At 35.9% G+C, this 72,089-nt stretch overlaps 3 protein-coding genes across 3 annotated transcripts; all 3 read left to right on the top strand.

Annotated features, from left to right (window-relative positions):
- The first annotated feature begins 29,188 nt into the window (after positions 1-29,188).
- Positions 29,189-29,873, top strand: LOC140180442 (receptor-like protein EIX2). The gene is made up of 2 exons (XM_072221603.1): positions 29,189-29,603; positions 29,797-29,873. Exons 1-2 carry the CDS (start codon positions 29,189-29,191, stop codon positions 29,871-29,873), a joined length of 492 nt encoding a protein of 163 aa, XP_072077704.1.
- A 26,499-nt stretch (positions 29,874-56,372) lies between these two features.
- On the top strand, positions 56,373-58,906 carry LOC112799808 (cytochrome P450 81E8). The gene is made up of 3 exons (XM_025841826.3): positions 56,373-57,119; positions 57,332-57,650; positions 58,043-58,906. The coding sequence occupies exons 1-3, from the start codon at positions 56,419-56,421 to the stop codon at positions 58,646-58,648; spliced, it is 1,626 nt and encodes a 541-aa protein (XP_025697611.2). The 5' UTR covers positions 56,373-56,418; the 3' UTR covers positions 58,649-58,906.
- A 3,923-nt stretch (positions 58,907-62,829) lies between these two features.
- LOC112799796 (probable receptor-like protein kinase At2g23200) lies at positions 62,830-65,934 on the top strand. The gene has a single exon (XM_025841816.3). It carries the CDS (start codon positions 63,090-63,092, stop codon positions 65,676-65,678), a length of 2,589 nt encoding a protein of 862 aa, XP_025697601.1. The 5' UTR covers positions 62,830-63,089; the 3' UTR covers positions 65,679-65,934.
- The last annotated feature ends 6,155 nt before the right edge of the window (positions 65,935-72,089 follow it).

Raw genomic sequence — 72,089 nt, 5'->3', positions numbered from 1 at the left:
CTTAATCCATAAATCCTAACTAACTCACTAATTAGGCTTAGTGAAAGACTAGCATTAGTAAAAAAAATTAGCTAACAACTCTCAATCACCAATCAATGTTGGATATCAATGACTCAAGGTCACCTAAGTTCTTAATTTTAAGCTAAAAATACAAAATTTTACTCTATAACTAGGTGAGACATTTCATCAAACACTTCGAAGGTATATAAACAAAGCATAATAAATTTGCATGAATTAATAAAATCTATGACTACCAAATTCAAAAAATAATAATAGCAACTCAATTAATCATCAATAAACATAAAATATCAATTGCATTAAAAGGAAATTAGAAATTCAACAAGTATTTATAAACTGAAAAAAAACAAAAATAGAGAAACTAAGGAGAAAAACTAAGTAAATTAAGATACTAAAACAAGAAAATATGAAGAAAACTAAGCTAAAACAATATCAAAATCTAAAATTAAAGAGAAAACTGACCTAAAACATACCAAATGCATAACAAATACATATCATATTCTTTAAATATCAACATTCTTTAAATGATGCATTGTCAGTAAATTGCAAATCATTAAAAAAAATGCATCCTTCACTACTTCCATAACAATCACTACCAAAAATATGGGAGTTATCAATGGAAAGGTACCCACGAACGATAAACAGTAGTAAATATTTATGACTGTGGTAACCGCTTATAATATTTTGTATCTCTGTGGCCAAATTTTGTGGAGCTTTCTAATGTTTTTGTTTGTCTATCGCCAACTTGAGATGGGCTTTCTCAATTGCCACAGACCCAATGATCACTGTGGCGAAATTGAACGATGTCCACTTCCAAATTTTGTGCTTAATTTGGTATTTTCCTTCAGCCCTTTCAAAATATTTTTATGCAGTTCATACTTTTCTCAAATTTAAACCCTAACCTTAGATAAATATCAGGGTGCATATTTTTTTTCTAGTTTTCCAATAGTTGGTTTCTTCTCCCTCTTTCCCAATGCTTTCACTGAAAATTAATAAGGTATGCTAATTATTTTATTTTAGATGCGGTTCATGATTTGCAATTTTCACACTTTCTATTATTATTAACTAGGTGGAGTTGTTAATTTTCCCTTTTTGATTAAACGATAGTTTCTTAGTGTGTTTATGTTGTTCATTACCAGTATAAAAATTAGATTGTAGTGTAACCAAATAAACCTAATCATATACGTTCAATTTCACTATTTCTTTCTTTTTTTTTACTATGCACATTGTTCTGTCTGTGTTCTTTCTGGCCAAATGCAATTCCAGTGCTAAATTCCACAATATGAATTAGTTTAGAGACTTTCATGATATAAAAAGAATGATTAAATTGAAAATGAATGTTAAAATTATAAAAAGGAATAGAAACAGAGTACAAAAAGAAACTAATTTTAGGAATTACTTTTCGACTAAAAATCATTTTTTATATTAGTTATATTTTTTCATATATATCATGGATCATTATTGTAGCATTGAATTCTCTTCCAATAGTTTGGTGATGATTGTTGTGACTCCTGTGTCTGTACTCTCAAGTATGTATCCCAGACATAATCAAAATTTAATTCTACTATAAATAAATAGTAAAGAATAAAAGGATAAGAAATACAAATAATAAAGAACATGCAAAATTTATTTTATTTCGATGACCCACTGTTCAAAAATAACTACATGTTTATAACTAACTTCCAGATGGAGTATAAGTTGATTTGAAATTAAATAGAGGAGGAGGGAAGTAAGTGAATATAATAATATAGATTAAAATTATTATTTGACTAAATGAAATTAAAGTTGTGATGCATAATAATGTTAATAAGGTGAAGACTTTTTAGATAGAGGAGCTAGAGAGGGGTATATTATCTTTTGGAATTTTCATATTTATGTTTAACAAAATAGCTCTAACTAATTTTAGGAACTACTAACTATGATTGATTAGAATAATAACTAATTTAATTACAAAGTATTAATTAAACTCATTTCGATGTTGAAAAAAGAAAAAAGCCATACATTGTGCTTATTTAAATTACGTTTCATAAGCCTTGAGAAATCAATTTATAAACTAATTTGTTGAGCAACAAAAGTTCATCGTCAGGTTTTAATTTTGTTTTGAAGTTCATCTTTAAATCTTAATTTTGATGGCTACTTTTTTATACAAAAATAAGAGAGATAAAAATGAGTCACTTCTTGTGAAGGTCAAAGGTAGGTTTATTCAAACTCTAACTTGTTTTTTCAAGTAACTAGAAAATAGTATTGGTGTCAAATTTTGTGGTCCAAATGCTCCTATAAAATAAATTACATATGTTATAGTTCTATCTTTTCAATCTTTTTTAAGCAAATTAAGAGGCTCTGTCACCTCAAAGCCCGGAATTGATTTCAGCTGAAATGGTTACCATTTTAGGGCATGGCCTTGGTTAGGTAAATTTTGCTGTTTATGTATTGCTCATTATCTTGTGTAGCATTGTGTTTTGACCTACAATATTAGATTGTTCTTTTTTGTTTTCATTTTCATTTATTGGTTTAGTTTTACCCAAATAACATTATATGACTAAATCTAGTTACTTTATTTTTTCAGTCTATCGTCCTGTATTCAATACTCCTTTAATTTACTCCAATTAGTTCACCATAAGAACTGTGTATTTTAGTTTTTTATTAGGTGGCCCCTCTGTCTAATTAGATCCGTTTTTTTATCCAATTTATGTGTTATTTTAGTAGATGTCTTTTAATTTCACCAATCTCTAGTGCGTTTAAAGACAAAACCCAGTAGTGGTTGATTTTATTTTCTAAAAGTTATACTTGTGCTAGCTAGTTTCTTATTTCATCCTTTTTTTAATTTTTGTGCTTTAGTTTTGTTCCCTTTAGTTTTGGCTTTGGTGCACGAATTTGTAATCCGCACAACTAACCAGCAAGTGCACTGGGTCGTCCAAGTAATACCTTACGTGAGTAAGGGTCGATCCCACGGAGATTATTGATTTGAAGCAATCTATGTTTATTTTATTAATCCTAGTCAGGATGTCAATAAGATTAATTGGATTTAATGATAATAAGTCAAAGTATTTGGAATAAGGAATTGTTACTTTATTAATGGAGAATATGTTGGAGTCTTGGAGATGCTTTGTCCTCTGAATTTCAACTCTTCCTTGAAATCCTCCTCCCACACGCAAGGTTCCTTCCATGGTCAAGCTCTATGTAGGGTGTCACCGTTGTCAATGGCTACTTCCCATCCTCTCAGTGAAAACGTTCCTACGCTCTGTCACAGCACGGCTAATCATCTGTCGGTTCTCAATCTGGTTGGAATAGAATCCATTGATTCTTTTGCGTCTGTCACTAACGCCCAGCCTTCAAGAGTTTGAAGCTCGTCACAGTCATTCAATCCCAGAATCCTACTCGGAATACCACAGACAAGGTTTAGACTTTCCGGATTCTCATGAATGCCGCCATCAATTCGGCTTATACCATGAAGATTCTGATTAAGGAATCTAAGAGATACTCATTCAATCTGATGTAGAACGGAGGTGGTTGTCAGGCACACGTTCATGGATTGAGGAAGGTGATGAGTGTCACGGATCATCACCTTCTCCATAATTAAGCGCGAATGAACATCTTAGATAAGAACAAGCGTGTTTGAATGGGAAATAAAGGAATTGTATTAAATCATCGAGACGCTGCAGAGCTCCTCACCCCCAACAATGGAGTTTAGAGACTCATGCCGTCAAAAAGTATGTAATTCAGATCTGAAAATGTTATCCGGTACAAAATAAGTCTCTAAAAGTTGTTTAAATAGTAAACTAGTAACCTAGGTTTACAGAATATGAGTAAACTAAGATAATTGGTGCAGAAATCCGCTTCTGGGGCCCACTTGGTGTGTGCCGGAGCTGAGACTAAAGCTATCCACGAGTTGAGGCCTTTCTTGGAGTTGAACTCCAAGTTATAACGTGTTTTGGGCGTTCAACTCCGGATCTTGACGTGTTTCTGGCGTTTAACTCCAGACAGCAGCATGTACTTGGCGTTCAACGCCAAGTTACGTCGTCTTTCTTCGCGCAAAGTATAGACTATTATATATTGCTGGAAAGCCCTGGATGTCTACTTTCCAACGTCGTTGAGAGCGCGCCAATTGGACTCCTGTAGCTCCAGAAAATTCATTTCGAGTGCAGGGAGGTCAGGATCCAACAACATCAGCAGTCCTTTTTCAGCCTAACTCAGATTTTTGCTCAGCTCCCTCAATTTCAGCCAGAAAATACCTGAAATCACAGAAAAATACACAAACTCATAGTAAAGTCCAGAAATATGATTTTTGCCTAAAAACTGATATTATTCTGCTAAAAACCAATTAAAACATGCTAAAATCCACATGAAATTATCCCCAAAAAGCGTATAAAATATCCGCTCATCACAACACCAAACTTAAACTGTTGCTTGTCCTCAAGCAACTAGATAAATAAAATAGGATGAAAAGAAATTAAGAAACAATAATATCTCAGAGTTTCAAGTGAAGCTCAAATTCTAATTAGATGAGTGGGACTAGTAGCTTTTTGCTTCTGAACAGTTTTGGCATCTCACTTTATCCTTTGAAATTCAGAATGGTTGGCATCCATAGGAACTTAGAATTCAGATAGTATTATTGATTCTCCTAGTTTAGTATGTTGATTCTTGAACACAGCTACTTTATGAGTCTTGGCCGTGGCCCTAAGCACTTTGTTTTCCAGTATTACCACCGGATACATAAATGCCACAGACACATAATTGGGTGAACCTTTTTAGATTGTGACTCAGCTTTGCTAGAGTCCCCAGTTAGAGGTGTCCAGAGTTCTTAAGCACACTCTTTTGCTTTAGATCACGACTTTAACCACTCAGTCTCAAGCTTTTCACTTGGACCTGCATGCCACAAGCACATGGTTAGGGACAGCTTGATTTAGCCGCTTAGGCCTGGATTTATTTCCTTGGGCCCTCCTATCCATTGATGCTCAAAGCCTTGGATCCTTTTTACCCTTGCCTTTTGGTTTTAAGGGCTATTGGCTTTTTCTTCTTGCTTTTTCTTTCTTTCTTTTTTTCTTTTTTTTTTTCGCCAGAATTTTTTTTCACTGCTTTTTCTTGCTTCAAGAATCAATTTCATGATTTTTCAGATTATCAATAACATTTCTCTTGTTCATCATTCTTTCAAGAGCCAACAATTTTAACATTCATAAAATTCAATATCAAAAATATGCACTGTTCAAGCATTCATTCAGAAGACAAAAAGTATTGCCACCACATATAAATAATTAGAATTTTCCTTATTAAGAACTCGAAAAGATTAAATTGCCTCTTTATTAAAAAAATCTACTATTTTATTCATGTTTGATGATGATGAGAAAAATAAGTTATAACTTTTTTGAAAATAAAATCAAAATAGATATGCTAATTACTACTATTCCTATATAACTTCTAAGGTAGAATCCTATAATAATACTATCACAGAGTTAAAGCTAGAATTAGAACTTAACAACCTGTATTTTGGGAAGTGGATGTTCCTCTAGTCTGTGGGGTGCCTTCAAGAATTAATTTCTGACGCTTCAGCTCCCTTAAGTTCACATCCTTGCTCTTCCTGTTCCCTTAGGTGCCATGATCTTGATGAGTTTTAGCTCAGTGATCATGGCAAATCACACCAAACTTAGAGGTTTGCTTGTCCTCAAGCAAAATAAAGGATAAAGGAGGAATAGAGGGAAAGGCAATTTCGAAATCAAAAGATATGATGAGTTGAAAAAGATTTGAAAAAGATTTTAAAAAGATAATTGAGTTTTGAAAACAAACTTAAAAGAGTTGGATTGTATTGGAAAACAATTTGGCTGTATGGATTAAGATATATTTGATATTTTTGAAAAAGGGATTTTAGAAATTAGGGTTCTTAGAAAACTAATTTGATTTTGAAGGATGACATTTTGAAACATGTGTATGCAAGAAATCATGAATTGAAACATAAAAATTTAGAAAAATTGTAAAGAAAAGTGAATTTTACCTCCTCCCCACCATCCTGGCGTTAAACGCCCAAACAATGCATGTTTTGGGCGTTTAACGCCCAAATGCTGCTTCTCCTGGGCGTTCAACGCCCAGCTGATGCATCTTTCTGGCGTTGAACGCCAGGAAGTCCTTTGTCACTGGGCGTTTTTCTGAACGCCCAGGATGCTAACAATCTGGCGTTAAACGCCCAGAAGGTGCTTCCTTCTGGCGTTCAACGCCCAGAAGATGCTCCTTTATGGCGTTTAACGCCCAGATGGCTACCCTTACTGGCGTTGAATGCCCAGTGGGTGCTTCTTTTGGGCGTTCAACGCCCAAAACATTTCTTACTGGCTTTTTCACGCCAGTGAGCTTCCAAATTCCCCTATAACTCTGTGAATTCAATCAATTGCTTTTTTTACCTTGAAGATACTTTGACATATACCTGTAAAAATCAACAAAAACAAATAAAATTAAATTTTTTGATTGGCTGGGTTGCCTCCCAGCAAGCGCTTCTTTATTGTCCTTAGCTGGACAGTGAGCTCTCATGGAGTCTCACAGATAATCAGAGCAAGGTAGGGACCTCCCAACATCAAATTTAGAGTTTGAATGTGGGGGTTCAATGCCAAACTGAGAGTTTGGTTGTGGCCTCCCAACACCAAACTTAGAGTTGGACTGTGGGGGCTTTGGTTGACTCTGCAGTGAGAGAAGCTTTTCATGCTTCCTCTCCATTGTTACAAAAGGAGAACCTTGTGTCTTATAGTTTGCAATGTCTGCAAACCACAGAGCTTCCTGAACAACAAACAATTGCTCATCCGGAAAGGTTTCAGAGATCTCAGTAGGAGGGAGGGATGCTCCTGCTACTGGTTCTATCCGGGACAGGTGATCAGCTACTTGATTCTCTGTTCCTTTTCTGTCTCTTATTTCTATATCAAACTCTTGCAGAAGCAACACCCATCTTATGAGCCTGGGCTTTGAATCCTGCTTTGTGAGTAGATATTTAAGAGCAGCATGGTCAGTGTACACAATCACTTTTGATCCTACTAAGTAGGATCTAAACTTGTCAATGGCATAAACCACTGCAAGTAATTCTTTTTCTGTGGTTGTGTAATTTTTCTGGGCATCATTTAAAACACTGCTAGCATAATAAATGACATGCAGAAGCTTGTTATGCCTCTGTCCTAATACTGCACCAATGGTATGGTCACTGGCATCACACATTAGTTCAAAGGGTAATGTCCAGTCTGGTGCAGAAATAACTGGTGCTGTGACCAGCTTAGCTTTCAGGGTCTCAAACGCCTGCAGACACTTTGTGTCAAACACAAATGGCGTGTTAGCAGCTAGCAGATTGCTCAGAGGTTTTGCAATTTTTGAAAAATCCTTTATAAACCTCCTATAGAATCCTGCATGCCCCAGAAAGCTTCTGATTGCCTTAACATTGGCAGGTGGTGGTAATTTTTCAATTACTTCAACTTTAGCTTGATCCACCTCTATTCCCTTGTTTGAAATTTTATGCCCAAGGACAATCCCTTCAGTCACCATAAAGTGACATTTTTCCCAGTTTAAAACTAGGTTGGTCTCTTGGCATCTTTTCAGAACAAGTGCTAAATGGTTAAGGCAGGAGCTGAATGAGTCTCCAAATACTGAAAAGTCATCCATGAAGACTTCCAGAAATTTCTCTACCATATCAGAGAAGATAGAGAGCATGCACCTTTGAAAGGTTGCAGGTGCATTGCACAAGCCAAATGGCATCCTTCTGTACGCAAATACTCCAGATGGGCATGTGAATGCCGTTTTCTCTTGATCCTGGGGATCTACTGCAATTTGATTATAACCTGAATATCTATCCAGGAAGCAGTAGTATTCATGACCTGCTAGTCTTTCTAGCATCTGGTCTATGAATGGTAAAGGAAAATGATCCTTTCTGGTGGCTGTATTGAGCCTTCTATAATCAATACACATACGCCACCCTGTAACTGTTCTTGTAGGAACCAGTTCATTTTTTTCATTATGAACCACTGTCATGCCTCCCTTCTTAGGGACGACTTGGACAGGGCTTACCCAGGGGCTGTCAGAAATAGGATAAATAGTCCCAGCCTCTAGTAATTTAGTGACCTTCTTCTGCACAACTTCCTTCATGGCTGGATTCAGCTGCCTTTGTGGTTGGACCACTGGCTTGGCGTCACCCTCCAATAGGATCTTGTGCATGCATCTGGCTGGGCTAATGCCCTTAAGATCACTGATGGACCACCCAAGAGCTGTCTTGTGTGTCCTTAGCACTTGAATTAGTGCTTCCTCTTCCTGTGGCTCTAAGGTAGAGCTTATGATTACAGGAAAGGTATCACCTTCTCCTAGAAATGCATATTTCAGGGATGGTGGTAATGGTTTGAGCTCAGGTTTGGGAGGTTTCTCCTCTTCCTGAGGGATTTTCAGAGGTTCTATTATTCTCTCTGATTCCTCCAAATCAGGCTGAACATCTTTAAAGATGTCTTCTAGCTCTGATTCGAGACTCTCAGCCATATTGACCTCTCTTACCAGAGAGTCAATGATATCAATACTCATGCAGTCATCTGGGGTGTCTGGATATTGCATGACTTTGGCAACATTCAACTTGAACTCCTCCTCATTGACTCTCAAGGTTACTTCCCCTTTTTGGACGTCAATGAGGGTTTGGCCAGTTGCTAGGAAAGGTCTTTCTAGAATGAGAGTTGCACTCTTGTGCTCCTCCATTTCCAGCACCACAAAGTTAGTAGGAAAGGCAAATGGCCCAACCTTGACAATCATGTCCTCAATCACTCCTGATGGGTATTTAATGGAGCCATCAGCAAGTTGAAGACATATCCTGGTTGGTTTGATTTCTTCAGTCAAACCAAGCTTTCTGATAGTAGATGCAGGTATTAGGTTGATACTTGCCCCAAGATCACATAAAGCTTGCTTGGTACAAGTACCCTCTAATGTGCATGGTATCATAAAGCTCCCAGGATCTTTAAGCTTCTCAGGTAAGCTTTTCAGAATGACTGCACTGCATTCTTCAGTGAGGTAAACTTTTTCAATTTCCCTCCAATCCTTCTTATGACTTAAGATCTCTTTCATGAACTTAGCATAAGAGGGTATTTGCTCAAGTGCTTCTACAAACGGAATCTTTATTTCAAGAGTCCTGAGATAGTCTGCAAAGCGGGCAAATTGCTTATCCTGTTCCGCTTGGCGGAGTTTTTGAGGATAAGGCATTTTGGCTTTGTATTCCTCAACCTTAGTTGCTACAGGTTTATTACCTACAGAAGTGGGTTGGGAAGCCTTTTTAGAAGGGTTGTCATCAGCACTTGTATGTGACTGATCCCCCACTGGCATTTGAATGCCAGGGGTAGAAGCTGGAGTGGCGTTCTATCTCCCCATTTGTTACTGGCGTCTGAACGCCAGAACTATGTTCCCTTTGGGCGTTCAACGCCGGATTCATGCTTGTTTCTGGCGTTGAACGCCAGGAATGAGCATGGTCTGGGCGTTCAGCGCCAGCATTATTCCTCTCTGGGCTCTGATTGTCCTCAGAGGGATTTTGAGTAGACATCTGTTCAATTCTTGGCTTCCTGCTATTTTGAAGTGAGGTATTTAATGTTTTCCCACTTCTTAATTGAACTGCTTGGCATTCTTCTGCTATTTGTTTTGACAGTTGCCTTTCTGTTTGCTTTAATTGTACTTCCATATTCCTGTTAGCCATTCTTGTTTCCTGTAGTATTTCCTTGAATTCGGCTAGCTGCTTGGTTAGGAAGTCTAATTGCTGATTGAATTCATTGGCCTGGTCTACAGGACTGAGTTCATCAGTTACTGTTTTAGCTTCTTCTTTCATGGAAGATTCACTGCTTAGGTACAAATGTTGATTTCTGGCAACTGTATCAATAAGCTCTTGAGCTTCTTCAATTGTTTTTCTCATATGTATAGATCCACCAGCTGAGTGGTCTAGAGAAATCTGAGCTTTTTCTGTAAGCCCATAGTAGAAGATGTCTAATTGCACCCACTCTGAAAATATTTCAGAGGGGCATTTTCTTAGCATCTCTCTGTATCTCTCCCAGGCACCATAAAGGGATTCATTATCTCCTTGTTTGAAGCCTTGGATGCTTAGCCTTAGCTGTGTCATCCGTTTTGGAGGGAAATAGTGATTCAGGAATTTTTCTAACAGCTGTTTCCATGTTTTTATGCTGTTCTTAGGCTGGTTATTTAACCACCTCTTAGCTTGATCTTTTACAGCAAATGGAAACAGTAATAATCTGTAGACATCCTGATCCACTTCTTTATCATGTATTGTGTCAGCAATCTGTAAAAATTGTGCCAGAAACTCTGTAGGTTCTTCATGTGGAAGACCAAAATACTGGCAGTTTTGCTGCACCATGATAATGAGCTGAGGATTCAACTCAAAGCTACTAACTCCAATGGAGGGTATACAGATACTACTCCCATATGAAGCAGTAGTGGGGTTAGCATATGATCCCAGAGTCCTCCTGGACTGATCATTCCCACTTAATTCCATGATGGAATAAAAGAGATGATATGTATGTTGATATTATTTATTTTATAAAAATTAATTTTTATAAAATAAAATAAAAACGAAATAAATAAAGGAAATTGGAAATATTTTGAAATTGAAATTTGAATTTTTTATATACAATTTTCGAAAAATGTAGCTCAAAATTAGTTAGAAAGTATATATATATTTTTTGAATTTTGAATTTTTTTATGAAAGAGAAAAATATGCAAAAAAAACAAGATTTAAAATTTTTAGATCCAATGTTCCTTATTTTCGAAAATTTTGGAGGGAAAACACCAAGGAACACCAAACTTAAAAATTTTAAGATCAAAGCACAAGAAAGACTCAAGAACACTTTGAAAATTCACAAGAACACCAAGAACAAAAGAAAGAATACCAAACTTAAAATTTTTAGAAAACCAAGACAAATTTTCGAAAATTAAAGAAAACTTAACAAGAAAACATCAAACTTAGAGTTTGGCACAAGATTCAATAAAAGAAAAATTATTTTTAAAAAAGATTCCAAAGAAGATACCCAATTATGAAGAACAACTACTAAAGCTCCAGCCAATTGGGCAGTAACTTCAATGTTGATTTTAAAAATGTATCATATTTATGGATAACAATATAAATTTTTGAAAGTTAATGTTTTGAAAAAGCACAAGAAAAACAAGAAAAGACACAAAACAAGAAAAACTTGAGATCAAACAAGAAAAATAAACAGGAACAACTTGAAGATCAATGAAGAACAAAGAATACAAGTCGAAAAATTTTAAAGAAAAATACAAAATATGAAATTGACACCAAACTTAGAATAAGACACTAGACTCAAAGAGAAATTAAAAATTAATAAAGAAAAAAAATAATATTTTTGAAAAGAGAATAAAAGACTCTGACCCAATTACCAAAATCTTCCTAATCTAAGAAATAAAATAAACCTTTAGTTGTTCAAACTCGAACAATCCCTGGCAACGGCGCCAAAAACTTGGCGCACGAATTTGTAATCTGCACAACTAACCAGCAAGTGCACTGGGTCGTCCAAGTAATACCTTACGTGAGTAAGGGTCGATCCCACGGAGATTATTGGTTTGAAGCAATCTATGTTTATTTTATTAATCCTAGTCAGGATGTCAATAAGATTAATTGGATTTAATGATAATAAGTCAAAGTATTTGGAATAAGGAATTGTTACATTATTAATGGAGAATATGTTGGAGTCTTGGAGATGCTTTGTCCTCTGAATTTCAACTCTTCCTTGAAATCCTCCTCCCACACGCAAGGTTCCTTCCATGGTCAAGCTCTATGTAGGGTGTCACCGTTGTCAATGGCTACTTTCCATCCTCTCAGTGAAAACGTTCCTATGCTCTGTCACAGCACGGCTAATCATCTGTCGGTTCTCAATCTGGTTGGAATAGAATCCATTGATTCTTTTGCGTCTGTCACTAACGCCCAGCCTTCAGGAGTTTGAAGCTCGTCACAGTCATTCAATCCCAGAATCCTACTCGGAATACCACAGACAAGGTTTAGACTTTCCGGATTCTCATGAATGCCGCCATCAATTCGGCTTATACCACGAAGATTCTGATTAAGGAATCTAAGAGATACTCATTCAATCTGATGTAGAACGGAGGTGGTTGTCAGGCACACATTCATGGATTGAGGAAGGTGATGAGTGTCACGGATCATCACCTTCTCCATAATTAAGCGCGAATGAACATCTTAGATAAGAACAAGCGTGTTTGAATGGGAAATAAAGGAATTGTATTAAATCATCGAGACGCTGCAGAGCTCCTCACCCCCAACAATGGAGTTTAGAGACTCATGCCGTCAAAAAGTATGTAATTCAGATCTAAAAATGTTATCCGGTACAAAATAAGTCTCTAAAAGTTGTTTAAATAGTAAACTAGTAACCTAGGTTTACAGAATATGAGTAAACTAAGATAATTGGTGCAGAAATCCGCTTCTGGGGCCCACTTGGTGTGTGCCGGGGCTGAGACTAAAGCTATCCACGAGTTGAGGCCTTTCTTGGAGTTGAACTCCAAGTTATAACGTGTTTTGGGCGTTCAACTCCGGATCCTGACGTGTTTCTGGCGTTTAACTCCAGACAGCAGCATGTACTTGGCGTTCAACGCCAAGTTACGTCGTCTTTCTTCGCGCAAAGTATAGACTATTATATATTGCTGGAAAGCCCTGGATGTCTACTTTCCAACGCCGTTGAGAGCGCACCAATTGGACTCCTGTAGCTCCAGAAAATCCATTTCGAGTGCAGGGAGGTCAGGATCCAACAACATCAGCAGTCCTTTTTCAGCCTAACTCAGATTTTTGCTCAGCTCCCTCAATTTCAGCCAGAAAATACCTGAAATCACAGAAAAACACACAAACTCATAGTAAAGTCCAGAAATATGATTTTTGCCTAAAAACTGATATTATTCTGCTAAAAACCAATTAAAACATGCTAAAATCCACATGAAATTATCCCCAAAAAGCGTATAAAATATCCGCTCATCAGGTTTCTTCTCTGTTTGCTCTTTACCTAGCCTATTTGTGTTTTTCCTGTCTTCTCTTGAATATGTGTAATTATATATATATATATATATATATATATATATATATATATATATATTAAAATTATTAGAGATCATAATGTAGTGTTTTTGTTTGTAGTCTTTATACATTTTATACATGATCAAGAACAATTTATATGTGGGATAAAAATGTAACTGGTTGTAGTCGGCAATATGGCCCTTGAATTGGTTCTTGTTTTTATATACTTTGCTTTAATAATAGTATTTTTATCTTGATTAATCATGCATGGACAGATTAGCAATTATATGTTTACTTTGTTGTTAACCTTTTTTAGTGTAATGAAACCTTGAACTAGACAATCTAACTTCCCGTTTTATTAAAGCCGCACTTGTTTAACTAGTAAGTTCAGGATTTTAAAAACAATTTCGAACCTACCCACCGCGCTTTTATTATCTAATACTATGGTTAGTTTGGTACTGATATGTGTATGCAATTTAGATTATATTAGTATGCAATTTAAATTAATTAGTGATATATATGTGTGCAATTAATTTGATAGATATAAGTTTGTCATCTATGCTATTTAGGTTTTTTTTTCTTCATTTAGTTTGACTTGACGTTCTTCCATGAATTCAGACACCTCTACTAGAGAAATCATCACTCGCAAGATGACAGCGATTCAAGTTTGGGCCTTGAAAAAAAGTGAAAAATTCATGATGGAATTGGATGCAGATGGACAAGGTCGAGATAACGAATCTAACCTGTTTGTGAGATTTCTTGGTCAAGTAGCTCGTCGAATTAGATTTTGTCTCATATTAATCAAAAGATGGGATAACATGCCAGAAGATAACACAAAAAGACAGTGAAAATTTATTGAAGTAAGTTTATTTCACTTTGATGTGAATTTTTATTGATTTGCTATCATTTAATAATTGATTTCATCTATGAATTATTTCAAGGAAAATTTTGAGTTTGATTATGCTGCTTGCGTCAAATGGGCTCTGAGAACCTTATGTGATAGATGAAAGGCCCATATATATAATTTACGAGGACAATACTTCTATCCTAACAAAAGAAAGGCAGAAATTCTACTTGCAAATCCCTCAGACATACCACCTGTTGAATGGATTGCTTTTGTGGATTATTATATGGATCCTAAAACAAAGGTAAATAGTTATTCTATGCTTTTGTGTTTTTTATTGAATATTGGCTATGGATATCTGGTAACATTTATTTACTAATTTCTTGTTCTTAAAAATTATAGAAACAATGTTTGCAGAATGCTAGAAATCGTGAGAAGCTTATAGTTTCACATGTCGGTGGAAGTAAAAGCAGTGTTAGAAAAGAAACTCAGATGGTAAATTTTTTTATTGTGCCTACTACTGTTATACTATTTTCATAAAATTAGCATTTATAATTAAATTTGTGATTACTTTTAATATTCTATTTATTGTATTAGGAGAAAAAATTAGGAAGGCCTGTATGTCGAAGTGAGGTTATTGTATCAACTTTGCTAAAGAAAGATGGGAGTTATGTACGTGGGGAAGGACAACAATTATTTGTGAGTGTCTGAATTTTTTTTAGAGGCCTGCTACACATACAAGTCTTTTTGGATTACAAGTCTTACAAGTTGGCACAAGTTGGCACAAGCCCAACAAAACACACGCATTATACTCCCACATTCAAGAGTAAATAAACACACGTTATTCAACCACTTCCTGTTTCCAAAGCGCGCTACTCACCATGCATTATGAACGACTCTTCTTCTTCTTCCTCCATGAAAACGAGTTTCTTGCCAAATTTGAAGATAATGGAACTTCAGAAATACACCCAAACGATTACAGAAATACACCCAAACGGTTACAAGAATTCACCCAAATGATTATAGAAATACACCCAAAGGATTACAGAAATACACCAAAGGATTACAAAACTACACCCAAAGGATTTAAGAAATACACCCAAAATTCGTTAAAGTACACCTTATGCATAATTCAGAACTCTTTCTCTTTCTCCTCCTCATCATCTGCTGCTTCTTCTTCTTCAAAAATGATTTCAGAGCTTGATATCAAAAAATAATAAAAATCGAGAATAACGAAGAAAGAAAACAGAGAAAAAAGCACGTAAATGAAGAAGGAGAAAGAGAAAGTAAGAAACGAAAGAAAAGAAGAAGAGAAAGAGGAAGAGGAAGAAGAACATGTAGCAAGAAGAAGAAGAAGGTGCAGTGAAAACGTGCAGTAACGATTCGAATCGCGTTAATATAAATGACTTGTAAAGACTTGTATAAAAAAACGCTTGTATGTGGAGAATTATTCTTTTTTTTTATACGGATGTATATTTTTTTAATGCATTAATTATATGAATACGCTACTCCAATGCAATGTGCATTTGTTTGTAGGAAAAAAATAGCAGAGCATGTGCCTCAAGATCAAAAGCGTGCTGCCACTGAAGGTATTCATTCAAAAGTCTTGGCTTATACAGATGATGCGATTGGAAAAGTCTGTGGTTTTGAGAATGGTAAGCGAGTACATGGTTTTAGTAATGCTACATGTCCCAGTGGTTTTGGTAAGTCAAAGTGCATCTTTGGAGTTATAAATTGCGGAGGTTCTAGCAGTACATCGCAATGGCATGTCACAGATTTAGAGAGGCAATTTCAAGAAGATAAAGATCAAGTGGCAACTCTCTAATTTCTACAATAAAAGTACGGTGATGAAGTACCTACCTTTTCTGATCATGTGCCACACACTTAGTCGAATTTATGAACCTCATGCCTTGCTTGTTATTCTAATCTTAATTTATATCTAGTTTACAATGTTATTAGAGATAATTTTATTTTTTGTCATATAGAATTATAGAACTTGGTTTATTTTATTTTTTAACTATTTATATAAAGAATGCATATTCTTTACTATTATTACTTAGTTTGCTATTTTTATTTGGTTTTAATATTTAGGGTTAAGTACTTTTTTCATCCCTAAGGTTTGGGGTGAAAATCAAATTCATCCCTGACCTTTTTTGTTATTAAAATCATCCCTAACGTTATAAAACGTTATAAAATCATCCTTTTGTCCATAAACAACATTTGTTGGACAATTTTACCCTTAAACAAAAATAAAAAATATTAAAAAATAAACCACCCACCCCCACCTTTTACCCCCACCCTCCCACCTAAAACAGAAAAACAAAAAAAAAGAAATCAAAAGACGCAGAACAAAAGAAAAAAGAAATAGAGAGGATGAAGAAAGAAAAGTAAAGAAAGAAGGAAACAAAGCAGAGCAACAGCCGGTGTTGAGTCATCGACGCCAATCATCGCTGTGCGGAGCTCTTGTGGAGCCTCAACTCGAAGCGGAGACTCGACCCGGAGAAGTTATAACGGTTCGGATCTGTCCGCAAGAACTAAACCGGAGTGGAACTGGAAACGGAAGGGAGGGGAGGAAGCTTTCTGTCGTCACCAGTGGAGGTTCTGGCGAGGACGAGTCAGGTAGTCACGAGTCGCCGCAACTGTCTGTCGTCTTCGTTGTTTCTTCGGTCGCGAGTCACGAGTCACGAGTCACGGTAGAGGTTCCGGCGAGGACTAACTAATGCTTTCCTTCATGATCGCCGTTCTACGAGAGAGATCGAGGGTTTCTCGGGATAGAGAGGGTTTGGGGTTCATGTGGCATTTAGATCTGGAACCTCTGGAAAGAAGGAAATGAAAAAGAGAAGACTTGTTCTTCATATCTGAAACTTCTGGGGTTCATTTTCTCTCTTTTTTCTCTGTTCTCTCTTCTCTCTTTTCTGCGTTCTCTTGAGTTTGAAGGATTGAATTTTGAATTTTTTGTCTTAAATTTGAGTGTAGTGTTATTGTTGTTGGATTTTTGAATCTGAATATATTGTTGTTGTTGATTTTGTGTTAGCTTTGTCTGATTTTTTTGGAATTAAAAAAATAGCTAGTGGTATTGTTGTGATGGATTTTTGAATTTGGATGTATTGTTATTGTTGATTCTGTTTGATTTTTTTGAAATAAAAAAATAGTTGGTATTGTTGTTGAAGATTTGCGTGGAGACTGGAGAAGAAGATGAAGAAGAAAGAAAGGTTGTTGTTGTGAATGAGAAAGGAAGAGAAGAGGGATCTGCGTTTGGTTATATGTTTTCTTTTTAATTTTTGTTTAAGAATAAAATTGTCCAAAAAATATTGCTCATAAACAAAAGGATGATTTTATAACGTTTTGTAACGTTGAAGATGATTTCAATAACAAAAAAAGGTCAGGAACGATTTTGATTTTGAGCCAAGACCTTGGGACGAAAAAGTACTTAACCCTAATATTTATTATTGTTGTTTTGATGGTATTTATTATTATAAAATATTTTTAACATGTTAATATATATATAAAGAAATATATAGAATAACAATTTAAAAAAAACTATTCAATTGGTAATTATGGCTGAGAGATTTTTTTAATAAAAAATAATTTTAGCTACAGATTTATGTGTTGTTAAATAGTCGATCAATATTGGTCACAGAAAAAAGCGTAAAAAAATCCAGCCTGCCAAATATTTGTTGTACATATTTTCATTTTGCCACAGAAAAAATCATGATTAAATAACTCAGCAATGTTTAACCACAGAAAAAATGTGGTAAAAAACCCCAGCCTGCCAATATTAGTTATGAAAAAAATTGTGACAAAATTATATTTGGTTACATTGTTGTCATTAGCCACGGTTTGGAATGTGGACAATAATGTAAAAATCGTGGCTATTTAAATATTTTCACGGATTACAAAAATGTGGCTAACAGGCCAAAAACTGTGGCTAAATGAAAATGCATCGCCCTTGTTAATTAGCTACGGATATTCATTCATTATTAATGTATTATCGTCACGGTTTTTTATTTTAACCCGGTTTTTTCGTTACTAAAACCCGTGTTTTTGGTAATGAATATTCACAAACTCATAACTAATCATTCTGTTAATAAATCACAAATCAAATTAAAAAAATTAAAAACGTTAGGAAGAGATAGTTAAAAAACTCTGAAACCACAAAACTGAAGAGAACAAATTGAAACCAAAATTGCTCTCGAATGATTAAGTCACTATCATAATTATTCTCCAAATTTGTTAATGACAAATAAAAGTACCTTTAAAATATTTTGAAATATGATAAAAATATTTTTAAGATATTTTAAAGTAAGAAAAAATAAAAACTGTATTATATTTTTAAAAGTGAAAAATAATTTTTATATTTGACAAATAATTTATGCTTTTAAGTCAAAATATTATAAAAATATTTGAATAACTATTTAAAAAATATATAAAAAACCGAACCAGAATTTAATCTCTAATTTTTTTTTTATTTTTTAAAAATATTCCTGGCAATTAACGAAAGAGAATCGCAAAAAAAAAATCCATATGATATAAAATCGCTAAATGTTAAAGATAAAACTCTCATTTTTTAATTAAACTTGTAAAAAATATGCATTAAAATCGAACATAAAAATATATATGGTATAAATAGAGCTGCAAGATTTTGGTCCGCAACATAAAAATATAAGAAGCACATGAAAAGAGGGAGTTGAATCGTGCTTTGATACTTTTTTGATTTGAAATAAGAACTTAAAAGTTTTTCAAGTCTTTGTACTTATATACAGTGAATATATGTTCGCAGTCACGCATAAACGACTCAAGTTTGTTTGATGTCTATTTTAAAACAAATTCTGAGATACCAGATTTTGAGGAAACACTTTATGAGGTCTTGGTAGACTTCATATATGCGTTTTAAAAAAAGTAGTTTTTCAATTATCTCAAATGTAGCAGAAAGACTTTTGAACAAAAGACAAATAAATAAACAAACAATGATGCAAGAGATAATAGGAGTTCATAAGAATTATATCATGATGTATTTTCATTCGGCAAAAAATGCCTACGTCCAATCCTCGAGATATTTGAGAGTTTCACTAATAGAGAATGAGATTAAAAGAATATTATTTGCATAAAGTCTTCTTAGACTATATCATTGATTTAGATTAAATTGCAATCTAATATTGATATTCTTCGAACTGTTTTTAAGTAAAATTTAGATTCAAAATTCCACCAACCTAAAAATATTAGAGATATGATTTTCTTAAAAATTTTTTAAGATTACGAAATGACTTAGACTAGCTCCTCATCACTAATTTAAGAATCTTAGATATTCTTGCCTCTAACATTTTTAGGTTATGAACCTTTTTCTAATCATCTTAGGCAAGATTCAAATTAAACTGTAATCTAACCTAAAGGCTTTAGATATTTTTGTTTTAGACTTTTTAAGATTAGAGATCACTGATAAATCACTACTCAAATTTATCCTTAAAAAATAATTTGGTCATTTTAAAGTAGGGGTAAGTATGGTTTTGGTCCCTAAAATTTAGCGTTAGAATCGATTTCGTCCCTCTTGTAATTTTGGATTTAAAATCGTTCTTAACGTTTTTTTTCGTATTAAAATCGTCCTTTTAATTTTTTTGGACAAAAATACCCTCACCACTACCAACATAATTACCTCCTCCACCACCACTGCCACCAACACCACCACCACCACCACAACCAGCAGCACCACCACCACCACCAACACCAACACCAACACCAACACCACCTCCCACCCACTGTCACTCCATCACCATCTGCATCACACCAACCAAAACTCAGAAAATCAACATCATCATCGTTATCCTCCACCAACTGCCACTCCACCACCATTATCAACATCATCATCAACATCATCATCACCATCATCATACTGCCACTCCATCACCACCAACGCCGCCGCCATCCCCCTTCCCCTTCCCCTTCCCCCTCCCCTCCCCCTTCCCGTCTTCCCCTTCCCCCCACCCCGCGTCCCCTCCCCCTCCCCGTCTCCCCCTTCCCCAAATCAACAAATCTGAAACAGAAAGCAACAATAATATTCCATAAATCAGCAACAACAACAACAACAACAACAACAACAACAACAACAACAACAACAACAACAATAATAATAATAATAAGGGAAGAAGAATAAGAAGCGGCAGGCAGCGGTGCAGCGGTGGGGTCGGCGAGGCGGCGAGGCAGAGGCGGAGGTGAGGCAGAGGCAGACGCGGCGAGGCAAAGGTGGAGGCGAGGCAGAGGCAGAAGCGGCGAGGCGGCGAGGCAGACGCGGCGAGGTGGTGAGCCTGACTCTCGCGTTTCTCTCTCTGCTAGCCCTCGAGGGCGACGGCTCTAAGGGAGACGACGAGGGCGACGGATCCAACGGCGGTGGGAACAGCCGAGGCGACAGCGACAGCCGCCATCCCCTTCCCCCAACCTCGAACCCCACGTCCTTTCCCCTTCCCCTCCAAGCTTCGCCGCCGGCGCCGTCCCCCCTCTACTACAAGAAAAAGGCGTATTTGTAACAAAAAATATTGTTACAAAACGTCGAAATTTTGAAACAAAAATTTTTTGTAACAAAAAAAATGGTCCATTGCAGCAAGTCCCGTTACAAAAAGTTTTTGTAACGAAAAATAAAACTGTTACAATTCAAAGTAATGTTTTGTAACAAATTTTTTTGATACAAAAAAACGAAATTTGTTTCAAAAATGGTAACACTTTTTTACTTTTAAAATACTTTTCGTAACAATTTAGATTTTTGTGTCATAATATTTTGTTACAAAATACTATTTGCTTTTGTAACATTTTTTATTCTTTTAGTTACAAAATAGAAAATTCATATTAAAATATTTAATTAAATAATTGATATATCAATTATTTGCTAATTTCACTAACTCAACATTTATATAATATATAATCATATAGATAATTAAGACATCTTACATGTCATTAAGATTCTTTTACAATAAAATAAGTTCTACAAATTTAACTAAACACAATTTTTTCCTAACATAAAATTGTATCATATCAAATTTATAATTATTGACTCTTCTAACATATTTCAGTCAATATAAAATCTAGCATGTTGGCATCAATTTTGTGCACCTGCAAATATAAACAATGAAAACCAAAATTAAAAAATAACACATAATACTATCTTCATCCGAGTAAAAATTAAGTTATATGAGGATAAAAGCATTGTGATTTGGAGTTCTGCAACTTATTATTGATTGCTTGGAGTGCAACTACTTACAAGCATCTTTTCTAACACATCGCTGCAGAGCAAGCTAGTAATCCAACATGTGAGATCTGTTTCTTGAGAAAAAAATAAGTTACTGATGAGAATAAACCTGAAATAAGATTGATTACCAAACAAAAGAAAAACAAAAAACAAAACAAAAGGTTATTAACAATATCAAATATTCTTTGATCATTAACTGAATATGTTACCAGAAATTACAAGTGTCACAACAGAATACTAATACACATATATTGGAGAACTTATAAACAGGCCTTCTTTAAGCATAAGTTGCTTTGCAGTTTCTATAGCTTCTTCACTTAATATCTACCAATTTAAACATATCTCAAGAGTTAACAAAACATAAAATTAGTTTGACTTCATGAATCACAACATTTTATCAACTCTTGAATAAAGCTTACTGAATGATTTCATCGAGAAGATTGACTTCTAATACACTGGGGACAAAGCCTGCACCAATTCCCTGAATCTTGTATGGACCTACACATTAATAATGACAAATTGCAAATCACTGGGTACTACAAATGAAGTTGTGGGCCTTAACCCTGAGGACTTCTAATAAATAAATAACCTTCTTTTAAAAAAAAATACAAGAAAGTCATTGTCACACAGAAGAGGTTGTAACTCACCAGATTTTCCTCCTAAGAGCACTGAACTTTCAGCTGGTTCCACACTAATCAACTACAAAAAGTCAAAAGAAAAATGATAACATAAGAAAATAACACTATGATTATAGCAGAAATTATCTTCTGCAAATGTATCTAAAGAACAGCTAACTTTTAAGTTAGAATTCTGCTCTTTCAGATATTTCTCTGCACCAGTGATGGTACCACCACTACCTATCCTGCATAAAGCATGTCGACTTTTCCTTCCGAACCTTTCCATATCTCTGGGCCAGTGGTTTGATAATGTATCTGCCACAACAACAAAATTGATCACCCAAAGTTGGCAAGAATCAGTTGTACTAAAATGTACTAAAAACAAAACATTGATGAATTCATATATCGACTCTAGTAAAGAATCTCATCTATCTATCGTAACCGAATCAACAAATTTTCTAAAACAAAAGCTTTCTCCAGCAATTGCAATAAATTTTTAAAAATTAGTATTCTAAAACATTTAAGAAAAAACTAGTATATCAATCAATCACCTGTATAGCTTTCTCCAGCAATGTAGAACTCTCTATGCTTATACTAAAAGAAATCTTTCAGACCACTTAACAAGAAATGTATATGCATCTCCAGCTGCAAATTCAGAGACCCCAAGATCCCAAATACAAGCACACAACCAACTCAAGATCGTAATGAACAAAGCAAAATCGACATGATAAACAGATGTGACAACTTCATTACCTGTTCTCTGATCACCAAATGTGTACAGATCTGTCGTCTTATTCGAGTACGAAAACCCGACACCAGCAGGAGAATCAAGGAATAATATGTTTGCCACTACAATAACAACACCAGCAAGCAATTGAAAGCATGTAAAGAACAAGAAAAAATAACACAGTTGGTGATGCAAACCCTAATCACATTTCACATTTCACATTTCTTCAAAGGGGACGGAATCGCAAACCCTAATAATCAGAACGAAAACTAGAAGCAAGAACAGAACAAAAACTAAAAGCAAAACAGAACAAAAATCAAGAGCAAGAATTCTTGCCTCGGTTCATCTTCACAGTGGTGGCGAGCTCCCACGGCGGCGGCGAGGAGAACACCCACCAACGTGTCCTTTGACTCCCCCCTCTCTCTTGGCCAATCGCAGATCTTCCCTTCTCTCTCCCCTCTGCGTGCGACGGCGATGGCTACGACGATGGTGACGAGCCCTAGCGAGCGACGGCAGCAATGAAGCTCAACGGCGACAGCTCTAAGCGACGACGATGGAGATGGCTTCGTGCAGCTCCAATGGTGACGACAGCTTTGGGCAGCAACCCCGTTCGCGAGCTCTCCCTCTCACCCACACGACGGCAACGGCGGCGACAGTGGCACCCTTCCCGGCGCCATCCCTTCCCTCTCTTCTCCTTCCTCTTCTTCTCTGATTCCCCCCCTTTTTCCTTCTGTCTTCTCCCTGTTTCCCGTTTCCTTTCTTTCCCCTCTCTGAACATAGGTTTAGGGATTTAGGGTAATAGATTTAGGAATTTAGTAAAATTAAGATTTTATTTGGTAATTCTAGAGTTAAGGTAAAATATATGCAAGTAATATAATAATTATATAAAATATTTGAAGTAGAATGATAATTTAGAGTTTAAATATAATACTGTAAAAATTAATTTTAAAACATATAATTTTATTAATTTATTAATGAGTTTAAATAATTATTTTTAATTTAAATCATAAAATAAATATTTTAATTATTTTATAAAATATAGATTAAACCTAAAATATCTATTGTCTAAATTAAATTATATGACATTTTATTATTTTTTTATTATCAAAACTTTAATTTTTTTGTATAAAATAATTAATTATAATAAAAATTATATATAACTATTAATTGTCTTAAATTTAAAGTATTTATAAAAGTGTAATCTCTCGTTTTTAAATAATTTTTTAGATATTTCTCTTTTATTTTTATCTATAAAATAAATAATATCTAAAATAAAATTCAAAATTTAGAAAATTCAAATTTATTTTGTTAATCTTAAAAATTTGATTATTAATAAAAATTATATATTAATTTTTAAAAGAATATAAAATAATATTTATCATTTTTAAAAAATACAAACAGTATGTAAAAGATTTTATTTTTTGAAACAAAATAAAATAATTTTAAAAAATATATATACACAATTTTTTTTATTCTTAAAGTGTTTAATATTTTGAAAAAAAATTGTTATAAAATATACTTATATTTTGTGACAAACAATTAACTTGTTATAAATAATATTGAATTTTGTGATAAATTAATTTTTTGTTACAAAACAATTAGAGTTTTTGAAACAAAAAGATATTTTGTTACAAAACAATTGGAGTTTTTGAAATAAAAAAATAGTTTGTTACAAAATATTTCAAATTTTTGCAACTTCTCTTTTTTTATTCCAAAATATTATAATATTTTGTAACAAAACACCATCTCGTTACAAAAACTAACGTAATTTGCAACAAAAAAAATCAGGTTGTTACAAAATATTATCATGTTTTGTAACAACTTTTAATGTTGTTACAAAACATTATTCTTTTGTAACAATTACCAATTATTATTACAAAAAATTATTTTTTTGTAACAATTTTAAATTTAATACAAAATTTTTGTTACAAATGTTTCATTTTCTTGTAGTGCTCCCCCCTTCCCCTTCCCTCTCTCCCTCCCCTCCCCTCCCCTCCCCCTTCGTATACCCTTTGCCTCCCCCCACCCCACAAAACGCGTTTTCTTTTTTTTATTATATATTTTTTTATTAAAGTAAGGGTAAATTTGGAACAAATTAAAAAATTTTATTAAAAATGACGATTTTAAAATAAAATGCAACATTAATGACGATTTTAAGTCGAAAATTACATCAGGGACGATTTCGATTCTGACCCTCAACGTTAGGGACCAAAATAGTACTTACCGCTTTTAAAGTAACTATAATGTCAATTAGTCCTTTTAAAATTAAATTTAAAATTTTTAATTTCTAGTACAAGTAAACAAATTAATTTCAAAAAGACTACTTTTATCCTTTTTGAAATGGGTTATGTGAGGTAACCAATGATTTTTTTGAAAAATATAAACAACCACTAACAAAATAAAAACACACTACACTTCTAAATTATCCACCTATATTTTAATATATTAGAATAACCATCCACACACTTAGTGAAATGAATATCCGATATATTCATTGTTCACATTGTTTAGTATTTTTATTGTTTACCTATACTTTTCTTTGTAAAATTACTTCCAAATTTTTTAAACTTTCTTTTGTTTTAGTAATAATTGTATAATAATTCGATATTAATTCCAAAATAAAATAGAACCAAAAAAACCAAGAGAGTCTTAGTCCAAACAAATTTTAAATAAAGAAAAATAAAATAAATATAAAACATTTTGCTTCTAACTTTTTGAAAAAGAAAATTTAGTGCTCCAACGTAATAAAGAAGATTGCATCCTGTTTGGAAGCCATGCTACGTTGCCAAACTTACGTGACAACGAAAAACTTCTTCCTTACTCCAATGCAAATCAGGTCGAAAAAATAACTTGTAAAAACATTCCAATGTCTAAATCAAATAGTATCTTAAAATTTTGTGCAAAAACTATTCTTACCCTTTTGTAAAATTTCTCCTTTTATATATTTTTAGAGTCTTTAGTTATGTAGCAACTAGCAACTTTATTTGCTATTGTCGGTATCTTATTTTTTCATTTTTTAATGTCTTATTGGTATCTTAATTTGGTGCATTATATTTGTGACATAACATTTTGCCTTTATTAGCTCGCGTGAATTCCTTAATTAAATAGAATCTGAGGTCTCATGATCTCCAAGGCGTGATTCAGTGATTCTCACTTTCTCAGGTGGGAATGGGATTCGAGGTTGATGGGCCTTTGACTCTTACATCTTTCTCCTCAGCTTAATTACGTAGATCATCTTTTAACGTGATATACAAGACTCTTCAATTTCCCTAACTATAATAGATTTCGTAGTTGACAAGTCAACCTTCAAAGTTCAAAGTTCAAACTAGAAGAAGAACAATTAAGAACAACAACACACAAAATATTGGAATTGACATCGACAGTTTATTTGCTGAGATATCCAGAATTCTGCGTACAAGTGATGTCTCTAGAATACTGCATTGCCATCAATAGTTGAACCATCAATTATTCCATTATTACATTGGCAACGCCAGCAAGGATAAGACCGAAAGTTCAATTCAAATTATACATACTACAACCTATTACGTTAATTTTGCTTAATAATTAATTTATAAACCTTATCATATAAAATAGGTAAATTCTATCCAATTTTTTTAATTTAAAAGATAAATTATTTTTTGTAATATGTCACATTATTATTGAATGAAATGGATTAATTTATTATATTTAACTTTAACTTTTTATCGAATTTAAATTTTAATAACTTAACTAATTAATAATGATATAGTTCTTTTGGCATTTGAAGAATAACATGGTATAAGACATAAATCAAATAGAAAGTAATACATAGATCATAACTTGGTAAAACTTTATATTATCGCAATAATAAAAAAGAAATTATGCATATTGAATTAAAAAAAGATTAAATAAATAGTAGAAGAAAAAAAAGTATTAAAAAAAAAGAATGTTATACGATAGGCTCTATGTAATGAAAATTTTATATTTTCAGTGGCAGCTATATAAGATTTTATAGCTTTTCTTCATGCAACACAAATTCTTCACACGGAGAGAAAAAGAAAGGATAGCTAAAATGATAACAGAGATTTTTCGGGATGAATAAATTTTTTTATTAAAAAAATGAAGAGGGAGAATTATCAAGAAAGAGAATTATAAATTTTTTTGGTTTACTTAAATTTTTTATTTTGCTTTTTTTTTTGAATCTTTTTAAATGGGACTTCTCTAAATATTTTTATAAATTGTAAAAAAAATTATACCATGGTTAATTGGTTAAGTTATCAAAACTTGAGTTAGATAAAAAGTTAAAATTACCTATCATAAGTCAATTTATTTTATCTAATTATAATATGGCATGTTATAAGGGTAACTTACTCTTTATAATTAAGAGCGTAGCATAGAATTCATCTATAAAATAACAACCATAAACATAAAAAATAAAGGGAATGCTCCCACAAAGTTAGAAAAAACGTCTTTTTATAAAGACGCCTACGTGTCGTCATATAATTGGATGTTTTTAGTGAACCAATTTTTTATAAATTTTTTAATTAACCATATTAAAACCAATTTTAATATATTAAAATCCGATCAGACCAACCGGTCTAACCGATTCAATCAAAAACCGACTTAAGAAATGGTCGGATTCACTTTCCAAACCCACCCCTTCCCCCTTACACCCACCCATTTCCCCTAGCACCCACCCCACCCCCTTAGCACTGCAAGAATCTCATCAGCCGCGCCGCTAACAATGCTGAGAGGCTGCCGGCCAAGATGCTGTTGAATGACACTCAGCATGCCTCATAGGCAGCCCTAGTCTCTTTGCTCTTGGGCTGATACACGCCTTCCTCAGTGGCAGTGAGGACACTCTCTTCCAGGAGGCGCCGGCACTTGCCCTGTCGAGACAGGGGCTCGGTCAAAGGGTCACGCTCATTCTTCTTCTTCTGGTTAGCCTTCTGAAGAGGCCCGGTCGCCAAACTCCTTGGGTCGATATTTTAAAAATAACCCAATCTTCTGGTCGCAGGGTCACTTCTTGATCTCCTTTTCCCACGGCAACTTCTTTCTTCTTCTTTTTTTCCTCTCTCTTTTCTCACCCTCATTCAGCGACATTCGTCTTCTCCCTTTCCAAGTCGGAGCTCAGCCCAGCTCCTCCTCTTTGGCGTTATTGTCACCGCACCTCCAGCGGTGGCAATAACATAGTAACACTGCTTTCTTTTTCCGTTTCTCTGCTTCAAGAACCCTAGTCATCACCTCAGGTTCTCTCTTTGCTCTACTTTCTAGTCTATTTTCTTTAATTAGTTAGTTACTTAGAATTTGCATGTTGTTAGTGGATTTAAGCGGTTAAGATAGGTTAGGATTAGTTTAGTAGATCTTTGTTAAGTTGCAAGTGTTGGATTATGGCCATTATGGATTGAATTCCGCTAAAATCTGCTTGATTATGCTGAATTTCTGCATTGCACACCACATGCTTGGTTGAATGCCTATGTAATGTTTTGCATTTTATTTATGTGTTGTATCTACTATAAAGATTAAATTGCGAAAATGTTAGGCACACTGTTCTTGGATGAGGCACTTTTGGCTATATTTTGATGCTTGTTCAACTTACAATTCATTAGCACATTGATTTTATTTTGTTTTGTCAACACCTATAGGATTTCTATGTTCATGATTCTTGAATTTTGGGTGAATCCTCAATTTGTGTGCATTTAATTTATTGTTTTCTGCAAGTAAAGAATCTTCACCGAGAGAATGTTATCTACTAAAAAAATGAAAATATATTACAACTTTGAGTATGTTTTATATTTTGTTCTGAAAAAGAAGGATGGTATTTCAAAATTTATATAGGTTCCAATGAATAACATGTTCTAATAGATAAAGTATATAATTAAATAAGTTCTTAATAAATTTGGTTTAGAATGATTTTGTTTCAAAAATATTTAATTACATCAAAATTATTGAATTTTATAAAAGTAAGAGATAGATTTATTTAACTTTTTTTGTTTTGTTAAACTATGTTGTTTATTTCATTCATATGTTTATTTTTTACTTGGTGAGTTGAATCATTAGGAATTACTCATGTATTGGTCTTATTTTACTAATGAGCCCATAATTATATCCCTTTTTTATTTATCGCGTATAAAATTGTCCACTATATATTGCTAGTAACACTTGATAAAATTTTGTTTTATTAATGAAGCTTGACTAAGCTTGGAAGATCTACAGACGGCTATAACTTTTGGAAAAAGAGGAAGGTAACTCTTGAGTCAAATCCTCTGTTTAATTGAATTGTATAAATAACATTTGTGTGTTGATGATGCATATAGGATCGGTTTAGGTGCAAATGTGCAATATGGAAATTTGCGATTGGGTAAAAAATAAAGTGTTGAAGTACAAAAATGGAAGAAACAGTATTACCCAACTGAGTTTCGATGTTAGTGATGTGTCTATTATTCCTATTGTATGTGTCTATTATACCAAATTGTTTGAACCATTTGAGTGCCATGATAGATAAAACTAATGCAAGTTCATCCATCCAAAAAGACATGATGTATGGAAGTGATATTATAAGCATGACCCTATGGGTGAAAGGAAAAGATGCTGAGTACAACAACATTCTCGGCTTAGTAAAAAACATTGATCTTTCATCTAATAAATTGTTGGGGGAAATACTAATGGAAATCACAAACCTATCTGCTCTGATTTATTTGAACTTGTCCAAGAATGAGTTAAGTGGTCACAAAGTATTGGCAATATGGAGTCATTGGAATCCATTGATTTCTCTGGCAACCAACTCACAGGGGAGATCCCTCAAAGCATCACAAACTTGAACTTCCTGAACAAGCTAGACTTGTCCTACAATCACTTGGAGGGCAAAATCCCAACGGGCACTCAGTTGCAAAGCTTTGAAGCATCCGATTTCGTCGGCAACAAGCTATGTGGTCCACCATTGCTGCTCAACTGTACCATGGACGGGGAAGTTCCTGATGATGATGCTAATGACAATGAAAAGGAGAGAAAGAATCATGGAGTGAAGTGGCTGTTTGTGAGTTTGGCTTTTCAATTTATAGTGGGATTTTGGGGATTTGTGGGTCCACTGTTCATATTCAAATCATGGATGTATGCCTATTACCATTTCCTTGACGATGTGTGGTACAAACTTCAATCATGTATGTGACTTTATGATGTTTTTCTGGTGCTTGGTTTTTCCTTTGTGTGCATGGAGTTTGTAATGTTTTCTTTTCATTCCTTTTTTTGTAATAGTGGAAATAAAAATAATATGCACTTGTCCTGCTTAGCTTGTTTAAATGTAATCCAGTTAGTATTGTTGTCCCTATAATAATAACACTTAATGCGAGTCAGATTTGGAAAAATCCAAGTACCATCTGGAAAGATGCACTTACGATCAAGGCACTTTGAATCCCTCTTTGTCTGAGTGAATATCTGAGTTATAGAAAATATTTTAGTTTTTTTTAAGAGAAAAAAAAACTCAACCATTTAAGCCAAAATCAGCACAATGGGTAGCATCTAAAGAAGGAAAAATGACATTAACCTCATAAGGATCTGTATATAAATCATATCTTTTAGCTTGAACTATTGAAATGATTGGTATTATGTAACTGTATGAACCAGCAATAACTGTTGCCAATCTGGTGGCTAAGACTTCAAGTGAATACAAGTCATAAAACTTTGGGCAGAAATATAATTCCATATAATCCTATGCAACACTGTATATCAGAGAGTAAAATCACAGTGAATACCGCTTGAATGAACAGAGATTACCCAAAGAAAACAAGTTGTCGATTAACAAGAGTAATTGGAATTAATAAGATACATTCAATACTCAGCAATATATTCCAGATTTCCAATGTTACTTTTCTCCCAAACTTGACTACAATTAAATCCGAGCGTAACCAACCACAGTAACACAACCATCCAGGTTTCTGCACTCAATAAAAGTAAGATAACTTTATTTGTATATCTGACATGTAAAACTGTCCCATGGTTGCCACTTACCCAGCTTGAGTGAAAGTGAAGATTCAGCATTTGAACTCACATAACTTGCCATATTAACAGTGACCTCTCCAAGGATACTAGACCTTCATGGTCCCTGTTAAGCCACATCATAATTCAAACAAACTTCTAACTGATAAAGAAACATCTTAACTACAAAGTAGAGTATACACAATAGGAACAGCAAACAGCAATAGTATCAGCACCATGGCAACAATAAGCTTGAGGAGACATTCATCAATCTCCTTGGAAGAATTATCTCCTGGAAACAATACAAATTCTGAAAAAAAATCTGACCACTGACAACTCCCATTTTGCACCAGTACCTTGCTTGACTTTGCAATAGCTTTACCACTTTCTACCAAAACAACAGAAACAAGCAGCTTCCCATCCCTTGGGTACCTACAAACAAGAGAATCAGTATTTGTTATTATTAACAGAACCATCTATTTCCTTTATTTCCCTACACACTGAATTACTATTGAAAATAATTCTAAAATCAACATACAACTTTTTCAGCATTAAAATTTGGATAAAAAGAGTATAATTTTGGTGATTTAAACATTTCCCCCCTTGATTACAACTACTTTAGAACTTAAAGATAAGTCATCTTTGCTTACTTTTAACATGTCACTCCAGTCATTCAATATTATGATTTGTCCCACTGCTTAGTATTAAGTTATTAATAATGTGAACAAAAATATGTATGAACACTTGTTATTCATATCAAACCAACAACCCGATCTGCTACTTGCATTTGATAAAACATTCAAGTCTCAAGGATTCTATATTATACCTCAACAGAACAACTTCACTTTAGTTCACCTTAATTAATTATCATCCATTTCCAAAATACTAAACTTCTTCACATAATAAATTTCATCTTCTTTGATAAAATTCAACAAATAAAGCACTAGTTTTCGCTGTTTCTAAATTAGAAATAGGATCTAAGATTCTGAGGCTTGCATTGAAAATTCCGCACCAAACGCATAATCAGTTCATCACCGCGGATCAACAATTGCGAACATACGAAGCGTATTAAGCTAACATGAAAAAAAAATAACAAATTTTCACACACTATTGCATTAGCATTTATCAACGTAAATGGAAGAATAAGGGAAAAATAAAAATTAAATTAAATTACCAGAAGAGCCTTAAAATGAGAGAATCATAACTCAAATTTTTGTTTCAGCTGCAGATTTCGAAGAAGCCTTGTTCTTACTCAACCGAAACATCCTCTCGTCTCTCTTCTGAATCACACTCGCGTTCATAATTGGTAACTGGTAAGGTTTCATGTGATTAATCGTAATGAATGGAATACAATACTTACCATTCCACGTTTCTTGGTGACTGCTTGTGCTTCGGTTCAAGGGTGTCGGAAGAGTATATGATCATTTATGTTCAACAACTACATGGATACGCAATATCATCAATTCACTTGCTAACTCTGTATGCACTTAACATATAACACCAAACAAGGAATGAATTCTAAATTTCAGTTCAATTTGGTGTTAAGCAAGAACATTCACCAAGTGCATAACCAAAATTCAATCTCAATCATCATAAAAACTTATAGAAAACTGCACAATATGAGTTACAATGCCTAATGAAAATAAAATTTGAAGCCTATGATGATCAGACATAAGATTTAACTTTCAGGCAATTTATCGAACAGGTTGTATGCCAGATTCATAAACAGCAATTTCAGTTTAATGTAAGCATCAATCAACCCAAAAATTTCAACCAGCCAATACACATTCAGTCCAGAAACACAAATAATCAACTATCCTAAGTCTAACAAGATCAGTAAAAGCAGAATCAAAAGGCACTGAAATAAAAAAAAATAATTAGAAAAAAAAGAAACAGACGCAGAGGATGGAATGGAACCTGCGTTGAGGAGTGAAAAAAGAAGATAGCGTAAGGAGCGGAGGTAGTGTCGTAGCGGCACAGAGTTTCGCCGCCGCTGGTGGTTTTCACCGGAACTGGAAGGTGCAAACAGAGGTGGCGCCACGAACAGGGGTGTTGCGTACAGGAGGAAAGAAATGGAGAAATAGGGAAGAAAGAAAAGGAAGAAGGGAGGAGGGAGGGTTAGCGACGGTGGTCGCCGGCGGTGGGAACGGACGGACGGACGGAAGGTTGGTGTGGAGGTCTGCGGGCTGGGCTGGGTTTCAGAGAAGAAGAGAAGAAAGAAAGAAGGTTGGGCGGGCGTGGCTTCTCAGGGTCACAGGGTTTAACTCGCAGCAAATTATTTCACCATTTCACTGTTAAGCTTGAATTTGGGCTTGGACAGATCAGGGGTTAGGGTTAGAATTATTTTTTTATAGGGATTTAATTGTGTTTTTAAATTATTAGAGATAAATGTCTGTAAAATAAAAAATTAAGGATATATTTGTCTTTTTATAAAAAATTCAAATATAATTCGGTTTATATTGTGTAAATTGATCGGAACAAACCGAATCTAATAATTATAATACGGACAATTAGATTTATTATCTTTTTTTAATAAACCGATTTTATTCTGAATTATTAAAAAATAACTTATTAACCGGTTTAATAGAGATGTCCAATCATACTATGACACGTATGAACGTCTTTAAAAAAAGACGTTTTTTGTGTCTTTATGTAAGTGGCCTCCAAAAAATAATTACCGCATATATAAAAATACATATTTAATAATTATAAAACATTTAATTATACTACAATAAAAAGATTTAATTATTTTGTTGAAGATATATGAAATTAAATATATAAATATACTTATAAAAATACATAACAACTACTTTGACGATTGACTTTTAGTTATGGTTTTAAAAATCGGACTGGACTGGTCGATCGGACCGATTTAATTGCGAATTAAATGTCAATATGGTTTGGTTTAACATAAAAAACCGCTCAACTCGAAACTGCTACTAAATCGTTGAATCGACCGCTCAACTCGAAACTGCTTCTAAACTGGTTCTTATGAAACATCGTCATTTACTTGTTTTATGTTTAGGGATCAAAAAATCGGATCTTCATCCTCCCTGCTCAATCTCCGTTGAGCCATTCCTCCAATCTTCAGTCTTTCTTTTCTCAACTCTTGACCCTAGGTTACAGTCTCTTCCACCATTGCAAGGAGAGACTCAGCGCCGCCTTTTGTTCAATAATCCTACGTCCGCAGCTCTGCACTTCTTCCTCATTCAACAGTCGGTGCATCTTTTTCGAGCTTGTCATGAGTTGGTAGTCATCGTCTGCTTAGCCACTCTTCTGCTGTTAGCCATCGTGCTCAGGCACAATTGTCTTGGTTTGGTCATCGTGGTGGAACGTGGAAGTCTCCAACAGTCCAACCCCTCTCTTCATTCACCATCAGTCCAACCCCTCTCCAACAGTCAGTTGCTAGTCTTTCTTTCGAATCCGAAACCTCTCTCTCTCTGTCACCACCATGGTTCTCTTCACTCTTCATCAATGTCGTGACTCGATAGTTTCAGGCTTAGCAATGTTGCCGTTGTGGTGTGTTTAATGTGAATTCGTAACGTTTTCTTTTTTAGTCGCCGTCCGTTATGTTACTATTTGTCCAAAATATTAACCTTAAAATTTAATTTGATTATAATATCTACTAATATTCTTTTTCTAATAAATATTTGAAAAATTTAGTGGGTCATACAGAAAAATAGACAGGAGACTAACAAAACAAAAATGTTTGGGATTGATTTATATATTATTTTTTTTGGGACTAAAATATTCGTTTTTATAATTTTTTATGATTGATTTGGATAATTATTATGTCGAAAAATAAACTAAAAATTAATTTATCTATCAGAATAAAATCTTAAAAATATTTTTTTGTATTAATTCTTTTTAAAAACTAAAATATCTATTTTTAAAATCTTTAAAAATTAATTTGAGTAATTATTCTTTTTATTTAGTTTCAATTCATGTTTTTGTTTATCTTTCCCTTTTCTTATCAAAGTATCATTCAGAGATGGTCGACTCGTAATCTAACCCGATTTTGGGAACACATGCATGCGTATCTCTCCACCCACGAGATGATCCTAAGCATCAAATGAGATTCTAACCTCCCGCTGTTGGAATAAATTGATTTCAATAATCTCAGATCATCTATATTGAATCACAAAAAATATAACATAATGCGGAAGCGTAGCTGAATTCATAAACATGAATCATACGATCGAAAGAGTTTGGATCTTGTGGTTCTTTCGATCTTCCTCAACCAAAGCCTTCTGTATTCCTAGGCGGCTGAACTGTAACTCTTTTGATGGGGAAAGAGCAACAAAGACGGCTTTTGGTATATTGGGGACCGAAACCCTGAAGGTCTATTTATATTTGAGCATGGCACCCATTAAACCCTTAAGCCCAAATAAAATAGTATCTAAAGCCCAAAAGATAATATATCTAAAATCCAAAAAGATAATTATCTAAGGAACAAAAAATAATATCCGGTTTTATTCTCATTTAATTCCAAATCAAAAGTAATAATGACTTATTCAATTAGCATTTAAAACAATAAATGAGATCATCATTATATAAGTCATTTAATTTGAAATAGCATAATTTGTGATTATAATTAATATATGTATTTCCCACAAATAAGTTAGGAAATCAAAATAATTTTCTAACAATCTCCCACTTGGGCTATACATGTATTCTTTCTTAACATAATCACATCTTATAAACTTTATGCGCGCATCTGAATGCTATTTCTCTCATTACTTTAACAATCTGGTCCGTCTTATACATTATATATGGAACTACCGCAGATTTTATCACATTAAATGCCGTGACTAAACCACGCCAATCACCATCCTAATATACTTAACGACATAGATCAAATTTGGATGAGTAATATGGAAATTACATGCCAAGTGATCTCATGCATGTCTATTTCCAGCTGGTTGACAAATGAATTTTTGTTGGTATAGAATTTATCAGGTGATCAATCGTAGTATAGTCTAAACCAACGCGAAATCCATCATTAAACAAAACTACAATCTATATCCGAGAGTATTAATCTCCAGAGTCGTTCTCCCTTGGAATTGCCAAAGTATGCATCTTATTGATTTAGTAAGCCTTGTTTGAGTTCTTTGAAGGTTTTAGCAAGTAATGAGAAACAAGCAATCAATTATCAAAAGAACTTGACTTAGGGTTGGCATTGGAAATTCTATCCTCATAGCTCATTCAATGTTAACAACTATTAGGCCTTGCTTCATTTAGTTATCCTCTAAGTATAGAGGAAAATCAAATGAAAACAATCAACTTGAGTCACAAGTCCTAGCTTCACCTTATGGGAATCTAGCTTTAGTGCACTCCAAGTCAATTAGCAATCCCTAACTCTCAATCAACTATTGAGATAACTATTCAATTCCTCCCAATTTCCAAACCCTATGCCAAGTACAAAAATTCTACTCCATAGCTAGTATTGACATTTTACCAAACATGTAATGAGCAAAAAGGAAAGTCATGGTGAAATGAAGAGAAAAGTAAAATTAGAAATATTGCAACACAAGGAATTAGCAACAAGTATCAAGGAGCAACAGTGAGAATCAAAACCTCAAAATATCGATGGAATCCAAAAATCATAGAATTGAATCCTAGATCCAAGGAATGTTAGCAATTACAACTACAACTTGAAATTGGAAGAGAAAACCTATTACATGAACAAAGTGAAATGAAAGTTGCAATGGATCTCACCAAGGAATGGGTAAAAATCCAAAATTTTGATGAGGAAGAACCCTAGTAAAAGCTTGAGAGAAGTTGATGAATCCTAGAGAGAAGTTGGAGTTTCTCTCTCTAACAATGTAACTAACTAAAAAATATCTCAAAACTAGAAAAATGAACTAAGTGTCTTCAGCCCTTGCCCCCTTGGTCCTCTTAAGCCTTTTCCCGCCAAAGCACTCCTCAAAAGTTAGGACCTCTAACCAACTCCACGCCTAAGTCACGTGACTTTTAAAAAAAAAATCATTTTCGAACATCGGCGCGTACGCGCAAGGTACGCGTGCGCGCCCTGGATGCGGTTCTGGAGTATGCGCGGAGGCGGAACGTACGCGTACGCGTCCATGAGGATCCTGGCTTAGCCGCTGCTCAAGCCGGCTCGTGGCTTGGCTCTTAGTCTCGGCTTCACGTTGTTCTCATCCGCGCGGGCGCGTCAGGTGCGCGCACGCGCCCATGCGAAAATTTCCAAAGCTTCAATTCTCATGCTTCCTTTCCTTGTACCTGTCTACCTTCTCTTTTCCTGTCCATTCCTACTCTATACCCTGAAACCACTCAGCACACAAGTCACGGCATCGAATGGCTTCAAGAGGAGATTAGAGAGGTATCTATTTTAGTGCAAAATAAGCATGTTTTCATTCATGAGACAAAACTAGGAAAGGAATGCAAGTCCTTGTATTTTCATGCAGAAAATGTGTGAAATCATTGACAAACCCTTTGAAATTAGCACAAGATAAACCCTCAAAATGGGGTTTGTCAACCTCCCCACACTTAGATTCTAGCATGTCCTCATGCTTAGGAAAATGCAAAGAAATACAGAAGACCGAGGGGTCACAAACGCATAGGACTCACGAAATGCAACCTACTTATATGCATGCAACTACAACTAATGTTGTTATCTACTTGGTTGGGAACAAATCAGCTTCCTTATGACATATGCAAGCACATGGGACACGATGGTGGTCAATGCATAGGACTTGCCAATTTCTAAGTATCAAATGCAATATACACAATCTTGCATGAGGAATGCTCGCAAGAGCCGGGAATCAATGGATTGAGCATCGAACCCTCACCGGAAGTATTTGCGCTCTGATCGCTCAGGTGTTTAGGGTTGATTCTCTCAATTCTCCCCTAATCATGCTTTCTAAGATTTGTTCTTCTTCTAACAATCAACATGTATTTCATGCATGCATACATCTATCATGAGGTCTTCTTCTTGGGTTGTAATGGGGCTAGGGTCAAGGTAGGATCATATATGGCTAGTGGACTTAGGATTTGAATCTTTGATTAACTTAAACTTTTCCACCTAACCTATATAATGACCTATTCAATTAAGTACTACTCTAACTACCCATTTCTCACTTTTTCACATACTCATGTATTTTCTATCCATTTCACGATACTTATGCATTGATCTTATTTGAACTTTACTTTGGGGCGTTTTGTCCCCTTTATTGCTTTTCTTTTCTTTCTTTTCTATATTATTTTTTTTTCTCTTTTTTTTTTCTTTTTCACTTTTATTTCTTTTTCTTTTCATTCTTTTCTCTCTTTTTTTTTCTCAAACTTTACACAAGTATCAATGCATAAGGTCTATTCATTTAATCAAGACATGAGTGTGTACCCAATTCCTCAATATTTCCAATAACAATGCAAAACTACCCTTTTATTCACCCAATGTCCCAAGGTTCCCACACTTGAATGATACTCACATACACTAGCCTAACCTAATCAAAGATCCAAATTAAGGACTTTCATTGTTTTCCGCTTTAAGACTTGTAATGTGCTAAATTAAAGAACAAGCGGGTTAATCGTAGGCTCAAATTGGTTATCAATGGGAGATAAAAGGTGGGCTATTTGGGTAAGTGAGCTAATGAAATGATGGCCTCAATCATGTAAATGCATGAATACACAAAATAATGGACATAAAGAATGAAACAAAGCAAAGATTACAATCATAGAAGGAGAATAATGCACACAAGAAGGAAAGTAAGTGGTTATAAGATGTAACCACACCATTAGGCTCAGAACTCACTTGTTTGTGTTCTTAGCTCAAAACTATGTTCCAAAATATAATTCTTCATGCAATTTTGGCATCAAAGCATTTAAAATTTTGCAGTGCCCCATGGTTGTCCCAAAGTATTGGTTTCCTAAGAAAGAATTTCGTTGTTCCAACCAAGTACTTATCATGTGAATGATGCTAACTAAAACCTAATCATGCAACCTATCCTAATTTATTCAGATTTTACCTACGGAGATCGGTCGGTCGACCTCCCCACACTTAAAACTTAGCACGGTCCTCCGTGCTGTAGGTAAGGCGCAGTGGTTGATCGAGTCCTGAGTATCCCATATCTCCAATGTTATCGCTCTCTCCGCTTGAAGTTGCGGTGGATGTGGAAATGTTGGGCTCCTCCATAGGTGGTGTGACTACGCTTAGGAGCTTCTTCACATGAGCATATCGGCGTTGGTTACGCCGTTCATAACGGTCCAGTTTCTTGTGAAGGTCCTCAAGGCGTTGGGCGGCCGATTTTTGTGATGTAGATGAAGTGGTAGTGTTGCGAGTTGGTGTGGTTAGTCCGCTGTCCTTGGTAGCTTCCGGAGGCTTGAGGCATCTCTTGGTCGGAATTATATTACCATCGACCAGAATTGAGGCTCTCCTATCTTTAGCCTCTCGATTGACGCCGGCTTTTGCAACCAATTCTGTCACCAAACCGGGGAATGGTAAATTTCCTTTGGCATGAATGCGCCCCATGGATTGGCGGATGGCATGCGAAACGTTGACCGGTTTCTCGGTTAAGATGCACCATATCAATAAGGCCAACTCGGCGGTGATGGATGACCCATGTGTACTTGGGAGCACATTGTGAGCTAGAATTTGGGCCCATGCCGTGGCTTCTTGAGTGAGGTGGCGGACATCTAAACCCTTGGGTCTTTGCTTGATAGTCCCCCGAATCCAATATGCGTCGGGTAAAGCAATGACACGGAGGATTGCGCTCCAATCGAATGCGCGGTCATCGCATGTAGCCAAGACTTCTTCATAGGCGTCATATGCATCCGTTGATTGTTCAATCCCAAGGACTTCTCGGATGGTTTCCACTGTGACCGACACTTGCTTTCGGCGCACAAAGATTGATGTGAGAAGGGGAGAGTGGAAGTTGGAGTAGAATTCTACTACCCATGAGAGGTTGGCCTCCTTTGGTTTCCTCAATAGGAACCTCCATTGTCTCTGCTCAATATGTGGCATCACAATCGGACGGAGGTGAGCCGGTAGGACTAGGAGGGGTTCCGGATGATAGTTCCTTTCGATCATTCTTGAGTAAACAAGTTTGCAGTAGCGGTTGGGGAACTTGTTCGAATCCTTAGGAGGGTTATCCTTCTCTAGAACATCAATGGGGCCCTTAGTCTTCTTCAAGAGTGGCTTGGCCGTTTGCTCTTGGTGCGCTTTGTTGGGAGTTGGCTTCTTGGGAGCTTTCCCTTTGTTCTTTTTGATAACCATCCTATGAGAGTAAAGAAAGGAAAACATCAAATCCAAGCAAGTGGAAGTAAATGTGATTATGCGATGAAAAGTTATGCCATAGAATATGGGTATCGTTGTCACATGACAGCTGCAACATGTAACTAAGATAACATGAGAAGAGCAAGGCAAATCATTTTCATATGGTGTAAGGGTGATTTATGCATGCAAGTAGGGAGCATGAGAAGCATATACCCTTAAGGACCACACATGGAAAGAAAGTTAAGAAAATGTGAGTGAATGGATTGGGGGAAATGGGGATGCGCCTAAAAGTGATAAGTTGAGAGGCAATTTAGTCAAAGTGGGTTCAAAAGTCAAGTATGCCTTTCATCGAACACTTGGTGTGCATCCTGTTGTGGTGTGTGATTAGAAGATGGTGAAAGCAATGTAGTAAGTCACAATCCACTATTAATGATTATAGGGCACAGTGATTGTAAGAAGAACAAGCAACACAACTTATCTACTAATGCAAGTGAAGTGGAGACCTAAATGCCCATGGAGAGTGAATTTGAGGGAGGAAGAAGGAAAAGAAAACAAAAACAAAAACCTTCTAAAGAAGTAACTAAAATAAAAGAAGAAAAAAACTAACTAAAAGAGGGTGAAACTAAATGAGTAAGAATCACAAGAGATGATGGTTTAGTATAGTACCTTGTGAGATGAAGAAAATGGGAGAGGAGGTTGTGGTGTGGGTTGATGGGGAGTGGTGGAGAAGAGAGAATGGAGTAACTAAAAGAAGGTAGTAAGTGGTAGAAGGGAATGTAGAAGAGGGAATGGGGGGGTGCCCTTCTTGTCAAGTTGGATGTGTAGTAGAAGGTATGAGAGGGAGGAGAAAATGGGGAGTGAAAGTGAAGGGGTGAGTGTGCCCCTTTTGCATTGGCGCCGATCATCTGCGCGTGCGCGCGCAGTGCGTGCTCGCGCAGCGAGGCGAGGTGGAGAGGGACGCGCGCGCGCGCACGTTGCGCGGGTGCGTCCATGTGCTTGGGCTGGGGGCACAAGGGAGGCACAGGAGTGGCACAACTCTCTGGACGCAGTACCAGAAGTTGCTGCAGGACCTTTGGCGCGTGCGCGCACAGTACGCGCACGCGTCAACGCGGTTGTGCCCCAAGCATGAGAGGGGCCTAGAGGGGGCTCAACTCTCTGTGAAATGGCTCAGAGAGGAGTGCAGGATCAAAGGGCGCGTGCGCGGCTATGGCGCGTGCGCGGCTATGGCGCGCGCGCGGCTATGGCGCGCGCGCGCGTCTTGTGCTCGCAGTGTAAGGACGCGTGCGCGCCAAGTGCGCGTACGCGGCAGAGGTTTTGGGCTTGTGGCTTGGTATAGGCCTGAGAGTGGCCTAACTCTCTGGAATATGTACCAGGAGTGCAGCAGGGCAATCGGCGCGGACGCGCATAGCACGCTTGCGCGTCAATTGGCAGATTTTGCCCAGGGGCGCGGACGCGCCATGTGCGCGTGCGCGCGAGCTTCTTGTGCTTCAGGCATGGTCCTAGCATGGTGTGGGCACAACTCTCGGGTAAATGTATGGAGGGCTGATATTCGCAATCCACGCGTCCGCGCACGGTGCGCGACCGCGTGGGTGACCTTCGAGTGCCTTAAGGACGCGTACGCGCCAGGCGCGCGCATGCGCAGAGGGGGTTGCTTTTCCTAATTGTGCATGTGTCTATACCACTTTTGACATTACAACTTCCCCTTTCCACACAGCTGCCTAAGCACTATATCAGGGCATTTTACTTGGCAAATCAGCAATGAATTGAACAAATGACGGAGAATTGACAATAAAATCTATCTAACAAACATGAAGTCGAGTGTCTATGTACAAAGCTCAAAGGGAGATCTTACCATGGTGGGGTGTCTCCCACCTAGCACTTTTGTTTAACGTCCTTAAGTTGGACTTTCAGTAGCTCATTGTGCTTGTTCAAGAGTTGCATCCCTTAAGAGGAACACTTCAAATTCCTTGGAGTTCTTTCTTTGCTCACCATGATACAATTTGAGACGGTGTCCGTTTACCTTGAAGATGTCCGGGCTTGTTGGGTGGCACAAGTGGTAGACCCCATAAGGTTCTACTTTCTCCACTTGGTAGGGTCCATCCCACCTTGATCTTAGCTTTCCGGGTAGTAGTCTCAACCTTGAATTGTAGAGAAGAACTAGGTCACCGGGTCGGAACTCTCTTCTCCTAATGTTCTTGTCATGGATGGCCTTCAACTTTTCCTTATAGAGCCTAGCGTTGTCGTAAGCTTCTAGTCTTAAACATTCCAATTCCGCCAATTGAAGCTTTCTCTCTATTCCGGCTCCATTCAAGCTTATATTACACTCCTTCACGGCCCAATAGGCTTTGTGTTCAATCTCCACCGGTAAGTGACATGCTTTACCATATACAAGCCGGAAGGGGCTCATGCCGATCGGTGTCTTGTAAGCCGTTCGATAAGCCCACAGTGCATCGGAGAGTTTAGTGCTCCAATCTTTCCTATTCGGCTTCACAACTCTTTCTAAGACATGCTTGATTTCCCGGTTAGAGACTTCGGCTTGGCCGTTTGTCTGAGGGTGGTAAGCCGTGGCGACTTTGTGGATGATGCCATATTTTCTCATGAGGCCGTCTATTTTTTTGTTGCAAAAGTGTGATCCTTGGTCACTTATGATTGCTCTTGGGGCACCAAAACGGCAAATGATATTATTCCTCACAAAAGAGTACACAACATTAGCGTCATCCGTTCGGGTGGGGATTGCCTCCACCCATTTTGACACATAATCGACGGCTAACAAGATGTAGAGAAAGCCGTTTGAATTTGGAAACGGTCCCATGAAGTCGATCCCCCATACGTCAAAGATTTCACAAAAAAGCATATTTTGTTGGGGAATTTCGTCCTTCTTGGAAATATCTCCAAACCTAATACATTGGGGACAAGATTTGCAATAGAGGGAAGCATCTTTGAGAAGAGTTGGCCACCAAAATCCGCAATCAAGGACCTTTCTTGCCGTTCTTTGGGGCCCATAGTGACCACCTCCTTCGGAAGCATGGCAAGCGTCCAAGATTGCTTGAAATTCGGTTTGGGGTATGCACCGTCGCACTATTTGGTCCGCTCCACACCTCCACAAGTAGGGATCATCCCAAATATAGTATTTGGATTCGCTTTTCAGCTTATCCTTTTTGTTTTTGTCAAGATTGGGAGGGAAGGTGCGTGAAACCAAATAGTTTGCTATTGGGGCATACCAAGGAATCACTTCCGAGATTGCGTGCAAAGCATCTAAAGGAAAAGAGTCATTGATAGGGGTGGTGTCGCCTTTTGTGTGTTCAAGGCGGCTTAGATGGTCCGCCACTAGGTTTTGGGCACCACTCCTATCTTTGATCTCCAAGTCAAATTCTTGTAACAAAAGCACCCAGCGAATTAATCTCGGTTTTGATTCCTTTTTGGCCATCAAGTACTTTAGTGCCGCATGATCCGAGTACACTACAACCTTGGAACCAAGAAGATAGGCTCGGAACTTGTCCAAAGTAAAAACAATAGCTAGTAGTTCCTTTTCGGTAGTAGTGTAGTTGGATTGGGCTCCATCTAATGTTTTGGAAGCATAAGCTATGACATAGGGAATCTTACCCTCGCGTTGTGCTAACGCGGCTCCTATCGCATAGTTCGAAGCATCACACATGATTTTAAAAGGTTGAGTCCAATTGGGGCCTCGTACTATAGGAGCTTGTGTCAATGCTACTTTGAGTTTGTCATATGCTTCCATACATTCCTTGCTTAGCTCAAATTCGATGTCTTTTTGTAGTAATCGAGAGAGAGGTAGGGCCACCTTGCTAAAGTCTTTGATGAATCTCCGGTAAAATCCTGCATGTCCAAGAAAAGAACGGACTTCCCTCTCGGAGGAGGGGTAAGGTAAACTAGATATGACATTTATCTTTGCCAGATCTACGGAGATGCCTTCCTTTGATACTATGTGTCCCAAAACAATTCCTTGTTTGACCATGAAATGGCATTTTTCAAAATTTAAAACAAGGTTTGTTTTGGTGCATCTCTCTAAGACTTTCTCAAGGTTATCTAAACAATGCTCAAATGAATCACCATACACACTAAAGTCATCCATGAAAACTTCCATTGATTGCTCTAGAAAATCCGCAAATAGGCTCATCATGCATCTTTGGAACGTTGCCGGTGCATTGCATAGGCCGAATGGCATACGCTTGTAAGCATACGTCCCAAAGGGGCAAGTAAATGTGGTTTTTTCTTGGTCTTCTAGAGCAATATGAATTTGGAAGTATCCGGAGTAGCCATCAAGAAAACAATAATATGATTTACCGGCTAATCGATCAAGCATTTGATCAATAAATGGTAGTGGAAAGTGATATTTTCTTGTGGCCGCATTCAATCTTCGGTAGTCTATGCATACTCTCCAAGAATTCTGCACTCTTGTTGCTATAAGTTCACCACTTTCATTTTTGATTGTTGTCACTCCGGACTTTTTGGGCACTACTTGGACCGGGCTTACCCATTCGCTATCCGAGATAGGATAGATGATGTCCGCTTCAAGTAGCTTAGTGACTTCTTTCTTTACTACCTCAAGAATGGTTGGATTAAGTCTCCTTTGAGGTTGCCGGACCGGTCTTGCTCCTTCTTCAAGGAATATGCGGTGCTCGCATACTTTGGGGCTTATTCCCACTAGATCCGCCAAACTCCACCCAATTGCCTTTTTGTTTTTTCTCAATACATTCAGCAATTTCTCTTCTTGTTGAGGGGTTAGCTCTTGGGCAATTATCACGGGTAGCTCTTGGGCTTCATCAAGGTATGAATACCTTAAGTGAGGTGGTAGTGGCTTCAATTCCATCTTTTTATTTTTCTTTGAGGTTTGAGTTTCCGGATGAGTTGCATGATGTGTGGTGTTTAGTTCGCTTGACTTTTCATTTGCTTCTTCAACCCTATACTTCTCATCTAACCTTGCTAGATGTACTTCGGCCACTATGTTATCGATTGGATCACACCGAAATAAAGAATGGTTCTCCGGTGGATGCTTCATTGCTTCCTCTAGGCTAAAGCTTACAATTCTCCCATCTATTTCAAATGAGTAGTTCCCCGAGTAAGCGTCAAGTTTAAATCTAGAGGTCCTCAAGAATGGTCTTCCAAGTAGGATAGACGATGCTCGCTCGGTTTCGCTTGATGGCATTTCAAGGACATAGAAGTCAATCGGAAACACCAACCCTTTTATATTCACCAATACATCTTCCGCAACACCCGCTACGGTTATTATGCTTTTATCCGCTAGGACAAATCTTGCCGTCGACCTTTTTAGTGGTGGTAAGTTCAACACCCGGTAGACGGATAGTGGCATGATGCTAACGCATGCTCCAAGGTCGCACATACAATCTCTAAATTGAACTCCATTGACTGTGCAAGTGACCATACAAGGACCCGGATCATCACACTTCTCGGGTAGTGTTCCCATTAAAGCGGAAATAGAACTCCCCAATGGAATGGTTTCCAATTCAAGAATTCTGTCCTTATGTATGCATAAGTCTTTGAGAAATTTAGCATATCTAGGAACTTGATGGATAGCATCAAAGAGGGGGATGGTTACCTCAACTTTCTTGAACACTTCCACCATTTTGGGGTCGAGTTCTATGCGCTTTTTAGCTTTCTTTGCAAGTGTTGGGAATGGAAGTGGTTGAGCAACTTCTTCTTCCAAGGTTCTTTTGGCCTTGGTTGTCTCTCTTGTTGGTTGGACCTCATCCTCAACTATGGCTTGTGGTGCCTCCTCTTCCACTACTTCTTCTATATTTGTTCTCTCCTCTTCTTGAGCGGTTGTGATAGGGCTTGAGTCCTTTGCTTCCTTCCCTTTTAGTTGCGTACCGGATCTAAGGGTGATGGCATTGATGCCCCCCTTTGGATTAGGTTGAGGTTGAGAGGGAATGACACTTTGGATTGGGGGTTGAGGAGAGGGAGTTGATGGTGTATCCATGCGTGCGAGAAGAGCTTGTAGTGTAGAGGTGAGGCCGGTGAGGCCGGAAGCAAGTGTGTTTTGTAGTTCCTTTTGACCTTGGATAATGGTTCGGAGTGTTTCGTCTTGGTTAGAGGGGGTGGTTGCATATGTGAGTTGAGGAGCTTGTGATTGGTTGGGTGGTGGTCTTTGATGTGGTGGTTGATAGGTTTGGTAGTTTCTTTGTGGGTTTTGTTGGTTGTATGGTTGATTTTGTGAGTTGTATGGTCGGTTTTGTGAGAAGTTTTGTGAATTGTTACCCCATCTTTGACCTCCTCCATTGTTGTTGTTGTCCCTATTCCCTTGTTGATGGTTGTCTCTCCAATTTTGATTGTTGTGCCCACTTCCTTGGTTGTGGCTTCCTCCTCCTTGATAAGAGTACCCTTGGTTAGGATTACCGCTTTGGTAGTATCCTTGATTAGGGCGATCATAGAAATTGTGGGTAGCCGCCAAGGTATTGTCTTCTTGAAGGCTTGGGCACTCATCCGTGTAGTGAGAGTAGCAAGAGCAAATGCCACATACTCTTTGAGGGACCAATTGTTGGTTGTGTTGTTGAGGTGGTGGAGGGTGTTGTTGGTATGATTGAGGTTGTGATTGTTGTTGGTTCAATTGGAGTTGTTTCAAGATGGATGTCATCTCATTCAAGGATTGAGTTAGAGCGGTGGTTTCACTACTAGTTGATACCTCATTCACGGTCCTTGAACGATTGACTCTTCGCCTCATATGTTGATTGGATTCGGCCAAGTCAATAATAAGTTGCCATGCCTCCTCCGCGGTTTTATATTTAGACAAAGAACCATTGCTTGAAGTGTCCAAGAGGGTTCTATCTTGCTCTCGCATCCCTTGACATATGTATCCAAGCAATACTTGAGTGTCAAGCATGTGATTGGGGCATGCATCTAGTAGCTTACGAAACCGTTCCCAATACTCATAGAGTGGTTCCGTCTCACCTTGCACAATACAAGACATTTCCTTCCTTAGCCTATCCATCTTTTCCGGAGGTAGGAATTTATCCAAGAATCCCCTTCTAAGTAAGTCCCAATCGGAGGTAACTTCACTAGAGAGGGTGTAGAACCATTCTTTAGCCTTGTCCTCAAGAGAGAAAGGGAAAGCAAACAACCATATAGCAACTTCATCGGACCCTTCCCGTCTAGTAGTTGAACATATGCAATGGAAGTCCTTGAGATATCGAATAGGGTCTTGTGCGGGAAGCCCATGAAACTTAGGTAGGAGGTTGATCAAAGCGGTCTTCAATTCAAAGTTAGCATTCAAGTTGGGGTGAGTTACGTGAAGGGGTTGAAGGACATAATCCGGTGCACCCACTTCCTTGATGGTAACTCTCCTCGGAGCATCCATGGTATTAGTACCTAGAACAAAAGAAGATTTGTTAGTGAGATTGATGGGAGTAGGATTAATGCCTTCGTTGAGTGACGGTTCAATGTTCACTTTTAGTAAGGGTTGAGGTGGTGAAAACCTCTTCCCCTTTTCCAAACTTAGGCCGCCTCCGAGCTTGTCTAATATGAAACAAAGTTCGTTCTATTTCTGGATCAAAAGGGACTAAGCTCGGATTCGGTTGTGAACGCGTCATGCAATGAAGGGGGGATGAAATTCATTGTAACAAATGAGGGGTTAGTCACTTGAATTATTCACAATGAGGTGCAACTATGTACATATACACATGCTTAATCCAAACAATAACATGGCACACAAAGCAAATTCCCCGGCAACGGCGCCATTTTGACAAATGAATTTTTGTTGGTATAGAATTTATCAAGTGATCAATCGTAGTATAGTCTAAACCAACGCGAAATCCATCATCAAACAAAACTACAATCTATATCCGAGAGTATTAATCTCCCGAGTCGTTCTCCCTTGGAATTGCCAAAGTATGCATCTTATGGATTTAGTAAGCCTTGTTTGAGTTCTTTGAAGGTTTTAGCAAGTAATGAGAAACAAGCAATCAATTATCAAAAGGACTTGACTTAGGGTTGGCATTGGAAATTCTATCCTCATAGCTCATTCAATGTTGACAACTATTAGGCCTTGCTTCATTTAGTTATCCTCTAAGTATAGAGGAAAATCAAATGAAAACAATCAACTTGAGTCACAAGTCCTAGCTTCACCTTATGGGAATCTAGCTTTAGTGCACTCCAAGTCAATTAGCAATCCCTAACTCTCAATCAACTATTGAGATAACTATTCAATTCCTCCCAATTTCCAAACCCTATGCCAAGTACAAAAATTCTACTCCATAGCTAGTATTGACATTTTACCAAACATGTAATGAGCAAAAAGGAAAGTCATGGTGAAATGAAGAGAAAAGTAAAATTAGAAATATTGCAACACAAGGAATTAGCAACAAGTATCAAGGAGCAACAGTGAGAACCAAAACCTCAAAATATCGATGGAATCCAAAAATCATAGAATTGAATCCTAGATCCAAGGAATGTTAGCAATTACAACTACAACTTGAAATTGGAAGAGAAAACCTATTACATGAACAAAGTGAAATGAAAGTTGCAATGGATCTCACCAAGGAATGGGTAAAAATCCAGAATTTTGATGAGGAAGAACCCTAGTAAAAGCTTGAGAGAAGTTGATGAATCCTAGAGAGAAGTTGGAGTTTCTCTCTCTAACAATGTAACTAACTAAAAAATATCTCAAAACTAGAAAAATGAACTAAGTGTCTTCAGCCCTTGCCCCCTTGGTCCTCTTAAGCCTTTTCCCGCCAAAGCACTCCTCAAAAGTTAGGACCTCTAACCAACTCCACGCCTAAGTCACGTGACTTTTAAAAAAAAATCATTTTCGAACATCGGCGCGTACGCGCAAGGTACGCGTGCGCGCCCTGGATGCGGTTCTGGAGTATGCGCGGAGGCGGAACGTACGCGTACGCGTCCATGAGGATCCTGGCTTAGCCGCTGCTCAAGCCGGCTCGTGGCTTGGCTCTTAGTCTCGGCTTCACGTTGTTCTCATCCGCGCGGGCGCGTCAGGTGCGCGCACGCGCCCATGCGGAAATTTCCAAAGCTTCAATTCTCATGCTTCCTTTCCTTGTACCCGTCTTCCTTCTCTTTTCCTGTCCATTCCTACTCTATACCCTGAAACCACTCAGCACACAAGTCACGGCATCGAATGGCATCAAGAGGAGATTAGAGAGGTATCTATTTTAGTGCAAAATAAGCATGTTTTCATTCATGAGACAAAACTAGGAAAGGAATGCAAGTCCTTGTATTTTCATTCAGAAAATGTGTGAAATCATTGACAAACCCTTTGAAATTAGCACAAGATAAACCCTCAAAATGGGGTTTGTCACTGGTCCAAGTTTATTGAGATCAAACACAATACAAATATTGAAAAATGAACATTTCATATAACATGAAATAAACCATCAACTTAATTCTGCAGAAAAATAACTCAATATCTGTCATAGGACATATAGCATAAAATAAACTCCCACTAAACCAAGGCATCACAAATATTGACACCCATCCGAGCAGTGTGCTCATGAAAGACTTTAGGGGTCAATTCCTTGGTTATTGAGTCTGCTAGCATATACTCTGTTCCTATATGTCCTATGGAAATATGTTTTTCTTAAACTTTCTCCTTAACAACTAAGAACTTGATGTCTGTATGCTTCAATTTTGTCAAGCTCTTATTGTTGTTGGAGTATAATACTACTGACTTATTGTCACAAAATATCTTTAATGGCCTTTCAATGTCATCTACTATATAAAGCTCAATGACAAAGTTTCGCAACCATATGCCATGAAATCGGAATCAAAGTACCTAATGATCTCCAAAATTTTCTGATCTCCGATAAGCAAGCATGTAATCCTTTGTTCTCTTTAGATAACGCATTATGCGTTTAATAGCTATCCAATGATCCATGCCTGGATTGCTCAAGTATTTACCCAACACTCCTACTATAAATGATATATCGGGACTTGTGCAGACTTAAGCATACATTAAGCTCCCTAATGCTGATGCATAAGGTTTATCATGCATTGCTGTCCTCTCAAGATCATTTTTAGGGCATTGCTTGAGACTGAACTTGTCTCCTTTAGTTACGGGTGTGTCCATTGGTCTACATCTTTTCATGCCATGTCTACTTAAAATCTTTTTGATATAGTTCTTTTGTGATCATCCAAGAATACCTTGAGAGCGATCTCTTAGTATCTCGATTCCTAATACAAAAGAGACATCACCAAAATCTTTCATTTCGAATTTGTTCGATAGAAATTTCTTAGTTTCATGTAACAAGCCTATATCGTTACTAGCAAGTAGAACGTCATCAACATGTAAGACCAAAAAGATGTATTTACTCCCACTGAACTTGCGGTATACACATTTATCTATAATATTTACCTCAAAACCATATGAGGTAATAACTTGATGAAACTCGTGATACCATTAACGGGAAGCTTGTTTGAGATCATAGATGGATTTTCTCTTTTCTCTATTGGATCTCCTTAATGACACTTCTTGAGGTTGTTGAGCTTGCTATATGGATTGGAATTGAGGAGGATTCTCATTATTTTTCTGTGCTGTAGCAGTATCTTGAGCAACAACGATATTCTCATTGTTCTCTTGTACTGTAACTGGATCTACAGTAGGATTCTCATTGTGCTTTTGTACTATAACTGTGTCTTGAACAATAATAGGTACAAAGACCCGATCATTGTCAGTTACAGAATCCTCATCAAAAGCAACATTTCTAACATTTCCTTCCCCCCAAACTCAACATCCTCAAGAAATCTCGCATTTTCCATTTCAAAAATAGACCTTAATGCAGGATTGTAAAACTTGTACCCCCGTGAGCGCTCAGCGTAACCAACAAAGTAGCAACTAATTGTTCTTAAGTCCAATTTTCTTTCATGCGGCCTATAAGGTCGTGCCTCAGTTGGACATCCCCAAATATGCAAATGCTTTATATTGGGTCTTTTCCCAGTCCAAAGTTCATATGGGGTTTCGTTAACTGCTTTGCTTGGCACCCTAATAAGGATGTACACTGCGGTCTTTAAGGCTTCTCCCCTGAGTGATTCAGGCAAGGAAGAATGACTAATCATACTTCTCACCATGTCCTTAAGTGTTCGGTTCCTTCGCTCTACAACACCATTCATGCTAGGTTTGCCTGGCATGGTGTATTACGGAACAATACCACACTCATCTAGGAAAAGAGCAAAAGGCCCAGGACGTTGCTCACCTGAACCGTCATATCTTCTGTAGTATTCACCACCACGATCATATTTGATAGCTTTAATTTTCTTTCCAAGTTGAAGTTCAACTTCAGCTTTGAAAGTCTTGAAAATATCCAAGGCTTGGAACTTTTCATGAATTAAATATAGATACCCATAACGAGAGTAATCATCTATGAACGTAATAAAGTACCGTTTGTCCATTCCAAGAGACAGTAGGGAATGGGCCACATATATCGGTATGTATCAGTTCTAAGACATCTTTAGCTCTCTCGGCACCTAATTTCCTTTTGTTTGTTGTTTTTCCCTTTATGCACTCAATACAGACTTCAAAGTCCGCCAAATTTAGGGGTCCAATAATTTCATCCGACACAAGCCTCTGAATTCTCTGTTTAGAGATGTGATCTAGGCGTTTGTGCCATAATAATGCCGAATTCTCATTTAGTTTTTGTTTTGTACCCATTTGCAGTATTTCATTATTATAGGAATTTAAGTCAAGCCTATATAGATTATCCACCAAATGACCAGAGCAGATATTATTCGAATTATAAAAGTGACTGACTTTATTGTCTCCGAATGAACAAAAAATAACATGATTTGTCTAAACGAAAAACAGAAACCAAATTTCGTCTTAAATGATGGTACATAAAATGTCTCTAATAAATCCAAGTAAAATCCACTCGTGGAACATAATCTAAAGGTTCTTATAGCTTCGACTGCAACTATATTGCCGTCTGCCACATAGATGTATCTTTCAGCATCACTTGGCGGTCGGCTCCACGGGCAACCCTGCATAGTGACACTTACATGAGTAGTAGCAGTAGAATCTACCCACCAAGTATCAGCAGGTGCATAATTTAAACTAGCCTTAGAACAAACGAAAGTGAGAATTATACCCTTCTTCACACGCCAAGTGGCATATTTGGTACAATCCTTCTTCATGTGTCCCACCTTCTTACAGAAGAAATAGGTTGAAACTTGATCCTGTTTCTTAGCTTTTTTTCTGCTGAGAAGGCACATCCGCAGTAGTATCACGCTTTCTTTTATACTGAGAAGATGAAACCATGTGAACACTTTCAGTCTTATCTTGCTGTAGCCTCTCTTCTTCTTGCACACAGTGAGATATAAGCTCATTTAAGGACAAGTGTCCTTCAGAGTGTTATAACTCACTTCGAATTGCCCAAAGTGTGCAGGAAGGGAAATCAAAATGAAATGCACGAGTAAATCTTCAGACAACTCTAACTTTAGTGCTTTCAATTTTGAAGCAAGATGAGACATTTCCATAATGTACTCCCTAATGCTTCCTTTACCTTTATACCTCATGGAGACAAGTTTGCTCAAAATACTACTTGCCTCTGCCTTTTCATTCTTAGTAAAGAATTTTTTAACACCCTTTAGAAACTGTTTGGCATCTTTATCCTCATAATTGAGCCCCGAAACGCCTCAGGAATTGAGCGTTTCATGATCATAATGCTCATTCGATTGGATCTCTCCCACTTCTCTATTTTAATCTCATTGAGATTTTCCGGAGTGGAAGTGGGTTTCTCCTAGATCCATACAACCGAGGACAATCTCCATGGTATCTTTCCAAACTTTAAAGTTTGAACCATTCAGCATAGGAACACTACTAATTAGTGCAGAAACATTGATAGCTAAAGCAACAGTTTCTGGATTAGAACAAAAGGAACATGTAGTAAACATTAGTTAAATAATGGGAAAAATCCATATTGAGATATCTAGAACAACATTAATTTTCAATCTTTGGATAGAAAAATTAATTGTAAGTGATACTCTCATTGCAGTAATCAAATATTGTAAAAATTCCTGTCACACATTAAGCCTTTCTTTGGACCGACTTAATGCGCACATGAAAACTTAAACTTTGCAACCTATTTATTACCGCATATATTTTCTATTAATTGGCCAGATAATAACCTTCCTTTGGGCCGATTATTGACCGCATAATTAATAGAAAATAAACAAAAGTGTGCAATGCTTATTATTTGGCCAAACAATAAACTTTCTTTGGGCCGATTATTGTTTGCATAAATAATAAACATTACTTTATTCTTAATGTGTTACCCAAACATGTATTTACTATTAATATGTGTATGTAATTCGGCCAAATATAGACCTTCCTTTGGGCCGACCAATATTCGCATGAATTACATAACATCATATTCCTTATGTTTTGAATAAATCAATTTTTATAAAAGAAGCTACTTTGGCAGCATAATGTTCAATCAATTTATTCCAAAACCAAATCTTTATAAAATAGATGGGTATACTAATCTAAATTGTTACTAGTTTCTTTATGCAACAATTAAATAATTTTTTTATTATTCAAATATTATTAATATGTACACATAACTTGGCCAAATATAAATCTTCTTTTAGATAGACATATTAATCCTTATATTCTAAAAGGATAATCAATCAATTTTATACTAAATTAATGGCCTACAGAATTACATCCGAGACAATCATAATAATACTTTGTACTAATGTCTCAAAACAAATCAGTAACTGAATTCATAAATTAAAAAAAATGAATATGGTAAAATTTATATATATAAAAGCAGCCGAAAGTATATATATATATAAAGTAATCTCAATGGCCACAATAACATGTATGCCAAAACAATACTAAAGTTTTATATATATATATATATATATATATATATATATATATATATATATATATATATATATATATATATATATATATATATATATATATATATATATACTCAAAGTCATGAACAGTCGCGCATACATAATAAAAAAAATTCATGAGGGATCAGTGAAAATACTAATATACATATACACATATGACGCATGCGCATGGTAAAAACAATTTCACCAAATGCGCGACAATTTTATATGTAAACAACATATATGTATATATTGATCCAATAAAATAAAATTGAATATTTTTGATAATTTAATTATGGATGGCTCTGGTACCACTTATTGCAATAAATTAATTTCAATAATTCCAGATATATTGAATCACAAAAAATATAACATAATGCGGAAGCGTATCTGAATTCATAAACATGAATCATACGATCGGAAGAGTTTAGATCTTGTGGTTCTTTCGATCTTCCTCAACCAAAGCCTTCTGTATTCCTAGGCCGGCTGAACTGTAACTCTTTTGATGGGAAAAGAGCAACAAAGGCGGTTTTTGGTATGTTGGGAATCGAAACCCTGAAGGTCTATTTATATTTGAGCATGACACCCATTAAACCCTTAAACCCAAATAAAATAGTATCTAAAACCCAAAAGATAATATATCTAAAATCCAAAAAGATAATTATCTAAAAAATAAAAGATAATATTCGATTTTATTTTCATTTAATTTTAAATTAAAAATAATAATAACTTATTCAATTAGTATTTAAAACAATAAATGAGATCATCATTATATATAAATTATTTAATTTAAAATAACATAATCTATGATTATAATTAATATATGTATTGCCACAAATAAGTAAGGAAATCAAAATAATTTCCAAACACCCACAACACGAATGACTATGCTGTCAATAACGGCAATTATTGTATGACCTAATAATGGGACAGTTCCAACAAATTAACATCAAACCACAAACTATTTGTAAATACTCCTCAGGTAACATTTTCAATTTACGTAACTTACATTTTACAAATATACATGCTAATTTTATTTTCAGAGTCCCTAATATTTTTTTTTTTCGCAATGGCCATTCATATGCCCGTTTGTTTTCGGCCCACTTACTTTCGTTAGTCCAAGATATAACGTTGGGTCAGAAATCTATATTAAAAGATTATGTGTTTAATTTTTGTAGTTAACAAAATAACTTTTTTATGGCTTATTCATGATGAAAGGTATTTTGAAAAGAAAATTTGTAAAACAATTCTACTCTCTCGTAACGCTGTTATGTATAGTATAAAAATATAAATTATAATTAAATAAAGAGTTGTTGGTAAAAAAAATATTTTTTTTATTATCAGTAACTTTAATAATCAAAGCAGTATTTTAACTGCAGAAATAAAATTAGGTAAATTGGAGTTGACAGAAAAAAATTACAAAAAATGTCGAAATCGAAAGGTAATGGATGACCTCTTTCAAAGTGTCAAAAATTTCATCCGGCCTTTAAAGTTGGAAATGAAAATATGGAAGCGAAAATTGAGGAACAAGTTAGTACTTGAAAATCAAAGATAAAAATTTGGAGATAAAAATTTTTTATAGTCAAAATAAGATCGTGGTTAAGAAAAAAGAGAAAATGAGATCGTAGACAATATGCTCCAGAATCAGTTAAATTCACATGGTCTATAAATAATAGAAATTCAGAAAAAGTTCAGGACTTCACTAAAAATATTAGATTATCACTTAAAATAATAAAATTCTGAATCTCTGCGACGCAACGAAAGAACATAGGGTGTAAATGCATGTGAGTGTCAGAAGTCAATCTTCTATTTATTTGCTTTTGCTTATCGTATTCATTGTTATTTGTTTTTTTTTTTGTATTTTATTATTAGTTTGTTTTAATCAACATTTTACATTTTCATCATATTGTTTATTCATTCCCTCGTCATCTGTTATAAATTTATCACTAGCGACTCTCATATAAATCGCCTCGACACTAATTAAGTAATTCCTGGATCGAACTCACTCTTTTTTCAGAGGAATTGTATCTGCTCCCAAATACTTGAGATCTTGATACAAGCTCGTTTCGACACTGCTTGTCGAAGTTAACTAAAAAACAAGTGAAACAAAAGTAAAGTATCATTTTTGTCTCCAATATTTGGGGTAAGTCCTATTTGTGTCTTTAACGTTTAAATCGTTCTATTTGTATTCCTAACGTTTGTAAAAGTGATTCAATATTGTCCTATCGTCAATTACACATCATGAGTTTTAGTTATTGTTCTGAAAATCTCTTCTTAAAGTTAGAGTTCAAATGTCTGGGACAAAATCGATAATCTACTCTGAATAATAGCTCATCAAAAGTTGAAAATAATCCCTGCAATATTTATATAATTCACTTTTTAGAGATATAATTGAACCTAAACACAAATAGCGGGTACAATATTGAAATTGAACACATTTAAATAAGACCTAATAGAATGAATATATTCAAATGAGAATAATTGAAAAATACAATCTGATATGTTAGTATAATTGACGACAAGATAATATCGAATCACTTTTATAAATGTTAAGGATACAAATAGGATGATTTAAACGTTAGAGACATAAATAAAACTAACTCCAAATATTAGAGACAAAAACGATACTTTACTCTTAAATAAATATACATATAAAATATTTTGCAAGATTATTTTCTTGATAAAATCTTTTTCATAAATTTTATTACTCTTTCAGTTATTTTGTATTTTTTTAATAATAGGAACAAAAAAAAATATACTATTAAATTTTTATCAATAAACAATTATCTGTCAAGGAAGAAAAGAAATTTCTTCAAACAATAAAACAATTACTTCACTAGGGATTGTTGATTTGTCGTATCTTCTGATTTTTATTTCTATTTCTATCTTACTTTTAAAAACCGGTGTCCAATTTTCATTTCCCAACGTAGTTGACTAGTAATCAAGTGATGAAACTTCTCTCTAAACCTTTTTCTGCAAAACACGTCTCTTTATATAGTCTACATATGGCACCGAACCTTCAACCTTGCATCATAATAATTAACAAGCACTGCAACATAGCTAAAAATAGAATGACACCATTAATCTCCTACACCTTCTTTTCTATTCTCTTCCTCATCATAACGCTCAAGTTCCACTTCTCAACAAGAAGGTTCAAGAACCTTCCACCAGGTCCACCACCTCTTCCCATCTTGGGCAACCTCCGCCAACTCAACTTCCCCTTGCACCGAACCCTTCACGCCTTCTCTCAAAAGTACGGCCAAGTCTTCTCCCTCTGGTTCGGTTCCCAACCCGTCATCGTCGTCTCATCGCCCTCTCTCGTTCAAGAATGCTTCACAAAGAACGACATCATCTTGGCCAACCGGCCGCCGCTCCGTTCCGCGAAACACGTCGGCTACAACTTCACCACCGTCACGGTCGCACCTTATGGCGACCACTGGCGCAATGTCCGCCGCATTATCTCCCTTGATGTCCTCTCCACGCACCGCCTCAACTCGTTCTTGGGAATACGAAGGGACGAGACCCTGAGGCTGGTACAAAGCCTTGCGGCTCCATCGCGAAATGGTGAAGATTTTGCCAAGGTTGAGCTGAAGTCGAAGCTCACGGAGATGACGTTCAACACCATCATGAGGATGATCTCGGGGAAGAGGTATGTTTGAAAATTAAACAACATTAACAATTTCTTATATTTTATATTTTAATATATATTAATTTACATTAATTTTTTTTAGTAATTAATTTTAATGTACATTTAATATAGTTGTATTTATAATTATATTATATATTTATTATATTAAAAATACACAATTATTTTAGTAATTTATACTGTTTTCCTAACATTTTTGTATTTATCCATGAAAGGTACTATGGTGATGACTGTGACGTCGCGGACACAGAGGAAGCGAAGCAGTTCAGGGAGCTCATCAAAGAACTTTTATCGTTGGGAGGGTCTAGTAACCCTTTTGAATTCGTGAAGGTTCTTCGGTGGTTCGATTTTGGGAACCTAGAGAAGCGGCTCAAGGATATTGCTAGGAGAAGCGATGTATTCTTGCAGGGGCTTATTGATCAACACAGAATGAAACAGGGTGGAGATAAAAATACTATGATTGACCATTTATTGAGCTTGCAACAGTCGCAGCCCGAGTACTACACGGATCAAATCATCAAAGGCATTGTTCTGGTGATTGTTGCTTTCACTCTCTTTTAGCTGCTGCTGCTTCTTGTGTTATATAACAGAAAGAGGTCTTAGAACTATATAATAAATATATAATATGATTATAAATACATGGGCTATGGCCTTCTTTATCAAAATAGCTGTCGCTTTTACTCTTTTAGTTCACTGAATTGTTTAGATACATTAACTTTTTAATGAACCTAAAAGGTGACGGTTATCACTGCTGGTTTTTTAATCTTCATTTTATTCTACGCGAAAATCAATAGTACTCAGATTTTCCAAACTTTCTAAGTTTTGTCTCCATTCACCAACTTTTGAATATGAAGAAAATTACTAGTTTTATGAAAACGAAACAAAGATTTTACTCTTATGGTGTCGAATTTGACTTGAACTCGCAGGTTATGCTTCTTGGAGGAACAGAAACATCAGCAACTTCTTTAGAATGGGCTATGGCTGCATTACTAAACCATCCAGAAGTGTTAAAGAAGGCCAAGGAAGAAATAGATACTCAAATAGGACAAGATCGCTTAATAGAAGAATCCGACATTTCGAAACTCCCTTACCTACAAAATGTTATCCACGAGACATTTCGGTTGCACCCTGCATTTCCATTATTGGCGCCACATTATTCTTCAAAAGATTGCACCGTAGGAGGATACAACTTCCCAAAGAATACTATTCTGTTGGTAAATGCTTGGGCTATTCATAGAGATCCTGAACTATGGAGCAACCCTACTGAGTTCGAGCCTGAGAGATTTGAGAAAGAAGGAGAAGCAGAAAAGTTGATTCCGTTTGGGCTTGGAAGAAGGGCATGTCCTGGAGCAAACTTGGGGAACCGTACAGTGAGTTTAACTTTGGGTTTATTGATTCAATGTTTTGAATGGAAGCGAATAAGTGAAGACGAAATTGATATGAGTGAAGGAAGAGGAGCGACCACCCCGAAGTTGATTCCTTTGGAGGCCTTATGTAAAGCAGATTCAAGTATCATTGACAAGGTTTTTTAAGGAGCTGGTAAGGAAAAGAAAATCTTAGACTAATGGAAAGAATATGCTATGCTTTGTTTAAATCTTATAATATTTCATCACTTTTGTTGTATTATATAGTAAAATAATTATGTAAGTAGTTATGTGAAGAACTACTAGGCATAATAAAACGTACTACTCAATTATCTAGTACTGAAAACACTTTGTATTTAAGTAAGCTAAAAGGGTTGGCAACTTGCCAACTTTATTTGGTTAGCTATCACGAGGAGCTTTGGCAAAGAGGATTTTAGACACTCTGAATGATTTTTCCTTATTTTAAGGATATTCAAATTCAAATCGGCAAAAAAAAGAAAAAAAAAAGGCCAATATAAACATATACAAATAGAAAAAGCAATTTTATCTATACTACATTTGTGGTACATAGCTAGTCCCAAGCTCGGATAAAGGAAGAGGGTTGTGTTAGATCTTCGACAGTCAACATAAAAACTTAGTCGAATATTCATGACATGGATCAAAGACGTTATTGCGCTAAAGTTAGGTCGTTGCTCGAAAGCATCGCGCTGTATGGCTCGCGTACAATGTCAAATGAGCAAAAGCTGCTACATTGGTACCTGGATGTAGTGTTAAATGAGTAAGGGTTCCTGCGCTTTCGTGAACGAACAAGGGTAATAAGCTGGTTCACAAAGAAAAAGGTAAAGGTAAAGGTCGGAACGACAGAAGGTTGAGATTTGAGACAAAGAACATAGGCACTCTAACAGAAAAATCCATGGAGGTGGTGGATACTATGACAAGGAGGAAGATTAATATCATGTGCCTACAAGAAACAAAATGGGTTGGTGTAAAGGTTAGGGAGTTGGATACTTTCGAGTTCAAATTTTGGTATACAGGAAATGTGAATAATAGGATTGGGTAGGTATTATCGTGAATAAGCAGTGGAAGAAGGATGTAGAGGATGTTAAGAGGGTGGGAGATTGGATCATCTCTATCAAACTTGCAGTGGAAGGAGGTACTTTTCATGTAATTAGTGCCTATTCATCGCAAGTGGGTTTAGACGAACAATACAAGATAAGGTTTTGGAAGGATCTAAAGAGTTTGGTCCAAGAAATACCCTCGAGAGATAAAATTTTTTTAGGAGGAGATTTAAATGGCTATATTAGAAGAGAAGTGAGTGGGTATGAAAGAATTCACGGAGGCCATGGTTTTAGGGTGGTGAATACCAAGGGTAAAACTATTTTGGACTTTTTCTCAACCTTTGACCTTCTCATTGCAAATATATATTTTAAAAAGAGAGATGAACATCTTATAACCTATAGGAATGGCATGACAAGCTCTCAAATTGACTTCTTGCTGAGGAGAGTCGATAAATTTTTTGCATTAATTGTAAAATTATTCTGGGAGAGAGTTTAATACAACATAGGATGCTCGTCATGGATTTTTGCGTTGAGCAAAAGTTGAGGAAAAGATATCATATGAAGAATCCACGGACGAGGTGGTGGCGGATGAAAAGTGAGAAACAAAGAAGCTTCCTAAGACATTTAAGAGAAAAGGCAAAGTAGAATGGGGATGGAAGCGCGGAGATGTGGAGGAAGATGACATAAGTTATTAGAAGAACAGCAAAAGAATGTTTTGGTGAATCTAGAGGGATAGGACCAAGAGACAAGAGTCTTGGTGGTGGAATGCGAGTGTACAAGAAAAGATAAAGGCAAAAAAGGAGTGTTTTAAGGAGTGATCTTTGTGCCGCAATACAGATAATTGGAAAAAATATAAGGCGGCTAAGAAAGAGACAAAAGTGGCTATAAGTGAAGTAAGAACAAAAGCATATGAGGGTTTCTACCAGTCTTTGGGCACAAAGAAAAGAGAGAAAGGTATATATAGAATCGCAAAGAGCCGTGAAAGAAAAACGCGAGACTTCGATCAGGTTAAGTGCATAAAGGATAAAGACGGAGAGATTTTGACTCAAGAGAAGAAGATCAATGAAAGGTAGAAGAGCTACTTTTACGAGTTATTTAATAAATGATAGAAGACGCTTGTGAGCTTTGGTCGGTTATGCACGAGGGAAGAAGATCAAAACTTCGACTACTATCGAAGAATTCGAGACTTCGAGATAAAAGAGACTCTAAAGTGAACAAAAAATGGCAGGACAGTAAGACCCGATATTCTGATTGAAGTTTGGAAGGGTCTTGGAGAGAAATGCATCAGCTGATTAACCAAGTTTTTTAATGAGATTTTAAGGTCAAAGAAGATGTCAGATGAGTAAAGAAAGAACACCTTGATACCTATCTATAAAGTTATGGAAAAGGGTGATATACAAAGTTGCAGAAACTATAGAGAGATCAAGCTCATGAGCCATACCATGAAGTTATGGAAAAGGGTGATAGAACGGAGGCTGAGACAAGAGACACAAGTAATAGAGAACCAATTTGGTTTTATACCAGACAGATCCACCACTGAAGTGATATACCTGTTAAGAAGGATGATACAGAGGTATCGTAGTAATAAAAGGGACCTACATATGATGTTTATTGATTTGGAAAAAACGTACGATAGAATGCCAAGAGAGGTCTTATGAAAGGTTTTAGAAAGGAAGAGAGTAAGGATCGCATATATTCGTGTAATTAAAGACATGTATGATGTGGTTACAACTAGTGTGAAGACTCAAGGTAGTGTGACAGAGGAATTTCCTATTAGTATGAATTACACTAGGGATCATCTTCAAGTCTATACCTTTTCACATTAGTTTTGGAAGTACTCACAGAGCATATCCAAGAGCTTGTCCCATAGTAGATGCTTTTTGCCGATGATATTGTTCTTTTCAGAGAGTTAAGGAAAGACCTAAATAAGAAGTTAGATTTATGGAGAGAAACTCTAAAAGTGTATGGTTTGCGTATAAGCAGTAGCAAGATTGAATATATGAAATGTAAGTTCGGCTGCCAAAAAAAAAAATCATAATACAGAGGTGAAGATTGGAGAAAACATTTTAAAAAAAGTTAAAAATTTTAAATATTTTGGGTGTATCATACAGGATAACGAAAAGATTGAATATGATGTAAATCATAGAATTTAAGCAAGTTGATCTAAATGGCAGAATATATCTGATTTTATATATAATAAAAAAATGTTTTTAAAACTTAAATGTTGCTTTATGTTTCAAGTACAATTGCTTAGGCCCAAGCTAAAATAGGACGTGAGATTGCCCGTTGCCACCTTGAAGATCAAGTTAAACTTTGAACGTGAATTTAACAAATAAAATAAAGTTGCCTATGAATAAAAAATCCTTGAGTCTAAAAGGAAGACTTCTAATTTTGCAACTCAACTATACACTAAAATTCTGACGAATTCTTCAATTATATTGACGCCAAAAAAAAAAAAAAAGAGTGAAAGTGTGTGTATATGAGTATTTGGAGGTATTTTCTTATGTTTTTATTTTATATTTAGTCTTTGTCTGTTTTCAATTCTTCAAGTTTTGTCTTTATTTATTTATCTATTTTCTAGTATCCAAGAATTTTGTTTATCTTTATTTATTTTCTTCAAGTTTGATTTTTATTGTTCATTTGAACACTTTGAAATTTTTGTTCATAAGATCTCATTCAATCAGTAATATAATATTTATATTCTCTTTTTACTATTTGCAAAATTTATTTTGACATTCATAATCAATAAATTTTGAGGACGAATTCTAAAATAAATGATATCTGTTTTCTAAATTAAAATCTTGATACAAATTTGGATAATATTTCACTTCAAAGTCGAAAAATCAAAATCTAACCGAAACATCTATATAATTATTCTCAATTTGTGAATTTGATCTATTAGGCTAGTTTTACTCACATATCGTCCGATTGGCAGTGAGTGACATTTATGATTTATAGTTCATGCAAAATATTTGTCTGAATAATAAATAACTTCAGTTCTATTCTCTTACAATAAGATATTAAGACATATGGGTACCGGAGAAAGACGAAAAAACAAAAAAAAAAAATTAGTGAATTCCCCCCCCCCCCCCCCCCCCCCCAAGAATGCCAGGACAAATTATATGCCTTTCGACCTTATTAAAATCTTGATATGTTAAGACGATATTTGTCCCCTACTCTGTCATGCCACTAGACCATGTATTACTTGCAGCCTTCTTAATTCATTATTCATTCCGTGGAACAATCATTTATTCTTTATTATATTATTACATTAATGAATCTGAAGTGGCACGCCAACTTGGTGGGCACTTCAAAAGTATGCAACCAATCATTTTTCCACCGTGAGTAAGACTCAATTATTTTTCAAGGCTCAAATCAAATAGTTGGAGACTCTGGGGTAGTTGATAAATCAACTATCACATGTACACCAGAAAATAAAAAATAGAAATAAAAAAATGAAAAAGAAAATGAAGAAAAATCAAAGCTGACGACTTGACCTCTTCTGAAGTCGTCTTCGCTAACACTATCCATAGTTCATAGTCACAGATGCCATGATTGTAGCTGAAATTGTTCATCACAGGCACCAATTTTCCATGGCAATTCATCATCAGTTTTACACAGTTCAACACTCTCTGCCTTTACTGCTATTACTTGTTATTCAGCTTTCATCACTTCAGTTCCACTCCCATGGGTATGATCTCCAAAACAAGTACTTCATCAATTGCGGATCGAGCAGCAATGCTAAGGACACCGAGAGTGGGAAAACTTACGTTGGGGATTCAAGCCAGGTCAGTTATAGCAAGGGAAGCAAAACAGAATCCAACCAATCATCAGTTCCTTCACCTATCTACCAATCCGCAAGAATCTTCCCAAGTCAATCTTTCTATGAGTTCCCAATTGACACCGCTGGTACCTACATAATACGCCTTCATTTCCTTGCTTTCACTTCGCCTAGTAACCTCTCTTCTGCAACGTTCAATGTCTCGGTTCCTAATTTCATGCTGCTGCAAAACTTCACGCCCAAGAACTATACAAAATCTCCTCTTGTTAAAGAGTATTACGTGAAGATATCTCTTGGTAAATTCAGATTCACTTTCGACCCTCTCCGTTTCTCGTTTGCCTTTGTGAATGCCATAGAAGTCTTCCTACTCCCCCGCTTCTTAATCGCTAATAGCGTCACAGGTTTTGATCCACAACCTGCCATTGGACAAAATAGTTTGTCCACCTACAGTGGGGTACTCACGCGAGCGTTGGAGACCAAACACAGGCTCAATGTTGGTGGCAATAATATCACAAGTAGCGCAGATCTCTTATGGAGAACCTGGTTTTTAGATGATACTTACCTTATTGATGGTCAAAATGCCAAGAGTTCCCAATATTCTGGTAGCATTCCACTCACGGCAGGTCCTGATGATGATGGTCCAAACGCTAATAGCTATACTGCGCCAGAAAATGATGTTTACGGAACAGCTAGATGGATTAATGTTACCTCTGAAAACATAACCTGGAGTCTTCCTGTGGACAAGAATGTAAACCACCTAATTCGGCTTCACTTCTGTGACATTTGGTCTATACAGGCTGACCTTACGATATTTGGCATGTACATTTATGACCAGTTTGCTTTGCTCATTGGTGACGACAGAAATGTGTCTAACAAATTGCCGGCGCCTTATTATTATGATTTAATGGTCCAGTCTGATAACTCTGGTTTTTTCCGGATCACTGTCAAGCCTAATAGTTCTGCTAAGGTTCTTAGAGCTTTTTTGAATGGTCTAGAAATAATGCAAATGGTTGATTCATCAGATTTGAGTTACTTGGAAGACCATTCCAATGGAAACACTAGTGTTCTTCCAGTGGTGCTGGGTTCAGTACTTGGAGGTTTGGTCCTGGTTGCATTGGTTGTTATTGTGTTAGTTTGGCGTCTTAAGACCAACAAACAAAAGCCGGTGGAGGGTTCAGATTGGTTGCCAATTCCTGCCACGGCAGGAGGAAGTTCTCACAGCAGAACAAGCCGGTTGACTGATGGAACCATTCAAGGCTCTCCACTTCGCAACATTAATCTCGGACTGAAGGTTCCTCTGCAGGATCTTCAATTGGCAACCAAGAACTTCGACGAGAAGCAGATAATTGGCAAGGGCGGTTTTGGAAATGTCTACAAGGGAGTTCTCAAGAACGGCATGAAAGTAGCAGTTAAGAGGAGTGAGCCAGGGTCCGGTCAGGGCCTTCCGGAGTTCCAGACTGAGATCATGGTTTTGTCCAAAATTCGCCACAGGCACCTCGTTTCCTTGATCGGCTACTGCGACGAAAGGTACGAGATGATACTGGTTTACGAGTACATGGACAAAGGGACATTGAGGGACCATTTGTACAATACAAAACTGCCAAGCTTGACTTGGAAGCAAAGGCTTGAAATTTGCATTGGAGCCGCAAGAGGCCTTCAGTACCTTCACAAAGGCGCGTCCGGGGGAATCATTCACCGGGATGTTAAATCCACCAACATTCTCCTTGATGAGAATCTTGTGGCTAAAGTTGCTGATTTCGGCCTTTCGAGAACAGGTCCTCTTGACCAGCATTCCTATGTCAGCACAGGTGTTAAAGGAACTTTTGGTTATCTTGATCCGGAGTATTTCAGGTCGCAGCAGCTGACAGAAAAATCTGATGTCTATTCATTTGGTGTAGTTCTTCTGGAAGTGTTATGTGCCAGGCCGGCTATCGAACCTTCGCTCCCAAGGGAGCAAGTGAACTTGGCTGAGTGGGGAATCCTCTGCAAAAACAAAGGGATTCTAGAAGACATCATTGATCCCACCATCAAAGGCCAATTAGATCAAAACTCGTTCAGGAAGTTTAGCGAGACAATAGAAAAATGCTTGCAAGAAGATGGTTCTGATAGGCCAACCATGGGTGATGTGTTGTGGGACTTGGAGTATGCACTGCAGCTTCAGCGTGGCGCAATACACAGAGAGCCGCATGAGGATAGTTCTAGCAGTGCTTCTGGATCGCTTCAGTTGCCCAATGTTAGGCGTCTTCCTTCGCTGTCCACCTTGAGCGAAGTGGATGACATGTCCATTGCAATGGGTGATCGGTCTGATACAGCAGACGATTCAGTTTTTTCTCAGTTGAAAATCGATGAAGCTAGATAAATTTCAAGCTCTTCGTCACGCATTACCATAGTTTTAAAATGTATGAAGTAGAGTTGACTGCATTTTGGACTGCTTCAGTTGCTACTTCATTCTTGTTTTCATGTGTTCTGCATTTCCCCTGTAGTCTATTCTAGCTGAAATAAATTTCTCCAAGCAATTGTAAAAGATCAATGACTTCATTTATATCTGATGTTTGTACTGAATTGTCTATAAATTAGATCCATATTGTTAAATATACATGCTTCAATTTTCTTCACCTTGTTTTGGCATCAGTGGCATTCAATCAGTTTGTAACAGGGAGAGAAGAGTGCCATTGTTGGTCTTGCAGCTACTGAGGAAATTTCCGTCTGTTGTGTGTAACTGTTACCTGAGTGCCAAAGTGACGAATACAAACCAGTCAAATTCATTGAGCACTAACAAGGTATTTGTTTATCAGTTTTTGTATAAATTAGAAATAACGGTTTGCCAAAGATACCATAGATTTCTACCTCAATCTCTTACACTTGAAGCAGTTATATACAATATGTCTATTTAGTTGATGAATGCTGCAATGGATCCTGTGCCCATAGGCCATATCTATAACACTAGTCAAGTGCTTAACATTAGACCAAACGTTGTAATAATTAGGAAAAACTCTTTTTCCATTTAAATGTATCACTATAATTGTTGATGACTTTGCCAAGGTAAGATGTTATGTTAGCCCACTGAACATATATAATTCAATTATTGAAATTGTTTCCTACAAGGATTATTGAAATTGTGATAGAAACCGCTGACTTATCAATGTAGATAGTTGAATTGTTGTTAATTAGTTATACCTGTGCTGTTACTAGACTAGCCAGTACATGATTCAAGTTTCAACCAATGGAGGCATAGTAACACTAACACGGTCACAAGACTATCGAGCCCAGTTATACAGACTCAACAGAGCAGCCTCAAGCCCTCAACTACAAATAGTTACTTGTTAGCTTTCTCTTGTTTTGTTTCTAAAGGAAGTCTGTTTGTTAAGTTGGTTAAGTTTTGCTTAGCTGGCACATATCAGTCTGGTTAGTTTGTAACATAAGTTAGAACTGCTGAACTGTAATTGTACTTCTCTTCAGAATGACTTCTTCTATTCATTCTCCACACTTGTCTATGTTTTCACCTTCATTCATGTTGGGTTTTTGGGCTCTCTTCCTATGTGGAGAAAAAAAAGCCCAAATGCTAGTATCCAAACTCATGAATAGTTGAAGTGGCTGAGGTGAGTTAAGGTTGAGTGAGAGAGGTCTCAATTGAAAGGGGAAGGAACACCAAACACTAGAGAGAAAAGAAGAAAGAAAGTTATTTTCGCACATACACAAAGCTGTCTCTGTAAATTGGTCACTGCAGATTCGTTAACCGTTGGATCAAGCTCAAATTTGGACATTGTGTTCTACAATTGGGTTCTTTGATTTCACCGTTTGGATCTTCAATTCGACACTGTAGCTGGAGATATTGGCCACGCACAGTAGCTCTGTTTTTGTGGTATTTTCATCTTCTTATTCTTGTTTTGAAAGCTTTGAAGCTTGGGTTGTTTGGCTTGTTGTATGCATGTTTTGTGCAGTAATTTGTGACTCTCTTGTACTCTATTTTTCATCATAGTGAAACTATATCCTGGTCTTGGTGACTCGTGGTTTTTACTTCTCTCATTGAGGACGTTAAAAATCTTGGTGTATTAGCTTGTTTCTAATTTATGATTTATGTGATTTTTCCGCTGCTATTAGGTATTATTGTGCTGGTGTTAATATTTGTTGTGAGTAGATATTGTTGCTTCTCAAATTTTTCCAAGTAAGGAATTGTGTTTTATTCCTATCAATTATTCTTACTGTCATTTCTGCTAGAAGCTCAAGAAGCTTCTTCCTTTTGCTACTGCTGTAAAGTGAGATCACTTGGGTTTCATTTCTACGGATCGATATTCAAATTCGTGCAGATACTGTCCTGTTGTTTCACCATATTGAAGCAACCATATTTGTTGGTCATTTATATTGCATCGTCGGTGTAGACATTGTTCGTTGTTCATTATTAGTTTCCATACTCCCCTTGTCACTTACTTGGACAAGAATCTTCTCCCTTCAAGTTCTGTTTGCAACCAGTGACTTCACAGAACAGAGAAGATCGCGGGCAATTAGAGTGGCAGCGGAAAATAGTTACAGCTTAGTTTTAGCTCTGTAGTTAACTTTTTGCAGTTTTGAAATATTGCTTATAGATTTCATGAACCAGATCAAAATGTCAATGCTGTGTTTGTTCAACTACCTATCTATTCAAAAGCTAGATTTAGCTGGTTTATGGATTCTAAATATAATTTAAACAAAAACAAAACATACCTATATTTTCAATCACTGATTGGTTTATTGGCCAATTATCATACTCCGAGTTTGCAGTCATATTAAATTTATTGCCCCTTTAGTTTGACCAATTTGAGCATAGTATAATTAATATGCCTCCCATACGAATCAATGTCAGTTATTCCCTCTATCACTGTATTCAACTATCTCACTAGAAATCCAACATTTCTTCTCTGCAATTGAACATAATCAAGTGGACTATTACGAACTATACTAGAAATCCAACATTTCTTTCTATGTACTCTTTAGACACCAAAAGGTTGCTCAAAATTTCAAGTATGTTACACTTGAAAGTTTTGATTGTAAATAAAATCCGTGAATCTTTTCTGGGAATAGATAAACTAGAGAAAGTGTTTTGACTTAGCACCTCAAGCGTGGACCTGATTATTGACTTGCAAAACCGAAGGTTGGCTCTCCCAAGAGCTAGTCAACTACCTTGTCCTATTTTGGTAACCAACTACCGGTGTTGTAACCTTTTTTCTTCTAAAGAACATGAAGTTGGTCACGGCAGTCACAATTAATTCATATACCCTAAAGTTTTTAAGTTGAAAATTCAATATTGAATTTTGAGTTTGGCACTTGGCGCTTTGCCTCCATGCTCATTTGACTTGCAACAAAAAGCTCTTAATTGACCCATTTACGTACTAAATTTTTACCTCATTACTACAAAAAAGTTAAGGTTCAACCACTTTCTAGAGGCATGGATTAAAGAATAAAATTACTTTTAAATGGCGCAAAAACCATTTCAGATCCCCCCAAAAAAAAAATCTTATTTAGATCAAGCATTTATCATTAGGCCAAAAGTTATAGTTCTTGACAAAGATACAACTTTAGTTCCTGAGAATCATATCCATAGGTCACATACACCTATTGCATAGGCCATGAGCTGTGATGTTAAGCTCATCTAATTTTAAAAGTGAGGCTAGTTAAACAAATGGTCTCTTTTACTGTGCCTAAAGTTCACTTGTATGATACAAAAATAAAAAGATGAATTCAACCTTATTCCAACACTACTTTTAGGCAAATTCAGTAAAAGTTCTATCGGCTCCAACAAATTTTTCTAAATTAATACCCACACTTTTTCATTATTGCACCTAATTCAAAAGATTACAAAGTTTGATATTGTGATCACTATAGTTACTGCTACTAGAATCTGGTTCATAAGGCAAATCTAGGGAGAGTTCAGATTTCGGAATTTTCACACCATCGTGATCATTGAAATTGACACTTTATCTTTCAACTGACAATATAATTAACAATGAAATTTAAACTAATCATGTCAACTAAAAATCCAATTTCACAGAGAAAAAAAGAAAACAGAAGAACAATAAACTTGAGAACTGAGGGCTTCAACTCTATCAACAAACTCACTTCTTTTATAGGCTATAAACTGCTACAACGGATAATTAATCATAATTTCCCAAGCTTACAGTATTTATACAATGTGGCAAGTTTCAACTTTTAAACACACTATAGTTCTTCTAAAAAATCAACACCTAAAGTCCTTATATATAAACACAGAAGCTTACACTTCCCACATATATAATAATTCATGTACAAAGTTGTCTATTGCATCAAATACAATAAAACACAAACTAAAGATAAAAAAGAAGCCAATAACAGTGTCATTAACTAAAACACTTTTGTGTTAGTGACCTGAACCTCTTCTGCTTGGCCCTGAGGACATGGTGTGGTATTGACCTTCAATCAAAACGCGGTTGCTCGAATCATCATCCACATTTTGAACCTTCTCCTTGATCACTGAATTGACCTTCTTCTCTATCTTACTGGTAGTAGCTGGTGGTGGAGATGGAAGAGTTCTAGAAGATACAAGCCTTGGCCTTGTGACACTTACCACAAGAACCATGAGGACCATTAGAAGTAACACTTTGGTCCTCATTATTATTATTATTCTAACTTGATTTGGGAGAATAATAGTTTTATTTTATGTGTATTTTCAAGCTAAGGCTCTTACACCCTGATAAAAGGGTGGAGCTTAGAGTTTTGGTTTGGCATCTCCACAATGAGGCAAAGCTAAGTGAGGAGCCTCTTTAACATATTAACGAGAAGCATGGAAGGACAAAATGAACGGTTAAGGGCTTTTGTGTGGGAGTGGGACCCACTAAAGGGAGTGGTTGACTGCCGCAGTTTATTCCAATTCTGTTTAAGAGATTACTATAGTAATTAAAAATGTTCGTCTAATTTATTAAAAAAATTTTAAAATTAATATTTAATTTTAAAAATATAAAAATAAATAATTATTAAATATTTAAATTTTATTATAAAAAATAAATTAGATAAAATTTAGATACCAAATTATAGGCGCAAAAAATTTACCTTATGTTTAATTAGTTTGTGTTTTTTACTTTTTATTATCATTTTTATTTTTATTTTTGACATTTCTTATTTCCGAAAATTTTTAAAGAGAAAATAAAATTAAAATATAAAAAAAATTAAAAAATAAAATTATATTATTCTTTCTTTTTCTATATGAAATTCTTAAAATAAAATACTAGAAATAAATACAAACATTTCTTAAACTAAATTAGGCCTTTACATCTCCCTAAATACATATAACGGGTCATAGAAATTATACAGAATTTATAATGAATGCTAAAAGTCTAACACATCTTTTATCCTGCTTGAAACTATATAAACAAATTTGCAAGAAACTCAAGGTTTTTTTTGTTACATAAATAAAATAAATAAAAATCCAAAATATTAATTTAGAAGAAATATTATATTAATTTTAATATTTTTTTATATAAAAATAACCTAAATACAAAATTAAAAATAATGTAAGAATTCAATTAAAAAAAATAAAAATATATAAACCTAATTAAAAATTTGATAAAACTATAGAAGCTAATAAAATAATTAAACCTATAATAATCAGACGCAGTCATCACTAACATGCAAGTTTCTATATGTTATTTTTTTTATAATATCTCCTAATTCAATAAATTAAAAATTAATTTATCATAAAATTAAATTTCATTCAAAAATTTATTATTAATCAATAAATTATTATATATATATATAATTTAAATTTTTAATATTTATTTAAATAAATTAATAAATTAACTACTAAACCAACCTAAATTATTATTCTTTCCTATATGTGTTTGTCCAAAATTTGACTTTGATATATATGGTGAGTGACTTTAGAAATAAAAATCAACAATTTCGTATCCAATCGCTCCAAAGTTTCTGGTGCATAATATTTAGTGTGGAAAAGGGAGTAGCAGATGCTAAGTGGAGGTGGAATCTATTAATCTAGACACGCTAGGGAGATTAGATTAGCTAGCCTCAGCGAAGTCTTTGGACTTGGTTTCTTCACATCCTCTCAATTTGCACTTAAAAGGAAAGATTACAAAGATTCTCAATTCAGTCAATTGTAATTATTTGAATGGTTACCGAAAATTTCGTTATAATTTAATTAGCTAAATGATACCATAATTCACTTACTTACATTTAAATATATGCTATAATTAATTTCGAAAAAGTTTTGCATTCATATATTTTTTACATAGTTGTTAACCAAGTAAATTCTTCCACATGCGCGTCTCTCATCCTTCACTCGTTTGTCATACACGCGCTACATATAATGTGTTATAACCTAAAACTTTACTCAACGTAAACCTTCTTCTTCTTCTCTACTCACGTTCTTCCTTACTGATCTGCATTGCCTTCGTCGTTCTCCTTTGGTCGCGTTCATTTTCTCGTTTTCTTATTTCGATCTGGTTACGTTACATTTATCTTCTTCCTATTCTTCTTCGTTTTCTTCTTCGATCTGCACTCTGAATCAAAACAATAAATGACTCAACTTCAAATCAGGAGAGCGATTTGGATTACTCTTCTGAAACGAATCAAATTGACAAAGTTTGGATTATTCATTTTTTAATCGAATTGAATGGAATGCAATTACTAATTTGAATTGAATTAAATGGACGGAGGTGTACTGAATTGAATTGATAATATGTAAATTGTAGGCAGAGTTATTTGAATTTGATTTTATATAATGTATTATATTTCGTTTACTCAGTAC

The sequence above is a fragment of the Arachis hypogaea genome, chromosome 1, assembly GCF_003086295.3.
Source record: "Arachis hypogaea cultivar Tifrunner chromosome 1, arahy.Tifrunner.gnm2.J5K5, whole genome shotgun sequence".
Taxonomy (NCBI): Eukaryota; Viridiplantae; Streptophyta; class Magnoliopsida; order Fabales; family Fabaceae; genus Arachis; species Arachis hypogaea.
Note: the sequence above shows the minus strand (reverse complement) of the source record. Positions and strands in the feature narration are given on the sequence as shown.

Bases quoted from the DNA above. Each gene is read 5' to 3' on its own strand.
- LOC112799808 (XM_025841826.3), top strand. From the start codon at position 56,419: ATGAAACTTCTCTCTAAACCTTTTTCTGCAAAACACGTCTCTTTATAT. The intron at 57,120-57,331 runs GTATGTTTGAAA...TATCCATGAAAG, and splicing joins AGGATGATCTCGGGGAAGAG to GTACTATGGTGATGACTGTG. The intron at 57,651-58,042 runs GTGATTGTTGCT...TTGAACTCGCAG, and splicing joins TCATCAAAGGCATTGTTCTG to GTTATGCTTCTTGGAGGAAC.
- LOC112799796 (XM_025841816.3), top strand. From the start codon at position 63,090: ATGATTGTAGCTGAAATTGTTCATCACAGGCACCAATTTTCCATGGCA.
- LOC140180442 (XM_072221603.1), top strand. From the start codon at position 29,189: ATGGAGTCATTGGAATCCATTGATTTCTCTGGCAACCAACTCACAGGG. The intron at 29,604-29,796 runs GTATGTGACTTT...AATGCGAGTCAG, and splicing joins GTGGTACAAACTTCAATCAT to ATTTGGAAAAATCCAAGTAC.